We start from the raw sequence: 72,089 nt of genomic DNA, 5'->3' as shown, positions 1-72,089 counted from the left end.
GCATCTCTATCTGTCTCAGCAAATAACCTGCAGAGTTTATAATTAGCCAACATCTTTAAAAAAACACTACTTCTGCTGTTTCAATTTAAGTGTCTCAGCTTGACTAGGCACGAAGTTTAAGTAAATAAGGGAGACTTCTGAATCTTGTCATCTTAAACTAAAAATGTGTAATGTACCAAAAAACCTTTTGAATCTTGTGGTGTTAAACAGAACATATAGAAGGCTGGAATTGGATTAAAAAATATAGAAAGAGGCTTTTTTTAAACATATTAAAAAGAAAGTAAGACACTTCAATTGAAACAGAGATATTCTTTTCTCTCGAAATTACCTTTTGATGACGTGAATATCAGGTTCCCCTTGTTCATTGATGAGCATCCCTCTTGCATGCCTTTGCACATGTTGGAGAAAAGCAGCTAGCAGATTCTCATATTTCGAGTATTCTAAACTTCTTTCTTGAATCCATGGATCCAAAAGCTATGGAAAAACAAGAAGTTGAAATTTTCAAGTCAATAAGAATAAAGTCACACAATAAATAGACAGAGTTGATTACTCGGTCACTCAACTAATAGAAATTGTGCAAAGAGTCTCTTTTCTTTATTTTGTAATAGAAAGGTCACTCTGTTTTTGCCATTCCACACACAAATTGTGCAAGAAAGTCATTTTTCTTTAGTTGATCGATCTTCTTAGTACTCAACTCTAAACAAAGATCTTATGTACTAACAAGTGCCCTATAATATTTTCAAGGTAAAATTTTGTTCTTCATCGTGTTCAATGTTTGTTTTAAATTTTGAATTCTTGAAATAATTACCTGATAAGTGAAGTATGACAGCAAAAATGTGACTGATACTACAAGTGCGGTGAAAATAACGATACGCCTTCCAAAGTATGTGTTGGAAGCATTAACAAGCAGCACTAGAGCAAATGGGATCAAGGAGAGAAGCATGAATCCAGCAGTGTAGTTAGTCCTTTTGTCAATCGTAACGCCATTATCTGTAAAATATTGAAGAAATTAAGATCCTAACTTAGGCTTCAATAATTAACAAGAAAACTTAAAGCTCTTTTAGCTTCTCTCTCTCTCTCAAGGATATTCTATTTAGCCAAACTTCTAAAATCTGTTTATTTTGAAAAGTATTTTTTTTATCGGAAGTGCTTTCGGAAAAGTATGTTTGGAGAATAGCAGTTTGTGTTTGGTTAATCAATTTGAAAAACACTTTTGTCAATATTAGAGCAGTAATTTGTATTTGGCCAAGCTTCCAAAAGTGCTTCTGAGGAAAAACTATTTTTTTTAGTTTCTGAAAAACAACTTCTGCTACGAGTCAGAAACACTTATTATTTCCCCCAAAAAATTTGGCCGAACACTTTTAACATTTTAAAATAAGTATTTCTGACTTCCCAGAAGCTTTGCCAAACAGATTATGAAGGCTTGTAGAAAACTTACTCCTTAAAACCTGAAAACAGTTCAAACGTGATGATTCTGCAGGTTGAAAAGATGATTTTTCATGCTTCTCTTTTGCGCCAAATATGACGCATATTCCCCACATAAAAGTGAGATTAAAGACAGTGGCTCCAACATTAGTGGTTACTCCATTAGAGACCTGATTCTGAGCTTTCTCTTTACTAGAAGCAACTCCAGATGCTACAAGAAAGTAGTACAATAATAGTAGTATTAGAATCTTAAAACTACAACTAGTTGATCAGGTATAACAGAATAGTGACTGTAAATAGAGTATTCGGGCTAAAACGATTCAAAGAAGCTTTAATAAAGTGTGATATTGTCTGTTTTGGATTAAGCCGACACAATTTCCCACAAAAACCTCATAAGAATATTCAACACCTAATAAGTGTACATAGGCTAAGGCACTAAGCCGGACCTCAGACCATCACTCTATCATTTTCATACTCCTCATGTTGACTATTGACTCTAACACCAGTTCTTAAGCTAAAACAACCCAAAGATATTTTTTACATAGTATGATATTGTCCACTTTATGCCAAGCCCCACAGTTTTCCCGAAATGACTTTACATTATTAAGAGTATCTAATACCTTATAAGTATTTTTCTTTTCTTTTATACTTTTCATGTGAGATTTTATTCGCACACCCAAAAAAGAAAAAAGAAAATGAATGGACGATGCAAATTGCATTTACTAACCGATCACCAAGATAATCCTTGGAAAAGCCTTCAAGATCTGAAACAGAGAAGCGCCGAAGATGCCGGTGCCAAGTATATTAAAGATCGTTGTGCTTCCATTCGAGACCAGTTTTTCTCCTACAATCAGCAAGCATTGATAGATTGCTACTAGGAAAATGAAACTTCCAATGCTATCAGCACATGGAAAGAAGCCATATAGATGGTCACATTTGCCATATGTAGCTTGATTTTCGACTCGATCAACTCCATCCGAGATAAATCGATCTGAAGAATTTAGTCTCAAAATCCTGCTTTGCACCTTACTAACAACAAAAATAAATGTGACTAAGTATAAGGAAAGCTTTGGCATTATTGCAGATATGAAGTGTATGTTACTATGACTACTAAGACTGAATGATTGAATCCATAGATAAATGTTATTTTTATAGTGGAAATTCTGCACTTTACTCTATAGATCAATATTAAAAATTGACTTGACATGTTGACTATAAAATTTAGCTATGCACAGAACTGGAGAACTGGCCCCTACAAATCCCCTTTTTCTCCAAATATTTTTCCAAGACAAAAGAAAAGACTACACTTGTTTACAAGAGAAATCTGCTTCCTTTTACAATATTGGCATATGAAAAGGTAGTTGTACCATTCGAGATTATTATAATTCTCATTACCAAAAGAAGTTAAAATTAGCTAGGAACTTCGTCGCTAATCCGTTGCTAAATTGCTTGTAAATAACAATTTTTTTTGATAATCGGTCGCTAATCTTGATCAGCGACAGTTTTTACTTTTTAGTTATAGAATTTGTCCGCCGCTAATTCCTATTTTTAGTAGTGTCTGCTGTTACTGTTTGGTTAAATCTTTGGAAGTGTTCAGTGCTTTTGAGTTAACGGATCCTATTCTTCAACTGTTGAACTCCATCAACATTCAATAAAACTTGAAAGGATTTTTGGTTTAAAAAATCAACTAATCTAGATTCACTCTCAGTCGGCCAACTTAGGGTATAATATGCTCCCTGCCAAGAAGTTCTTCATCTCCTAAATCCTGATTACTCAAATTAAGGGAAACTAAAGAATCAGAACAACTAATTTGAATTCCATTGATTTTTTCATATCAAGTAATACTTGTCTGTACCGGATATATGCAACCTACATCTACATCCCACTACATGCAAAACCCTTTGTACGAATTAATTTCTCATATGATCATCCAACTTATGATTTTCTTTTTACACACGTCGCTAAAGTGATTTTGTAACTTCAGAATCACTGAACTTATGGCTGGTTGCTGTAAACATAAATCTTGTTGGAAAACCACTAGATACTTACCCGGCCACTTAACAATCTCTAAATTTTATCGAGACACGAACCCCCCCCCCCCCCCCCTCACCCTCCTTTTTTTTTTTTTTTTTTTATAACCGTGGTGTACGGATCAGCTTGCGTGTACCTCGACTAATTTGTGCACCTCCCACCAGTATCAGGTAACTTTGTCCACCAAGGCTAGAAAAGATGAAAAGAAATCACCTAGTATTTTATATCTGTTGGGATTTGAATCTGAAAGCTCATGGTGCTCAACTCACTTCATTTACTACTGGGCTACACCCTTGATCGTACGAACCACCTTTTTTTTTTTTTACCTGTTAAAAGAAAAGATAAACAAAAAAAAATCCCAGATGAATAGAATTACTCGATACCTTTGCTGATGGGAGGTATAGGTACTCATGGAATTAGAAGACATAGGTGCAAGCTGGCCCGAATACCATAGTCATCCAAAAAATATCCCACATTATGCCCTTCTTCTCAAAACCCACAATGGAAATATCTAATTCTGAAAGCCCCAAATGCTTCTAAGGCAATTAGGATTCAACAGAAGCTCTGCATTGATGAACTATTTCAGGAAGGAAAAAAAAATGAAAATTAGATTTACAATGCATGCAATACATAAAGCATAGCTGCAAAGACTCAAAACAGACAATACCTAAAGCATAGCTGCAAATTAAATTTACAAATTGCAAGAACTGAAAAATGGGCAAGTGTGCTAGAAACCGAATAGTGTTTCTGCTATAGAATCATCGTGGCATAATCATGTTGAGATAATGAACGTAACGTTACTTTGGGCTAAGTTTATAAGTTAGTTAAACTTACTTATAACCATATATTTTTTGGCTACTTAGTATTTGGTAAACAAAACAAAATATTTATAAAAGTTTGTTTGGTTAGCTGATTAAAAGTAACTGATAAATATTTGAAAATTATGTATTTTTTTTTATACTTTTAGGTGCTGAAATTGACTTTATAAATAAGCAGCTATACGTTTAGATAAAAATATTAAACCTAACAATAAACAATTAGTAAGTTGGGTAAAAAGGTGTTGATAGGCAATTGTTAAAATAACTTAAACGTCTTTAAAGCCGTTTACAAGGAAATCGAATAGAGAGATAATTAAATGTTGTGTTTTTGACAATGAATATTTAGAAGGTTATCAAAGATACTAGGAATAAAATTATAAAAGATTTGATTAAACCAAAAGTGCTTATAAATTATAAAATCATAGCATATATATATTGGGACATAGAAAAATAGTAATTTGCGGTGAATCATGATCATAAATAGAGTTAGGATTTGAAGTTTATGAGTTCTAAATCTGCCGCCAAATTCATAGCTCGTTTTAGTGATTAGCTTTGCAATATTTTTTTTTTACATATTTAATCATTTTGTAATACAAATTTAGATTCTAAACAAAAATTATTAAATTCGTCCAAACTCATACCTTGTTTTTATTTTAGTTTCGCCCCTAATTATGATGATGCTAAAATGGCTATTGATGCCATCGTCATAGGATGATCGTCATCATGATTTTAATACCTCTAAAATGATTGAGGAAGACTATAGACAAGTCTAGATAAAGTTACCATTCATTGACAGATCACTTTTTTATGAAGTTGTGACAAGTTAGTGCACTACTTAAAGAATTTCAATTACATAAATCTATTTAAAGTTTTAAAAGCAGATAATGACTTGATATTGATTTTAAAATAAGAATTGACCCTTTCTTTTTTGTTTGAAAAAGAATGAAATTGATCAGCTGAATCTTAAATTTTTTTTTTTTTCAAAAGTTAATCTTTTTGAAAAAAAAAATTGCAATGTTAAAAGGAAACCGATGTATAAAGAGAACTCATTGCTTTGAATTTATTGAAGTTATAACTTGATGAAAAAATTATTTGAAGAAGTTATTAAATACCTCAAAAGAGAGTGTCCGTCATTAATCAAGAAGAACTCATTTTATATTATTCTTTTTGTGGGCTAGTACAGAGCGAGAAATATGACAAGGTTCCCACGCAAAAGAATTGAGCGGCAAGGAAAAATGGATCAGACCCTCCCGTAAGGATCTAGTAGCTCAGTTGGTTGGATATTTGAACTCTCACCTTGTTGGTGAGGGTTCGAATCTCCGCATTGTAATCACCTTCCCTTTCCCTCAATGTAATAAAAAACAATTAAAAAAAAAAAAGATCGACCCCCTCCCGGTAGGCGATATAGATGACAAACCTTATTTTATCCCAAGTCCTTCTATTTTTTCTGTTCCACTTTATAACTGGATGAGCTTGATAATACACTTGATCATAATACTCCACATTTTGTTTTTAACAAGAATGATTTATTACTATGGCTTGTCGATGTCATTTTTTATTTGCTAAATACGAGGTCTTTGTGTTTTTGTGCTGCTAGTCTTTAATTACTATTATTTGATGATAAAATCATATAAAACCTATGGACCCAAACTTATTTTGTTAAATTAAAAGAAAAGGGGTATTAAGATATACATCCGAAAAAGGTGGAGATTTCTTTTTGATTTATCCCACTCCACAACCTTTAAAAAGTAGCCCATAAATAGCTGAAATATGTTCTTGATTGATTTGGCACGACACTGAATTTACGGAGACGAGGAGTACTAAGAGTGTGTTTGGTATGGAGGAAAACAGGGAGGAGACAGAAAATGTTTTCCGATTTTTCCATGTTTGGTTGGTCAAAATGTTTTGGAAAACATTTTTTCTAGGAAAACAAGTTCCTTGAAAATAAGGAAAATGACTTTCTTAATGGAAGTAGAAAAAACAAGTTTCACAAGTAATATTGCAAGTTTATTGTCTCCTCCCCGCCCAGCCAACACCCCTAACCCCTACCCCTGGACCTTCCCACACTCCGCTATCCCAGAAACCCCACTTCCCACCCTACACCACCCAAACTACTCACCACCTAATCACCCCCACCACTTAACCACTCCCTCCCCCACCACCCCCACTACCTCCCTTCCCACCCCTATAACCACCTACCCCACCCCTACCCCTACCTCTCACCTCCCTACCACCACCACCTTGTCTCTCAACTTTGCAAAACTAGGCACTTTGTGAAAATAGTAATTTTCAAAAATAGCAACTTTACAAAAGTAGTTGCTTTCTAAAAACATTACTTGCGAAAAGTAGCTACTTTTAAAAAATAGTCGTTTTTCAAAAGTAGTAACTTAAGAAAATAGTCACTTTTAGAAAATAGTCATTTGTGAAAGTAGTTACTTATAAAAACTAACTACTTTGCAAAAGTATCTATTTTCTTTTAAATAGCCTCTTTGTGAAGTATTAAAATAACCATTTTTGCAATGTGTCCTTTGTAAGATAGTGACCACTTTTGTACTGTAGCCATTTTAAAAAGTGACACAAAAATGGCTACTTTTCTAAAGTGATCATTTTTTGAAAAATGTCAAAAAGTTGTTATTTTTGCAAACTTGCATTTAAACTTGCATTTTCAGTCGTTTTGCAAGAAATATATTTTTGCAAAAATAGCCATTTTATGTCATTTTTCAAAAAATGATCACTTTAGAAAAGTAGTCATTTTTGTGTCACTTTTAAAAATGGCTACAGTACAAAAGTGGTCACTATCTTACAAAGGGCATGGATAAATGGAGAGAAAAGTACTGATTGCAAACGGAATTTTAATTTTTTGTGTTAATAAAATTATGATTTATTATGTTACGGCCTTGAAAGAATGCAGAAAAAAGAGAAGTCATAGGTGGAATCTTGATCTTTATGATGGATGCTTCATTGGATTAATTTCACCAATAGTTACTATCCTTAATTTTTGTAATATTAAAGTAACAAAACTATTTTTTGTAATAGTAAAGTCAATAAATTAACTATTTATTATACTAAAGTTATAAATTAATTTTGTATTAAATCACTAAACTGTGTGTTACTTGTCTAGAAAATATAAATCACCAAAAAATTAAATTTTCAGAGTCGAAAAATAACATGTCATCGGCATCTTCATGAAAATAAGAAAGGGGGAAAGAACAAGTAGTTGAGTAAACCGTAATGGACACTTGTCATGTAGAGAAAACCTTACACAATTGACACTAATTATATCTCATAATTAAGATTTTCCACTCCTATCCTTTATTTAGTAGGAAAGTTAAAAAGATTTAACATCTGTTAGTGCTTACTTAGATTATATATAAATATTCTTGAGATAATAATTTCTGGTTACTTACCAAGCATGAGAAAATAAGTATAAAATTCACTTATGTAGGAAAACATTTTTAAAAAAAAAAACCGATTTTACATCGAGTTTCCTTCCGATCAAATGCACCTTTCAATCCTCTACATTTTCTAAGGAAAAAAAAAAAAGAATTTAAGGGAACCATTAAAATCACCATTAGGTGCATTGCGCTTTTTGGAATCTTTATAATAGGCTTAATTCTACAAAAAAACATTTTATGCTAAACTGAAAAAACTCCTACCTTCCGTCTTTCCTAGACAAAAGGAGAGGTGAATTGTTATTTCATTTTAGGTAAAATTATTAATCCATTAATATTAATTCATTCTATTATAATCTCTCTCTCTCTAGCTCTCTCCCACTTTCTCTCTTTCTCCCTCTCTCTCTTCACATCCATAATCCAAAAGGAAAAAAAAACAATTAACATTAAAAAGCTTGTTATTTGAAGGGAGGGTGAAAGAAAAATAAATAACTCAAAAAAAGGAAGTGTATTTTCTAAATTCATATGTAGAAAAAGATTATTATTAGCAAAAAAGAATATTAATTAAGGGAAAATGGGGGCATATAGGGCTGATGAAGATTATGATTATTTGTTTAAAGTTGTGCTTATAGGTGATTCTGGTGTTGGCAAATCAAATTTACTTTCTCGATTTACAAAAAATGAATTTAGCCAAGAATCTAAGTCTACAATTGGTGTTGAATTTGCAACACGTACCATACATGTTGATGACAAGATTATCAAAGCTCAGATTTGGGATACTGCTGGCCAAGAAAGGTGACCTTCTTTAACTTTTACCATGCTCTTTTTATCTGATTAAATCGTGACGGATCCAGGATTTACACATTTCCCGTTTTGAGTCATTGTTATATTTGCGATTACGTTTGAGAAAATCCAACCTCTTACTTTCTATTCGTAACAATAGCGTAATCAGAATTTAGACGACGTGGATTTTGCATTGTTAAAATGCGTTTTTTGAAATGCATATCTAAGTCCATCTGCATTTGTTTTTTCACATATGTACGGAATTTGATCATGAAACATTAGATTCTTCCGAACCCACAAATCTATTATTGGAGCTGCCATTGTTTTAAATTAAACTTAATAATCATTTTTAATATATATTTTGTTTGATACCTGTTATATTCAGGATAACTAAGGATTATATTTCCATAGCACCTCCTCCACAAGGGAAACTCCCTGGTGGTGGGGTAGAAATTTATACTTATGTAATAGGAGAAATACAATTTTTTGTATATATTGTTTAATCCTCTCGATAAAAGGATCGCCTCTATTGTAGCGAGAAGCATAGTGATGAATGTGGCTCAAAAGCTGCTTTAAGTCACATTTTCCAATCATAGGGGTGATATTCTTACATTTACATCTCCTTGAGTCCCCTTGCTAGAATTCTGAGACGTCCTTTTATTCTCAGTTCATGAGAATTGTTTCCATCACTAACCAGTTCATCTCGGTTAGAGCACTTTTGTGTTTGAACTCGTATCCGAACATGTTTGACATCTTCTGTATTTAAACCTCGAATCTGGACATTTTCGACAAGACCAAATCAATCGTCAAAATATCGGTGTATATGAGTTAGCCATCATTGAGCAGACATCCTTTTGCCACAATCTTCCCCTATTAGACATAGCCTTTTCTCTTCGCATAGGGATAAAGAGGGAAGAGAAGAAGCAAAGTTTTTTGTTGAATATGAAAAGATTCAAGGAACTAAAAGAGAATTATGTTTCTCCAACTTCCTCTAGTTCATTGATTATACTGCATTTTTACAATATTTCCCCCCTATATTGCCTTGAATTATCTAATATATTTAGAAAACATGATTGTTATAGTAAAATATTTTTATAAAAGATGGTTGCTATAGAGAGGTCTAACTATATTTCCCTTTTACAATATATCTTCTCCTTTATATTGTCTTGAATGTTGTTTCTAATCATCTTTCTTGTCTCATAAAAGGTACCGTGCCATCACAAGTGCATATTACCGTGGAGCAGTGGGTGCCTTACTGGTTTATGACATAACTCGCCATGTAACATTTGAAAATGTAGCAAGATGGCTCAAGGAACTCAGAGACCACACAGATCAAAACATCGTCGTTATGCTTGTTGGAAACAAGGCGGATCTTCGCCACCTCCGAGCCGTTCCCACGGGCGAGTCGAGTGGTTTTGCAGAAAGAGAGAACACATTCTTCATGGAAACATCTGCACTTGAGGCTCTCAATGTAGAAAATGCCTTCACAGAAGTGCTCACTCAGATTTATCGAGTCGTCAGTCGAAAAGCTCTTGATATAGGAGATGATCCGACTTCTGTGCCAAGAGGACAAACAATTAACATTGGCAAAGATGATGTATCTGCTGTTAAGAAGGGTGGATGTTGTTCCGGTTAAGCAAAAGGATCGATCCAGAGGCGAATCCAGAATCTAGAGTCAGCAGGTTCAGAATGAGTGCAAACTTTTGTTTTTTGGTATACATCTACATAATTGGACCTGTCCTAGATCCGCCTCTGAATTGATCGATCGATCAACTAACTAGCTGATGATTCAACCAACTTGATTTAATCAGGGATGCAAGTATATATATATATATAAACATAGCACTATCCCATTTTCAACAGATGGAAGTTAGGCAAAAGAACTACTAGTACATTATTTTGTGGGGAAAAAGGGGCCGGGATGGAAGTACATTTAGCTTATAAGTTTACTTTGTTTATTTTTCATGTGTATTTGTAAATCAAGGGAATTTCAGCTAAGGAAACTTTCTTGTTGCTACATAATACTTGCAATAGATTGAATGTTACAAGAAGTTGCATTTTGCTTCACTAACCAAAAATAGAAGTAAAGTTTTTTTTTCTTTTCTAGATGAATGAAAAGAAGCAGTCTTAAGAAACCATTAGCTTTGACCCAAAACCTTGTATTTGTGCTAAGAAGTGAATTAACTATGTAAAGATAATTTTAACAAAATCAAGTAAGTTGCCTTTTCTATTATTCAGAACTTAGAAACTCAAAATTCTGAATCAGCCTCTGTGGCCACCAATACTCAAAAAGGACAGAAAGGAGACCAAAAGTAGGGCCAGGATAGAAAAATACGCAACATAAAAGCTTGGACGCACGTTAGCTTTCCTCCCATGCTCTCAGCGCATGTTAGTTGAACGGCACCGGAAGTGGATAGCTATGGCGAAAGGGCGTGGAAAAGGCCCCGGCATACCTCACAAACAACAAATTATAGCTTTTAGAAGTACTATTGGTAACAACAGTCCCCCCAAACGTAATGCGAAAATGAAAGCCCCAATTCAAAATCCAAACCCTAATGTGCCACCTTTATCTGGAACAAAGGGTATTGTGGAAGATGCAGTGGTAACAACACCGGTCACTGAGTAAAGTAATCGGTCCCAACCTGCACTCTCAGAGGTGGTGGCAAGTGTGATGACCCCAAGTGAGTTGAGCAAATCTACCCATCCAGAACCAATCCGGCTTTTGAGGAACAAGGAATAGCTGCGAAGGCGTTGGTGATATTGAACCTAAGAAGACATAGGTAAACTTGTTCACTAAGAATAGGGTTGTGTCTAACGGTATGAAACGAAACTACATCCCCCTCCCCCCCCATTGTAATTGATGGTCACCCTATTGTTTAATTAAAGAAAAAAGCTTATGAGAAAAGTGTGGATAAATGGAAGAGTACAATTATAGCATATTTCATAGGTGACACTCCGGGTTATAATATGATGAAGAGGTACATGAATCAAAATTGGTCGAATGTAGCTGAATCTAATCTGTTTTATCATGATGAGGGTTATTATGTGATCAAATTCCACTCTATTGATGATATGCATGAAATATTTTATGCTGGCCCTTATACAATTAACAATAGACCAATTATTTTGAAGCCCTTGTTGATTGATTTCGACTTTAACAAAGAATACCCAACGGAGATACCATTATGAGTCACTTTTCCAAAACTTCCTATGTTTTATTGGGATGTAGATTCCTTGAGCAGAATAGCAAGTGTTGTAGGTGTGCCAATATATGCTGATGAATGTACAACAAAGTAGACAAGGACATCCTATGCTAGAGTGTTGATTGAAGTTGGCATTACTCAACCTCTGCCTGATAATATTACTGTCAAAGATCCTTTTGGGAAACAATTCAATCAGGTGGTGAATTATGACTGGAGACCCAAATACTATTAGAAATGTCAACAAGTTGGGCATAGGTGTATTGTTCCTCTACCCCTGATGACTCGTGAAATTACGCGATATTCGATGCTAATTCCTTAAGTTTTTGCGACTCTTTAAGCACTTTTGTTGTTACTTTTTGTGTTTTTATGTTGTTTTGTAGGAAAAGATGCCCGGAGAGCATAAAAGAGCAAAATGGATCAAAATGGACCAAAATGGAACAAAATAGAGCAAAACAAGCCAAGTAGCTGAAATGAGTGATCGGAAGAAACCAAGTGAAAAGAAAGTCAAAAAGAGGCCAAACTGGACCATTTTGCAAAACTGTCAAAACTGGACAGTTTTGCAAAAACGGGACAGATTTGCAAAACTGTCAAAAGTGGACAGTTTTGCAAAAACGGGCAGAATTGCAAAAACAGAAATATGGGGGCAGATTTTGACATTTTTTGGACTTGAAAAAATTGGGGGGAGCTACAAAAGAGAGGCTAGGGCAAAACATTATCATCTTTTGCCATTTTGCAAGTTTTGGAGGCTAGGGTTTTTCTACACCATTGGAGGAGAAGATTGGAAGCACTTCAATGAGATATTTCTTAATCCTTTCTTCAATTCCTTGTTTTGTATTGTATATCTAAGTGTGTAGTATTTATTTTCTTCACTTGAATCTTGTTTATGGAAATATTCTATGATTAAAGTGTTGAATGAAACTCTTGTTTTGCTTATGTATTGAATGATTTTTATTCCTAATGAAGTGGGTTATTGTTGATTTAATTAATCTCGTTCTTGAATGTTTCCAAAGGGATTAGCTAACCCTAGGACTCACCCATTTACTTAGATTGAGCTCGGAAGAGGAAATCTAGGTTGGGAAAGATTAATTAACAAGAATTTGGGTCATTAAACTCATCTAATAACTTGAGCTCGGAAGAGGATAGTTACTTGAGGTTAAATTGATTGTACCTAACATCACACTCTAAGGCTTGGAAAAGCTTAGAGTGAAATTCATTGATTTGGTTGGAAGACTTTCAATGAGATTTTAGATATCATTATCTATCAACACAAACCGCTCTTAGTTGTAAAATCGTAAAATACGTTGGATCGTTACTTGAGTGTAATCTCCTATTATCCATGCTTGTGGCCATTGATCATTTTACTTGCTTTCTAGGTTAGTTTACATTTCCGCATTAGTTATAATCTTAATCAAAAACCCAAAATATCATTTATCGTTTGGCTTTAGTTTAGTTGGTGAAAGTTCCTTACTTTCTTAATCGCCTAGCATATTGTTCCCTGTGGGATCGACCCCGACTCATGGTTGGGTAAATATATTGCATACGACCGTGTACACTTTCTCTTTGAGGAGTGTATTTTTGACGTTACCAAAAATGGCGCCGTTGCCGGGGAACAATTTGGCATATTTGAGTTAGTTTGGGATTTAAGCTAACTTGCTTTGGTTCAAACTTTCATTGCTTTATTTTATCTAAAAAAAAAAAAACTGATCAGTTTTTGCAAAACTGCAAAACTGTCCAGTTTTTGCTTTTGCTAAAATAAATAATAAAAAATAAAAATAAAATGGCATCATATAATAAAAATTGGTCGGATGGTAGTTTTTCATACTTTGATGACCCTTGTCTTTATTGTGGAGGACCACACTCATGGCAATATTGTTTGAATTGTCCCGGGGGCGGATTGTGCGCACAATCCCAAACCTATGAGTGGAGTATTTGTGATAGGTGTAGTGGTCAAAATGATCATTGGGATAATTGTGTTTATTTGTCCTTCCCTTCCTCGAACCCCCACTATGACTATTCTAGTTTTGATTTTGATGATAGTAGGGATATGGAAGTGGAAGAAGCCTCAAATGCTCAAAATGAGAGAATAATGCTCATGTTGGAGACCATCATTGAAAAAGTGAAAAAAACAGGACTTAGCGGTTAAGGACTTGAGGCAACCACTTGATGACTTGAGGCAAGCAATTAATTGCAATGACAAAGCTATTCATACCTTGGAGGATCAAATGAAATCATTGGTTCATACTCATAATGCTCAACAACTTGAGGGTGTTGAAAGTAGGCAAGAAAGTGGCCAAAACATGAATGTCTCCAAGGGTGAATTTTTACAAGCTTTGAATGACCCTCAATTTGAAGAAAGCCTTGACAAAGTGGAAATTGTGAGCCAAGATTGGCTTATGACTCAAGCTCAACAACTTGGAGCCTATGGAGATCATCGTGAAGGCATTTCAAGGATGATGGAAGAATTTTTAAAAATCCATGTTGAGCAAAGTCAAGAGTTGAAGGAACTTGAAATTTCTATCCGTGACTTGAAAGCCGAATTGAATGCAAAAGTTGAGGTATGCAATACTCAACATCAAATAGTCATGGATAGTAGTTTTAAGTTAGTTTCCAATGAAAAAGTGGTCAACATTGATTTTCAAGAGCTAATGATGAATTGCCAACCGACCAATCCAAATATAATGCAAGATGCCGAAATTGAAGAAATGATACTAGAGTTGCATAAAAAAGTTCATGCAATGGTTTTTGAAGACTCTAGTTCATTCTTGGGTGAGGATGTCAAAAATGAAGCGAATTTGAAATTGAAGCGCATTGGACCACATTCCAACCATTTTTCAACATTGTGCTTGGTTGATGATATGGAAGTTGAACTAACCGAGCCTATGGAGAATTGTGGAAATGAAGAAGAAAGCGTTTTCATATTGAAGTTTGCTATGCCAAGAAGACAAAATGGCATGCCTCACTTACGGGCCAAGAAGTGCAAAATGCGACACCCGAGAGTTGGCCTCCTTGTTTTTCTACCACCGCCCCATGAGCGTCATCATGATCTTGATTCAAAGTTGGGGCGCAAATTCATATCTTCCAAATGGAAGGAAAAGTGGTAAAGGTAATCGTCGTGCCGCGACGTTAAATCAAGCGCTTGGTGGGAGGTAACCCATCGTTTTAAAATTTTTAAATCGTTTTTGAAATTTTATTTTTTAGAATAGTTTAGTTTATGGTTTTTGACTAATCTGCAAAGTTTCAGAATTTTTGGAGTTGTTTTAAGCATATCGGATACCTGGACAGCCCCCAAAACTAGTAAAAGCTGTAAAAAAAATATTTTCTGGTGTCATAACATGCGATTCACATGTCATACATGCGAATCGCATGTCGCGTCGCATGTGGTGACAGAGAGAAATTTTTTTTTTTTTTTTTTTTTAACGGGTGACATCACATGCGACTCGCATGTCATACATGCGAATCGCATGTCGCGTCGCATGTGGTGACAGCGAGTGTTAAAAAAAAAAATCTTCTTTCTCCTTTTCTATTTTTATGTTTTGTTTTGATTATGTGCAGCGAGGACACTGCAATGTTTATAGTTGGGGGTGGCACGTGGTAGCGCATTATATTTTGCAACTTGCTCAAAAGTTTTGAAAATTTTGTTCTTTTGACATATTGTGGATTAGTCACTCTTGTTATTTTATTTTCTTTGAGGAAAAATGTGAAAACTCTTGGCTTGTTTGGTACTAATAGAGTTAGTCTCTTGCATGTGAAATTGAAATGTGAATACCTCTCCAAATTGTTGTGACAGTTAAAAAGCAAGGTGCATAGGAAAGAATGATCTTTGTGACAACTTTTTGGCTCATTTTGTGACTCTTTGCCTACTAGTGTGTTGACTTTGGATTATGAGATATTGCACTAGTTGTTCTTGCTTGGGAAGTGAAATTAATCCATCTTGACTAATTCATATGTCATGTGTGTGAGTGTTTGTTGAATAAATCTTGTGTTTACTTTTATCATCAAGAACTTGCCCGGTTATTCTTTCAATATTAATTTTGATCATATTGGTTGGAGAGATGGCCTTGGGCTATCTTTGTGATGTTTGAAAAAACCTCTTTAGCCTTTCTAGCCTACCATTGCATAAATAATATCACTAGTAACCCCATTTGAGCTTATGACCTTTTCTTTGATTGCCACATTACAAGCCTTTACCATGTTTGATGAAAAGTCTCTCTTTTGAACGTTTCCCTCCTTGAACATGAAATTGTGAATTTGAGGCCAAAAGCCTAAGTTGGGGGTGTTAGTGTTGCTTGAGAGTGGTGAAGGTTGATGTTGTAAAAAGTCAAAAGAAAGGAAGAAAATTTAAAAAATACAAAAAGGTTGCAAACTTTTTGTGCAAAAAAATGTATCTTTGTAAAAAAAATAAAAAAAAATAAATGGCAGGTGACATCACCTGCGACTTGCAGGTCAGACCTGCGAGTCGCATGTGGGGTCGCAGGTCGTGCCAGTGAGTTAAAAAAAAAACTTCTATTTTTATGTTTTGTTTTGATTATGTGCAGCGAGGACACTGTAACATTTATAGTTGGGGGTGGCATGTGCTAGCACATTATATTTTGGAACTTTATAAAGGAAGTTGGAATAATTGGGGAAACTAGTATGCAAAGGAAGGAGTGTTGTTTTGAAATGAAGAGGAAAGTGGACGAAAGGTTTTGTGTAAGTGTTCAAGGAGGGCGTAGTCACTTGTATCCTAAATACTTATCCTACCCTTCCCTAAGCCTGTATTACAAGCTTGAAAAGTCCCTATGTGATCTCCAACCGAATGTTCTTGAGTTAGTGATGATTGAAAATAAGGGCAAGCTTATGGTGTGATATTTGTTAGCACTAGAATTTCTTTGTTGAGTGTGAGTGACTTTGTGTATTTGTCCCTTGTGTCGTTGTTGTGAATATAGTGATTTTGGGACTTTCTTTCTTGTGAGGGCATATGAATTATGATAGAGTGGTGATGTTCAAAAATTCCAAGTTGAGTCAATTGAGCATATCTAGTAAACTAGTGGTTTTGAGTCACTTATTGAGACTTGAGTGTTGTTGCTTGATATTTTTATATCTCTATTGCATTCTTGAAATTGTATTTTGAATGAGGGAGTTATTTGGTTGAAGCTTCACATGCTTGTAGCCTAATTGTTGGTACCAACCGAAGTCATGTTTTTGTGCTTAAAGTGGTTCCTCATTGAGATTTTTGTTTTGATTTGCTTGAGGACAAGCAAAGACTTTAAGTTGGGGGTGTTGATGACTCGTGAAATTACGCGATATTCGATGCTAATTCCTTAAGTTTTTGCGACTCTTTAAGCACTTTTGTTGTTACTTTTTGTGTTTTTATGTTGTTTTGTAGGAAAAGATGCCCGGAGAGCATAAAAGAGCAAAATGGATCAAAATGGACCAAAATGGAACAAAATAGAGCAAAACAAGCCAAGTAGCTGAAATGAGTGATCGGAAGAAACCAAGTGAAAAGAAAGTCAAAAAGAGGCCAAACTGGACCATTTTGCAAAACTGTCAAAACTGGACAGTTTTGCAAAAACGGGACAGATTTGCAAAACTGTCAAAAGTGGACAGTTTTGCAAAAACGGGCAGAATTGCAAAAACAGAAATATGGGGGCAGATTTTGACATTTTTTGGACTTGAAAAAATTGGGGGGAGCTACAAAAGAGAGGCTAGGGCAAAACATTATCATCTTTTGCCATTTTGCAAGTTTTGGAGGCTAGGGTTTTTCTACACCATTGGAGGAGAAGATTGGAAGCACTTCAATGAGATATTTCTTAATCCTTTCTTCAATTCCTTGTTTTGTATTGTATATCTAAGTGTGTAGTATTTATTTTCTTCACTTGAATCTTGTTTATGGAAATATTCTATGATTAAAGTGTTGAATGAAACTCTTGTTTTGCTTATGTATTGAATGATTTTTATTCCTAATGAAGTGGGTTATTGTTGATTTAATTAATCTCGTTCTTGAATGTTTCCAAAGGGATTAGCTAACCCTAGGACTCACCCATTTACTTAGATTGAGCTCGGAAGAGGAAATCTAGGTTGGGAAAGATTAATTAACAAGAATTTGGGTCATTAAACTCATCTAATAACTTGAGCTCGGAAGAGGATAGTTACTTGAGGTTAAATTGATTGTACCTAACATCACACTCTAAGGCTTGGAAAAGCTTAGAGTGAAATTCATTGATTTGGTTGGAAGACTTTCAATGAGATTTTAGATATCATTATCTATCAACACAAACCCGCTCTTAGTTGTAAAATCGTAAAATACGTTGGATCGTTACTTGAGTGTAATCTCCTATTATCCATGCTTGTGGCCATTGATCATTTTACTTGCTTTCTAGGTTAGTTTACATTTCCGCATTAGTTATAATCTTAATCAAAAACCCAAAATATCATTTATCGTTTGGCTTTAGTTTAGTTGGTGAAAGTTCCTTACTTTCTTAATCGCCTAGCATATTGTTCCCTGTGGGATCGACCCCGACTCATAGTTGGGTAAATATATTGCATACGACCGTGTACACTTTCTCTTTGAGGAGTGTATTTTGGACGTTACCAACCCCAAGTTAAAGCTCCACCAAAATAGGCTAGAGTTGTGCAACATGAAAAGATAGTGCAGGCTTGGAAGGCCACTGGAGTTGTTCAACTAGTTGTGACACCAGTGGAAACAGCACCTGAAGTGAGGGTGAGTGACCCTCACACTACTGTTGTGCCTAATGTATTAATGATGGATGCTCAGGGTTCATGTAGTAGTGATCCTAATATGAAGAGCCCTGTTATACCAGTTCAGTCTAGCCCTGAATTGAATGTGGCTGAGTTTCCAGTGTTATCAGCTGAGATATTGAGAAGGAAACCTAGAAAAGGACATAAGAGTCAAGGTGGGAATAGAAGAAAAGTGTCTTTGCCTCTGGATTAGGGGGGGGGGGTTAAACCTCATTAAAGTATGCATTGGTTATTTTGGAATATAAGAGGTGTAAATAAGATGTATAAACAAAAGGAACTTAGAAACTATATAGTTAGTAACAAAATAAAGCTAGCTGGACTTATTGAAACAAGGGTGAAATAACATAATAGTAAAAAGATCCGGAGTAAGATTGTGGCACATTGGGGGCTGACTAACTACCAAGGGGCTAATAATGGAAGACTTTGGGTGACATGAGATACTAATGCATATATTGTGAAGGATTTACATGTGTTACCCCAAGCCATACACTGTGAAGTGACTAGTTTGGTAGGTAATTTTACTTGCTTACTAACAGTCATTTATGGGATGAATACTATGGGATGCACTTCATACAATAGCTCAAGGTATCAACACTCCTTAGTTGTTGTGTGGTGGTGACTTTAATGTTGTTTTGCATCCACAAGATAGGTTATGGGGCAATCCCATTACTTGATTGCCCCATAACCTATAATGAAATGAAAGATTTTGCAGAATATATACATGATCTACACTTGTCTGAATTCAGCTGGAAAGGAGAATACTACACCTGGACCAATAAACAGCATGGGTGAATAGGGTGTGTAGTAGAATATATAGAGCCTTTGGTAATCATGAATGGATGCTTAAACGGGGTCATATCAGAACTGAGTATGCTTTACCTAATATCTCAGACCACTCTCCTATGATCCTAAGTATGGAAGATAATCAAACGAGTCCTCAAGTTCCTTTCAGGTTTTTCAATGTGTGGAGCCAGCATCCTAAGTTCTTGGAGCTCATTGCAAAGGTGTGGAAGTGTAAGTCAACTGGGGATCCTTTACAGATTATATGGAAGAAGTTTTACCTTCTTAAGCATGTGTTTAAGAACCTCAATGTTCAAGAATTTAAAAATATATATCAAAGGATAGTGGAGGCTAGACAGTTGCTGCAAGATGTACAATTCCAATGAAATGTTTAGTATAGTGATGCATTGCAGGCTCAAGAGAAAACTGTTACACCTCGGAAAATTCCATGTCGTTGCATAGTAAATAGACCAACGCAGTGCAAGAAGTATACGAAGTTCCTATAGGTAAGGAAGGCTAACTTAACGATCCTAATTAAGATTCCAAAGACATTGGAAGTAAGAGGAGAAAGTTCCTTAAGATAGGCGAAACATATGTTGTGTTTTGGAAAAGGGGTTTGCAAAGCACCCAGTTAGCGTCAACCTAATGATGTCTTAAAGAAGAGTTATAGCACCCTTTAGATTGTTAATAAAGTGTTAAACAAGTGTTAAGAAGGTTTCTATAAGGATTGGAGATTAAACAAATCGACGAGAACAAGTTTCGAAAAACTGTGGGTTGTACGGTCCACTATACGGACCGTATAAAAGATACTGGCCGTATGTTGGACCGTATAAGCTGCTCAGAGTTGGGGCCTTCACTGGAAAAAACATACGGTCACATATACGGCCCATATAAATTATACGGACCCTATGTGTGTCTGTATAACCGAGTCGGGACAGATTTTTAAGTTAATATAAGGGAACCCAACCTCATTTATTTCATTTCATTTTTCACTCCACACCTCAAGAATTCTATAGAACCCTCTCCACACTTCTCCTACAAAAATTCAAGAGAAACTAATGATCAACTTCATCAAACCAAGAGAATCAAGTGCAAGAAACTCACTAGAGTTCATCCAAGGCAAGAAACCTCATTGGAAGTGGAACTAGGGTTTTTTCTCAAGTGAAGTGTTTCCACCCAAAGCTCATTCTCATACTATCAAAGGTAAGTTTTATAATCATTCCATGTTGTTTAAAGTATTGAGAGGTTGAAAGACTTGGATTATGGAAGGGAATGGAAAATGGGTTACAAATACAAGAATAGTGACATTTTGAGTAGTTGCTTTGAATGAGTCATGATTATTGATATTTTGTGACTATAATTATGTTATAAATAATCTTAAGAACATGGGAGAAACATTATATAAGAATTAATGTAATATTGCACTATGACCATGGTTATGGATGATTTGAAGTGAAATTGGGAGACTTGGACAATGTAAGGTGAATGAAGATTGTTGCTTACGATATTATGAATGTTATTATTGACGTTTGGGAGTTGACATATGATATGGAGAATGATGTATAAACAAAGGAGATGCTGCTCAATTTTTTCTAGTTATAGTTCAAGCATGCTTATGTTATCGATTATCTAATATTAGTACGAACTCTCTTGAAGGTAGAAACGTGAATATTGGAGAGGAATGATCAAGTGATAGAGTAGCTAAACGAAAAGGTATGTGAGGCTAGTCTCTTCCTTTCTAAGGCATAAATCTTATGACATGATTTTCCCTTATTCTCCATGACCTTCTTACATTCCGAAAATTATGAGTCTATGTTCATGAAGAGCCCTATATGAGATAAATATGAGAGATACGTTATGAGTATGAAAATGATGATGATGAGTCTAAGTCTAAAGATCCTAATTATGATCCTTTGATGTTGTTCATTGTGCTACACACACCTTATATGCTAATTCTTTCAAGGTAAGGCAGAATGCTTATGAAACTTCATAATGGAATCAGGGGTTCACGACCTTACGTCACCCCGATAGATTTACAGTTTGTCTTGAGTTTTATGCATAATTCATGATAAATATATGATGATGATATTACACCGCGCCTAAATGTCCGAGCAGACACCGCAAAGATAGGCAGCGTATACACCATGTCTAGATGGCATGGGCAGACACCACTAGCGAGCGGCATGAGATGGTTACCTCGGATGCGAGAGGCCTGGACGCGGGATAATGATTATCACATCGTACCTATATGGTTGGGAAACTTATATATATATTCATACATGATATGATTATGATTATGAAGTTAGCATGCATTATTTCAGTTTTAAGTGACAGTCAGTTACAGGTTGTTCCTTACTTGATGTCTCTTTGTTTCATGGATACGTCATTATTTTTTATGCCTTACATACTCAGTACAATGTTCGTACTGACGTCCTTTTTTTTTGGACGCTGTGTTCATGCCCACAGGTAGACAGGGAGGTGATCAAGATTCATAGGAGCTATCAGCAGATTTACAGTAGCACTCCATTACTCCGGAGGTGCTATTTTGAGATATGTTTTTGTGTACATATTTGGGCACGAAGGGGTCCTGTCCCGTCCCTATGTCTAGTACTCTAGTAGAGGCTCAGATATACATATGTGTGGGTAGTATGGTCTCATGAATCCACCGTTGCATAATTGTATATCATTTTTGTAGCCATGAGAGATCATATATATATATATATATATATATATATATATATATATATATATATATATATATATATATATATATATATATACATGCATATATATATATACATGCATATGTTTCCCTTGAGATCACGAATGTTAAGGTTGGGTATGATGACTAGCAGGATGAGTGGTGCTCATAGTCAGCTCCGGGTACCCGTCATGGCCCCTAGCCGGGTCGTGACAAAAACATTGTTACTTACACTTGAAAAATGATCTTTATTGGAAGAAAATGCATTGGAACAGAAGTCAACAGCTCAATGGGTGAAGCTAGGGGATTCAAACTCAAAGTATTTCTCATCAGTGATCAAAGATAGAATTCATAGAAAACATATTCTTGAGCTTAACTCACTAAATGGGCAGTTATTAAGGGATGAAAAGGAGACTAGACAGGAGATCATTGAATTCTATAAGAGTCTAATGGGGTCTTCTAAAAGTGACTTACCCGCAGTGGATAGAGTGGTAATGAAGAATGGTCCTATCTTATCCCAACATCAAAAACTAGACTTGTGTGCTGCTGTTACTGAGGCTGAAATCTAACCTTGATTATGTGCTATTGGAGAGGACAAAGCTCTAGGGGTGGATGGATATAATGTCTGTTTCTATAGGAAATCATGGCCCATAATCAAGGACGATATCATTAAGGCTATGTAGCACTTCTTTATTACCGGTAAGTTGCTTAAGTCCATCAATTGCACTGCAATAACTTTATTCCCTAAAACACCAAATCCTGCTACTATAAAAGAGTATAGGCCCATAGCTTGTTGTAAAGTTATGTATAAATTGATTGCAAATGTTTTGGCAGCTAGAATGCAAGCAGCTCTGCCTTCCATTATCAGCCAAACTCAATCTAGCTTTATCCTTGGTAGGAAAATAGCTGACAATATTTTCCTGGCTCAAGAACTAGTCAAAGGCTATACAAGAAAACATATATATCCTAGATGTATGTTAAAGATTGATTTGCAAAAAGCCTATGACTCTGTGGAGTGGGTGTATTTGGAGCAGGTGCTGAGGTATTTGGGGTTTCCTGGGATTTTTATAGCCTAGGTACTGGAGTGTGTGACAACGGGACTTTATTCAATCCTAGTAAATGCTGAACCTTCACTGCCTTTTGATGCTAAGAAGGGATTAAGACAAAGAGATCCAATCTCCCCTTATCTCTTCGCCATAGTAATGGAATACCTTAGTAGGCTCCTCAGTGGACTTAAGGGTGATAAATAGTTTAAGTTTCATCCAAATTGTGGCAGATTAGATATTACACATATGTGCTTTGCTGATGATTTGTTGTTATTTACCAGAGGAGACATATCTTCCTTTCCTTGTGTTTTCTGTTGCTTCTGGGTTACAAGCTAACATGGGGAAGAGTTGTGTGTATTTTGGTGGTTTAGCACAAATTGATAGAGTGGATATTTTGCAGCAACTGGCTATGCAGAGGCTGCACTTCCATTTAGATCCCTGGGTATTCCACTGTCTACTAGAAAACTGACTCTAGTATAGTGGATGGCACTCATAGAGAAAATTGTGGTCAGAATCACCTCTTGGACATCAAAGAAATTATCTCACGCAGGAAGGGTGAAACTAGTCAAGTCTATGCTATTTGGCATACAAGCTTATTGGGCTCAAATTTTTGTAATTCCTACTAAAGTGTTGCAGGCTATTGACTCTTATTGTAGATCGTACATATGGTCTGGTACTAATTCCATCACTAAAAAATCCTTGGTAGCTTGGGATAGGGTATGTTTGCCAAAGTTAGCAGGAGGGATCAACTTGATCAACATCTATCAGTGGAACAAAGCAACAATTCTTAAGATATGTTGGGATGCTGCAAGTAAACAAGATAAGTTATGGATAAGATGGGTGCATGCTTACTATATTAAAGAACAAGATTTTTATGAGATGCCTATCCCTAAACAGGCCTCATGGATGATGAGGAAAATTTTTGAAGCTAGAGTAACATTACAACAACTGCAGTTTGATCATAATAGACCAAAAAGCTTCTTTCAACAAGCTTACATAATGCAAGCAGACAAAAAGCTCAATTTGTCCTTTTTCTCTTAATTTCTTTTTCCTTTTTTTTCGGTTGTTTACCTTTTTTTTTTATCCATCTTCTATATTTGTGTTTTCTCTCCTTTTTTTTTTTTGTCTTTTAGTTTTTTAAAGATAAATATAAAATACAAAATATAAAAATATTAGCTAATCATTTTTAGACTAATAAATATATGAAGTTAAAAAATTAGACTACAACAAGAATTAATTAAGAAAAATACTAAAGTCATTAGTTTATTTATTAAAATTTAAATTAATAAATAAAAAAATTTATGACTTTTTTTTAATTTTACTAATAAAAACAAAACTTATATCTAAACTATGGCTCTGGTTTTTTGTATACAAAATTAACACGTCAAAAATGATATAAAAATTCAAAATAATTAAGAAAAATAATAAAGTCACTAGCTTATTTGTTAAAACTTAAAAATTAACTTGCTAAAATTGGTATAAAATTAAAATATAAAAATTAAGCTTAATATTTGCTATATTTTTTTATAGTTTTTTTTAAGGATTGAACATGACCTTTGTGATACTCTGTTAGTATATGATGTATACCATGTGAATATCATGAAAGATTGAGGTTTTTTTTTAAGGAATGAATCAGTCCTTTATGATACGCTGTCAGTTTATGACATATATCATGTGGGTATAATAGAGGACTGCAAAATATTTTATTTGTTTGATAAGGAATGAATTAATCTCTATGATATCTGGTTATTATATGATATATATCATGTGGGTATCATAGAGGATTGAGTTGTGTTTTTGTTGAAGGAATGGACCAATTTCTATGATACCCTATTTGTATGTGATATATATCATGTGCGAATCATAGAGGATTGAGTTGTGTTTTTCTTGAACGAATGAACCAATCACTATGATACTGTCACGACCCAAATCACGGGTCACGATGACACCTACGTACACAGTCCCCCTGGTAGGTGAACCATCCACAAAACACTTACTTCTTTTAAGGAACATAAATGGAAATTATAACATTGAACATAAATCAACAATTACTCTAACATCAACAAGTGCGGAAGAAAGCTCCAATAAATAAAAATTCTCAAAACCTAGTCTTAACGTGTATAAGAGCTTCTAGATGAAATACACAGTTTGAAAGGAAAGTACAGAATCAAACTAGATACAATTTATGTTTGTGGATAAGAAATAACAGAAGACTTAAGAAGAGACTCCGGCCGCAAGACCCTCTGACAGCTCACCCAAACGTCTCTGATAGATGCCTCGAATACAGTAGCAAAGCCACGAATGATAATCTGAACTAACCCTGCTCCCCAAAAAGGAATAACAAGAGTAGTATGAGTACAAACACACGTACTCGTAGGAATCATAGGCCGACAACGATTAGTTTATGCATATAAATAGACAGAAATTAAAAAGTAAAGCATATAAGCAGTCAATACAGTCACTAAGCATATTCAAGTAGGACTCACATTAATAATAACCACAATAGATCTCATTAATACCAAGTCATAGCCTATGTGGAAGTCTCTAATCCTCGAGTTCGTCAAGATTCTAGGCTAATACCTTACAAGCAAGCAATCAACTCAAATAAATCATCAACCAAGAAATCAATGAGGAAATGTGTCATGCAATAATAAGAAATGCAATGCTGTTCAATGCAACTGCAGTGAGCTGCCACACAAGCCCTTCTCTATGCAAGGAGCTGCAACACAGGCTCTTCTCCACCGTTTCATGTCACAATTGGAGCTGCCACCTAGGTTTTTCTCCGTCATTTCATATCACAATCGAAGCTGCCACACAAGCTTTTCTCCGTCATTTCACATCACAATCGGAGCTGCCACACAGACTCTTCTACATCATTTCATATCACAATCTTATCAAATCACATATGAAATATGGAATGTAGGTCATGCATATAATCAACCTTAATCAATATCACAAATCTTAGGCTCAACAGATACTTGACAAGAATACGAATCAAACATCATTCCATCCATATTATTCTTCCTCTTTCATGAGATAATGAGATATCAAGAGATATAGATAACCGCATCAAATACATGAATATCACAAACATGGCTACAAGCTCACATAACAGTTGATGATACAAACCTAGTTGGATTTCACCTCCACACCGTGCTCGAAGGCTAATCATGCTTTCTCCATCAATAACTATTATATACATATGTTTCGCTAACCGGAGTCTAGACATAAGTAAGTCGTAACCTAATTTGGTGCCGAACAGGTGCCATGAACTATCCAACTTGAGTTTTCCCCTTCCGAATCGCCTCAGAACGATCAAATTCTATCAATTTAGCATTCTACGTTAAACTACGAATTCATAGATACCCATATTGTTATATTATACGCTCAAAAAGGCAATTCCGAGCCTTGAAGGTCAAAACTATAATTTTGTTGCAAAACTGGGTCCAATCTAGTCAAAACAGTAATCTATGAGTTTAAATGAGTCTAATGATACCCATATTACTATACTTTGATCCAAAACCCAAAAATGAACTCAAAAAGTGACCCTAGGCCCACAAGAATAAAAATGAAATTTTAGTTTAACAAAAGTTTACCCATATCCTAATTAGTCTAAATCCATCTTGGCATCCAATTCTTCTTTTTCCCAATATTCACTTTAGGGCTAAAACCTCAATTTTCAATCAAAAAACATGATTTAGAATATTAATTAATGATAAGAACCACTGGAAAATTAAGGATCTAGGATTAGATTCTTAACCCAAGCTTAGATGGGCAAAACCCCTTTGAAACTCTTCAAACCGAACCCTAGAACTTGTGAGAATCAATTCACCAATTTGTTGGATTTCCAACCAAACTGTATTCGGACAACATTGCACACAATTCCTCCTCTTCTTCATTCTTCTCAATCATATTTGATTGATTTATCTTCTTTTAGTTCTTGGGGGCACGGCAATCTGCAGATCTATGTCTTGTCTTGCCACAATTGTAGCAGTCTCCTTTGAACTTTTTCTTCTTAGAATTGTTTGCCGAGCCGGATGACATTTTCATTTTCTTAGACTTTGGTTGAGTAGTCTCAACAATATTTACTCCTGAAATTGTTGAATTACTGTGAACCTTCCTCTTTGCAGATTTGTTGTCTTCCTCGATCTTTAGACGAATCACAAGATCTTCTAACGTCATTTCCTTGCGTTTTTGTTTTAGGTAGTTTTTAAAATCTCTCCACGAAGGATGCAATTTCTCAATCATACTAGCCACTTGAAATGCCTCGTTAATAGTCATACCTACAATATTAAACTTGTAAGTAACAACATAATTAATACTTGCAATAAAAGCATTAACACGAATTATACATTCAGCAAAGAAATAATGGATAAGGACTTAGGTTCCGACAGATTTATTGTCCATAATTTTATAGTCCTTTGCAACTACAAACTTTTTCAAACATGCGTCTTCAGTTTTATACTTCTTGTTAACAACATCCCATAACTCTTTTGAAGTCTTTGCAGTACTATAGACATTGTACAAATCATCCTCTAAACCACTAAGGATGTAGTTCTTGCACAAAAAGTTTGAATGCTTCCAAGCCTCGATAACCATAAAGTGCTTGTTGTCTGATACTCCTTCTTTAGGAATTGAAGCATCTTCCCTTATGAACCGTTGCAAACTCAGGGTGATAAAGTAGAAAAACATCCTCTGCTTCCACCCTTTAAATTTAATTCCACCAAATTTTTCAGGTTTCTCCGCCTGTTGTGGTGGCGGAGCAGAATGACTAGAACTAGCAACATTACTCGTAGAGCCAATGACAGGAATTGTTGTGCTAGTAATAGTAGCAGTCACATTTGCAGTTTGATCTTCCATTTCTTTTTGATAAACACAAACATGATTAATAAATTGGTGAAGTGTTATATATTTTCAAACCGAATGCACAAACTTATATATACTCGATGAAGTATATCTTCAAATCGAGTAATCAACCGAGTAGAAAGTTACGAAAACATTACTCTCAAAACTGGAGTAGAAAATCCGAAGATTTTAGTCTCCAAAAAAGTAACTTTTTATCTCAGAAAAGAGTACATTTATCTCTAAAAAAAATACGTTTATATATTAAAAAACGATGAGAACCAACAAAGATTTTATTTGTTCAAACCAACACAATTAACTAACTTCGACAAAGTTTTGATATTGTTTAAACCGAATTTACTAACTCGACAAGGTTTTTTATATTATTTAAATCGAGTAGTAACTTAGGAGTAGGAGTAGTAACTTAGGAGTAGAAATGAACACAAAAAATAAATATTAATTTCCTTAAGATTGTTATCCAAACTGTGCTCAAAATAATCAAAATCGTTAGTACAACAATGTTCAAACAACGGAACAATATCTCAATAAAGCCGAGAAACGAAAATGACAAAAACAGTATCGAGACCACAAAATTCACTATGTGTCCTTAAGGAATTTAATCTCCTCAAGTACCCGAGGTTATGGATTGCTTCCTCCCAGGATATAACAGACAAACCTGTCAAATAAGGAGCAGCCTCAAACGCCTATGTTTCACGCAAATTCAAAGATGGCAACAAATCACACCACGACTCGATATTTAGTTTGTAAGAAAGTATGCAGAAGTTTGAAAATTCAGTGTTGAAAATGAGGCTATTCCTCTGAATTTATAGCCGAAATTTGGAGTCCAAATGGTGCGAAAACACCAGTTCAAAAATGGTGTCTGTCCAAAAAAGACATTATGCAAAATTAATTTCTGCAAAATTTAAAATTCTGTCCAGTTAATAATATCAGAAAATTGAAAAATAAAACCAACAATATGCTACAAAGTTGTCATCCAAAAAAAAAAAAACTTTGCTCAAATTTTTAATTTTCCCTCCTTTGTCATTCACACCACCCAACAGCTTAGGGTCTAACATTTTTGGCCCTTTTATGTATTGGACAATTTGCACAATTGCCCTTCGTTGGGGGTGGTATTTAATTTTTTCCCCCTCAAATTGTTGGTCTTTAATGTTTTCCATTCGCCTAAAATACCGCGAGGTTTTGAGTTCGAACCCCGGATTAATCATAAAAATAAAAAAATCTGCAAGGCAAGGCTTTACAAAAAGTTCTGCTTTCAGAAAAAGTGTGTCGCATCAGGCAGAACTTTTTGCAAAGCCTTGCAGTGCGAAATTATTATTTTCTTTGACTGAGCAGGGAATCGAACCCAAAATCTAGAAATATTTTTAAGGCCAGGAATTTGAGGGACAAAAATTAAAGACCACCCCAAAAGAAGGGTAATCCGTGCAAAAAAAAAATGTTTCCATATATATATATATATATATATATATATATATATACACACTCACACACACTATAGCGGTAATTATAATTTCATAAGACACAATTGAATTGAATTGAAAGAAAAAAGAAAGAAAAAGAAAAAAGAAAGAAAGACAGACAAAAGAAAGGAATGTCCTCTTTGTATGCTACTTCCGACTTCACTAAGCAATTAGTGATGTCGGAATTGTTACTGGATTTTTATTGTAATGAAGTGAATTTGTTAGAAAATAATGTTAAAGAACTTCAAGAATCGCCCGCCTCAAAATTCTGCAAATTCATACATGATCCAAAGAGTACGCATCTCTCATTGTAACACCTCGATATGCTCATAACAATTTCGAAAGTATCAAATCTTATAGCCACCGCTGTAAACCTCATGCAACTACTCCCACATTCTTAATATCCAAAAGTGCTCACTCAAGATATCCAGTCAATATTACTTGCAGCATAATACACTACCACGAATACGGTCTAATCTCGAAAATATAACTCTAGCTCTCACATAATAGGGTCAAATCACACTAACTCATCCACTAAAGAGTGTTACGAAATTACCCAACTGTGTACCACACAAGCCACTTCCATAAGCCTTAACCAGAGGCGGATCTAGGATTTGAAGGTGGCGGGTGCCACAATTTTCTTCAATGTAAATCTTGTTAGGAACGTGTATTTGCGTCGGGTCCATCTCTTTTTAGTTTATTCGAGTCAACTTAATAGTTTTTTTTTTAATTTGCAAGTATGAAAACTACATCTCAAAAATCAAGAAACGAATATAATTAGCATCTTAAACAAGGAATCACACTCATGAACACCCATTAACAACAGAAGTAAAATCAACATTTTCACCAAGGGACTTGCATCTCTTATGTATATTAAAAACTGAATTTGCGCAAGTAAAATAACATCTTTAATAAGAGAATTACACCAATCAAAGTAAGTAAAATAATAGAAAAACTCTTCAATAGGTAAATACACCCCATCAGTAAATGTATAATTAGATAAACTACAAGTTCTAAAAAATAAATCATAAATTTCATGTTTTCTCTAAGCAGTGCTTCCCAAATTTCCATCACAATTTAAGTAGTAAAGTGATTTAAATTGAATTTAACAATTATAGAATAGCATCAATTTTTATAATACACTCCCTCCGTCCATTTTTATTTTTCCGTTATACTAAAAATATGTGTCCACTTTTACTTGTAAGTTATATAGTTTGAAAAAACCAAAATATAATTTACCATTTTACCCTTATTATTAAGTACTCCAATTCATTTCTCATTTTATTTATTGTTTATTAAGAGTGTCCCAAGTCAAATATAGACAAGTAAACATGGACAGAGGGAGTAATAAACAAAAGAAATTATAAAAAAAATAAAAAATTATCTCAATCCAAAATTCCCTTTGAGACCCAACTTTTTCGATTTAAATACTCACAGATTTGAGATTAAGAGAAATGCTTAATTTAAGGGATTTTGAAGTTTTTATTTATGTGTTCTCGCTAGAGATCACAGATAAAATAATAGAAAAAAGAGGAAAGACAATATAAATAATAAAAAGATAAATAGAAAATTGGGAGGGCCGAAAAGGAATTATTGGCACAAAGGAAGTAAAAAGCGCAAAGAAAAACAGGAGTCGAAATATGTTCAAGGTAGATTCAAACTTGTGTCTACCAGCCGTGGCACCTTTGTCTAATTTAAGACTGGGGGTGGCAGGATCAAATATTTAATCTAATTTAAGCAAATTACAACATAAGTATATGAAAAATTTAATAATCGTGGGTGTGTCATGCCACCCCCACCCTAAAGGGTGGATCCGCCCCTAGCCTTAACACATCATTTACTTGAAAATTTCTTCTCACTAGTTGCTGATCACGAAACCTCACGAAACTTTCTCATATCACTTAATCCATTATATCACTTAGTCCTTTTCTGTAGACTCCCTTCTTTAAGTGTATTCACGATCAAACCTCATCTGAAATATGAAAGGCAACATCTCCACAACCTATACTGACCCAAGTAATCCCAAAGATGCACCTTATTTTTACCGATTCTCGATCAACTATACTTTTTCTTGACTCTTCAATTCCCCAAACCCAATCAAATCACAATCATTGTCACCGTCTAACCATTTTCGAACTCGCTCCATAGAATACCACATAATCATAAGTCTTGAAAACTAGCCGATTCAATCCTGGAGATAGTAGCATGTCACACATTCTACACACTAGAGTTCCCTTAACTCACTCAGCTCTAAAACTGAATACTCTCTAAAACCCGCTTATCACATACACCGTCCTACTAATTTCCCCACATACCTCCACCAAGGTGCCTTTGCTCAATTTCCCTTAACTCAAATTCCGAAATGTTCTCTCCAACTTGAATTAATTTGAACCTCATCGTTGATTTAGCACCTCGAACATCCCAATTTTCGAACCAGAACACCCCTAACCATTCGCCCGATTGTCCCTTTCATTCGATCAACTCAACCAAATAGTAACATTATTTGTAGCAGGAACTAGCCGAAATTAATTTTGGCAAAATTTAAAATTCTTCCCGGTTAATAATATTAGAAAATTGAAAAATAACGCACCAATATGGTACAAAGTTGTCATCCAAAAAAAAAAAACACTTTGCTCCAATATTTAATTTTTCCTCCCTTTCTCATTCACACCACCCCCAACCACTTAACGATCCAACATTTTTGACTCTTTTCCGAATCTATATACCTATATAAAGGGAGGACACAATCCCAGTGACGTGGCTCTCTCTAAGGGCAGTATTCGCATTTATCTTTTTCCTCAGGATTTTGCCTTTTCCTGAAATTTTAAAAGTTTTTTATAAAAAAAAATACTAACGTGGCCCATCGGAAAAAATTTCCAAACGCCACTTTATTTTCCCGTTTCCAAACAATGTGAAACACCACCTTCTTTTAGGTCTTTTAATTACACCTCCGGCATAAAGGTTTGAGAGGACTCCCAAGAAACAAAACAACCGTTCAAGTGTCACTCTGTTGGAAATCTTACGAAAAATACTTGATCACAAACATTGTAGAGAATTCTCCATAGCTTGAGCCATGTCAATTAAGACACTATTTCACCTGGTATAGGTGTATCCCACAGGATTCAACAAGCTCTTCTAGGACAAAACTAGGAGTAATAAAGATTTTTAAGTAATATTGTAAACCCCAGCACACATAATATTATATGAGGAAAATTTTGTCTCAAATTGTTAATCTAAAATGAGGAGGACTTGTGTTAAATATATAGATCAGAAAACCACCCATAACATAGATGAATACTCCAACGGCTATATGAAATCAATGGACAGTAAAGAGGCTAAATAATGAAGACAATAAAAGGCTAATGATTAATGAGAATATTATCACATAATAAAGCTAATTCCAGGGTCTGTTATTGTTGAAAAACAAACGTTAGATTGGCTACTCAAGGCTCTTTATGGTTTTAATATTTGTCTCACAAATGCCAATAACATGTTAGATTTTGGATAACAATAATTGGAATATTAAAGACTCATTAACTTGGTGTAAAGAGAATGAATTTCTACAATATTCTTTTTGAGATATTAACATATTTTTCAACAACCCCCTTCATATCTCAAAAAGAATAATAAGGAATAGAATGAAATAAGAAGTTTTGATGGGTTTTCACATAACTCAAAAGGAATGAAGGTGAAAGAACCTTTTGTTGGGTTTTCAAATATGAGTAAAATGCATCGAATCTGGTGTCGCATAGACTATGAACCAGACCTAGATAAAATAAGATTATACTTACAGAACAATTGGTAAAGTTTAAAACTTCTATGAACAAAGAATTCTTTTGTAAGTCCATGATCTTATTCTATCACATTATACTCGCACAATCTTTGTCATTATCGCGGATTGCGCTAAGAGGCCATGCGCGTGTCCTGGTTGTAACACCTCGTAAAATCCGTACTAAACCATATTCATGACTCAGGAGGTTAGAAACCCAAGAAGGAGAGTATTGGAGTCAAAAATATGTTTTAGTTCAGAAAACACCGCGTTACGCTACAAGGGACGGACCGTAACGAGTGTTACGGACCGTCATTCATACTGTAACGGGTATGGCTTGTAAAATCACTGTCTCGTAACTTGGACCAAAGGACGGTTCATCGTTACGGACCGTAACACGTGTTACGACCCGTAATAGGTCACCGTAACCCAACCTCAAAAATCAGACCCTCACTGGAATTTTGGCACACGTTACAGTCCAGTTTTACGGATCGTAACTGCAACAATTTAAAAGACGGGAATTCAGTTTTTATTTCATAAGTCCCATTCCTCTCAAGTCCTAACACGAAAGTTCCCTCCTCTCAACTTCTCCAAGCATCATGGTAAGCTCCTTAAGACCGTCCTAAGAGAATTCCATCAATTACCCATGAATTTTAAGTAGGAATTTCATGTTCTTAACATAGTGTTTTCAAGAAAACCCCCCTAAAGGAATCCAAGACCAAGGATTAGAATTCTTCTTCCAAGTTTACATTTTTACTTCAAGCTTGGAGCATTACCAGATATGTAGGGTTACTATCTACATGTAGGAACATCATTGTTCTTCCCCACGCCTCTTCTTCCATGAAAGTATGAAGCTTTACAAAAACTACGGTTTTTAACCATGTTCATGATAACCCTAGGTCCATGTCCCATGAATATATTAGGTATTGAATCATTATTAATTCTTCATTGAGTTCTTGATATTTCATTATGATTATTGAGAATCTGTCTGTAATCCATGAAAACCCATACTTGCATTTCATGGGTTTTTACATGCAAGTTTATGAGTTATTATATTATTTTCAAGAACTACTCTACATGTTTTACAAGTTTTCATGCAAGAATACTATGAATGATATCCATGTACATGCAAGTTATGATTCATGAAAAATCCATGGGCAACAAGTGCTACTTATTTTCCATGTTCATGTTTTTGAGAGTTGCATTAATTACCGAGAAGGCTTCAAACAGCCTGAAACTATGTAGCCACCGTAGGATGAGGATCGCTCTACCCATGTTTAAGACGATCCCTCATAATGACAGGATCCTTTCATAATATTATTAAATCTCATATCCCTGGCAAGGTATGAGTGTTCTGCTGATAGGACGCAAGTACTAGACCATGTTGTCAGTTATATTTACTGCTCTCCCTACTCATGATACTTTACACATGTTATATATGTATATGTACTCATGTTCATGATCATGCTTCAGTTTAGTCTCTATTATATTATTATCATGTCTCATGTTATTTCATTCAGTTGCTTTACATACCAGTACATTCAATGTGCTGACATCCCCTTTTATTGCCGGGGGCCTACATTTCACGATGCAGGTACTGATTTACAGGACAATGCATCTGCCTAGTAGGACTTTGCACTTATCAGCTCGTTGGTGAGCCCCATCTCTTCCGGGGCTTAGATATTTATTATTTATTATTTTCATGATAAGATATGAATTTAAACGTATGCTGGGGGCCTTGTTCCAGCGAGTACGTTTCATGTTCAGACTTACGTAAAGGTTTCATAGACTAGACTAGTCAGACATATCATGTCAGATGTTTAGAGTCGGGTAGCCATTTTGGCTCATTTATGATATCTCCTCATTCATGTTTTAAATCAGTATTTTAATAATGTTATGATTCTCGTGTTTTATAAAAGCTCATCACATTCACGTTATATTATCCGCTCATATATACCTCATGATGATTCGCAAGTTCGCTCGGTCACATGCAGTAGAGCACCGAGTGTCGTGTTACGCCCAGGCCATGGTTCGGGGCGTGACACTGGTATTCATGTGTGCTCTAGAAATCTGTCACAATTTCATAGACGCGGCATCACTCCACACTCATATAGGTCCACCCATCAAGTGTACTCCGCAGAGTAGTACACCACCTATAAAGGATATGGAAATGGATTAAGAGTTTAACTCAACCTCACTTTGTCTTGCAGTGTTTGAACTATTTTCACACATCATAGGAGGAACATAAGATAATAGTGCATACTTGATCAACTAATGACTTGCTATTACCCATATGAACCTAATTCATGGTATCTCCAATCACATAGATTGGGTTACCATCATTGTTAATCTTCTCAGGTTGACAAAAGTCTCACTCCCCTCAATGTTTCTTTTAGTCTGTGAATTGATCAAGTTCACCTCTAACTTCACATAATTTACATAAATATTTTTATCTCACCGAAGCTGCTTTTTCACATTATGTCTCAAATAAAATGTGTCTATTTTTGCCAATGAAAAATTTATTTTTTCACTACAGCTGTTGCTAATTGGCAACTACCATGTATAGACACAAAAGATGTTGTTTTTATTCCAATTGGAATACTTACTAAGATGTCGCTTAACCACTTAGCCTCATCATCAACCAACTCCAAAATAGTAAATTATGTTTGTAGTTGATTTTCATGTTATGGCACCCCCACAAATCACTACTAAAAAAACAGGGTTTTTTGACCAAATAATTTCCACCTCACTTTTTGGTCGAAAAGAAATCGACCACGTGAGGTCGAAATTTTCAGTTTTTTTTTTTTTTTGGATTTCGACCTCACGTGGTCGATATTTAAACGGAAAATAAAATTTCGACCGCATGAGGTTGAAACTTATTTTTGTACAAATAATAAATGAAAAAAACATTTTAAAAAAATTAATTATATAAATAAAATAATTAATTAAAAAAAGAGAGCATATTTCGACTAAATGCGGTCGAAAATTAAGTCACATTTGGTCAAATCTGACTTAATTATTTCGACCGCACGCGGTCAAAATAATAAATTTGAAAAATTTAATGTGCTCCCCCAACATCAATCGGGCAATTCTCATCCCAAAATATACCAAAACCTAATTTTATCCCAAAACTCCCACCCCCACCACACCCCTACCCCGCCGCCGACGCCCCATCCCCACCACACCCCTCCCCGCCGTCGACGCTCCATCCCCACCACTGCCTGTCCTCCGTCGCCGCCCTTGCTGTCCGCCAGGTACCTTCTTTAATTGTTTATTTTTTGCATCTTTTATGATATGTGTGGTAATTCTAATTTCTTGGTCCTTCAACTTTTTTAGAGGGGGGAACCACAGAAGCAAGTTGACTAGTGATGTAGCTGGGGAGCTTAGTGATACATCTGTAAGTTGTGAGGAAACTAGATCCAATTCTCAGGCTATTGCATTTTCTCCATTGGAGCAGCAAGTGCTGAAGAAGGTTGTTATCTTCTCCTTCTACCCATTATTGGTTTACCTTCTGTTGATCCACTAAAATTTGCCTCAGAAATGCTATTACTGAAAACATGGTGAGTTATGGTATTACTTATAAGTTATCCTCTTGCAGTGTTATGTATCAAGTCCTTTTTTAATGCTCAAATTCTTGTTCAGGGAAGAGATCTCAGTCAAGTGACTAATAGACTTTGGAAGAGGTTTTACCAGATTGAGTTTGGTGAGAAGAGCATCAATCAGGTGGTTGAGAGAATGAAGCAAAGGAAAGTTACATTTAAATGGAAACAGTTGTATGAGGTGATTTAATTTTGTTCTCCCATTCTTTAATCTTTCTCTTATTGTGGTTACCAAATCATTCGATATCTACAAAAGGGTAAAATTGATTTACTTGCAGGCAAAGACAAAGGAAGTGGCGGAAACGCAGCAAAGGTCATTCGAAAGAATCAAGGAATTGTATCAAAAGGAAGATGCGAGTATGTGCTTTAGTTCTGTTTCGTTGTTCTTTAATTTGTTTTCCCAGTAAGTTGTCCCATCTTCTCGTTGTCAGTTTAAAGTAGTGATATACATCCTCAACGCTCATGATTTGATTTGCTCAAGATTTAAAATTTATTCACCATTTTGGAAGCACATATTGCAACATTTTTAATGATGTTAGCATACTTGAGGTCTTGAAAATGAGTTTTGATCTTTATCAAGCAATCTGTTATTCACCATTTTATGTTTCTAACCTGATGTAATTTGACTAGAATCAATAGAAGAATGCTTTATCGACCCGTCTACAACTAGTGCTAGTTGAGGCCTTCATAAGCTATCATAGATTCAGATGCTGATCTAGACTAATTAGGCTGTAGCCTTTAACAACAGTGGTAAAATTTCCCAATTACTTCTAAACAGACTATGTTTGGACTTGAAAGAGTGTATTACAGAATTCAGTATCAGCTCGGGAGTTCCAACCAAATACTGCTGAGTAATTTGAGTTTGGTCATTTATGGTGCTAGGTTGTGTCGTCATGATCACACTTGACTTTATCTAGTTCTTGAAACCGGCTTAGTTTATTCTCTCTTTTAATGGAGATGTGGTGTAAGTCTACCATTATATTTGTCTTGTAGTCGGACGATCGAGATTGAATCTTTGTTATCTGTGCAGAACGAAAGAGCCGACAAGTTCGAGTCTGCACAAAGGTTCCACCTTCTAGCAATAAAAGAAGCTTTTACGGTATGCCATGTTTTCTTTAGATACCTTTTCCATTATCAAACTAAATATGTTATATTAATTTAGAATGCATGGTATTTTGTCATAAGGGACACCTTACATGGTGATAAGGCTACTTCTCTATTTGTTCCTGAGTGAAGAGGTAATTTGCAGGTAGTGGACCTGGTAGCAGTTTTGGCAACACAAAGAGTTCCTTGATGAAGAAGGCAAAAATAGAGTTTGTTAACAGGTAAGTTTTGCCTTCATTGGAACAATTACATGGCTCCGACATTATTGTATTCATGCAAATGTAGGCTCTCTTCCCTACTGCATATTAGATGTCTTTCCCAGTGTTTGCATTTCTGTTTTTAAACCTGTCCTCAACTGCCTCGAACTTCATGGGCTTACAACGAAAGCGGATTCTTGGTCTTCAGCTTAAAAGCAGTTTGATTGGAAAATTGTGCTAAGAAGTTTTAACAATTCTAGTTCTAGTAAAAGAAAGCAGCTGCTGTTTATGTACTTTTTCTGTTGTTTGCTCAATTTTCTTTGCTTCTTTGAAATGGAATCTTAGTTAACTAGATCATTCTCTCTTCTGCTGTTTCTTGCAGTCGAGAAGTAAAGAATTTGGCTGCTATGAAGAATAAGGGTGTGCAAAGAACTCATAGGTAAAGACATGCTTGCAGTTGTTTATACTTAACCAAAATCCATTTTTTTTCCACAGTTTTATCATGTTTTTTTAGTATTTTTCCATGGTTTTTTACACTGCTTTGACGTTTGTGCCTATTCTCCAGTTACAATGTAAGGTGAAGAGGTGGTTCAGATTATTGAACTGGATTTAGTCTATCTCATTTTTGTTGGATGGAAAAGAAAAACTGAAAAGGAATGACAAAATTAATGGAAGTTACTGCTTACAAATTTATTGAAGTCTAGTCATCCACGTTTAAATATGAGCTTGAAAAATTGTGGTCCTGATCAATGTCTTCTCTTTCTACTTTTATCAGTGTAGTTTTTCCTTTTCTCTCATTCTCTCCCTCTTTTTCAATTTTAGTTACTCTTTTCTCAGAAGGTGTAACTATGAAAGCTTGTGGTTAACTGTTAGAATGTTTTCTCATATCAGAATGTTTTTTAGTAAAACATGTTTTTTCTTGTTTGTAATACAAATATAGGTCTCTCATTGTGTCTTGGGTTTTTTGTTTATTGATGTTGTAAGTAATGATGTTTCTCTACCAACAGATTTTGGCTATTTGAACCTCGATGTGGCATGCATCACAAGAAGACGTAGTTCATGCTCTTGTTGATTAGGATATATAGTGGGGAGGAATCGGATCATGTCTCTAACACCCAACGTTGACTTTTGGATTGTAATATTGCTATGTTTTCTTGGATATGTATATATATTTTTTTATGATAGTTTTAATTCGAATTAGATGTACTTTTGAAGGTGAATTTGATTGTAGGAAGTAGTTTATCGATGTTTTAACTTTACGATGTTTAAGTGTTTGAATATAGAAATCAGTTTATGGTTGTTTAACTTTACGATGTTGAAGTGTTTGAATGTAGTTTTAAGGATATTTAGTACTTTAAATTGAAACTTGAGGTTGAATTTGATTTTAGAATGTGAAGTTTATGATTGTAGAAGTACTTTGATGAATTGGACGTGTTGATGAATTGCATTTGATTTGGTTGATGAATGTGATTGGCAGGTGGGCTGCTGTAAAAGCAGCTGAATGCTGGATTTTTTTTTCCAGGTCGAAAATCTACCCAGATATTGATAATGTTCGACCTCATAAGGTCGAAATTGTACTCAAAAATTAAATTTTCGACCGCACGAGGTCGAAAATCTGGGCAACATTTTGAATTTCGACCTCATGAGGTCGAAATCTGGCAACAATATTGCTAAATTTCGACCGCACGAGGTCAAAAATCTGGGTAATATTTTGAATTTCGACCTCATGAGGTCGAAATCTGGCAATAATATTGCTAAATTTCGACCTCATGCGGTCGAAATTTTTTATTAATAGTTAAATAAAAATAACTTTTTCGACCTCACGTGGTCGAAAAAATTATTTTCGTAATTTAGGTAGAAAATTTATTTCGACCGCGTGAGGTCGAAAATTTTCGACCACGTGAGGTTGAAAAAAATTTCACCCTACCTGTTAGCGACCATGCCTTGTGGTCGAAATTTTGGTGAAAAATTGACCTTTTTCGACCGCGTGTGGTCGAAAATTTTGGTCGAATTTTGCTATTTTTTTAGTAGTGAAAGGATTAACTCATAATCTATATGAATTTTGAAATTCACTTAGCATCATTGTGCCTCTCTAGTATAATAAAAAATTCACTATATTTAGTACCATAATGGTGGTACCTCTCACATATTATCTTTTTCATTCAGAATCAAGTAGCATACATTAACAAAAAAAAACCACTCTTTCAGATATTTCATTGGAATAACCTTTTCATAATTTATAAGGGATTTTCCCACTTTCTTTCAACTTGAAAGCACACAAATATATACAGATAGGAATGTTTACATAGGCTCTGTGAGTTATCAAAGATAAATTGTTACTATTATTACATGGTAAAAGTCTTTTAAGTCTATTCAAGACTGTTAATATAATGGTCTGTTGCGATTAAAGCCAAGTCAATTTGTCAGACTCATTCTTCACAAAATGAAGTCAAATCTTATAATTTAGAAACGTTAGAAAACATATAAAAATAATGACTATCATTAAGGCTATAGTTAATATTTAGTATTTGCGTCAAAATAAATATAAGAGAAATTAACATGCTCAAATCAATCACGCCATTAATTATATGAATCAATCAAGTAAATAAAAATACTAACATTTTCATCTTGAAAATTATTAGCCACATAAAAATCATGATTACAATATTCATCGCTCACAAAACCGTTGGTTTTGATTAACACAATTTTATCAAATGCAAATGAATCTTTCACCCGCACTTTTCCTAATAATCCCTCAGAAATCAAATTAGTTCAAATATTAGGAACACGTACCACCTCAGTTAATGCCAATATTTTTCAAATGTGATTTTAAAAAAAATCCACTTGCAAGAACTTAGCAGTTCTTGAATCACCAAGATAAATAAATCATTATTCTTCTTCAACTAATTGGGGGTAGGACACAAAATTAATTTAATTAGCATAAATATGCTTACTAGCACCAAAGTCTGACACCCAATCTCTTCACATTAGTCACAAGATTCTCATGAGAAATGACCTTAATAATTATATCATCCGCTTAGTCAAATTACTTTTTCTTAACGGGATTATCAATTCTGCGAATCTTCCTCTACATTTAGGAGTATGACGGCTTAATTTGTCCCACACGAAACAATTGTTATATCGATTAAAAACTTGGTAACTATTTTTGCAGAATTAATCTGAAAATCATATCGGTTGACATATGAATCAATTTTGTCAAGTTACACCTCATGAAAAAATTCTTACCTTAGTGTCAAGTTCACTTTAGACAACTAAAAGTTTGACTTTCACGTAAATATTTATATGTACGGAAAACCAAATATGTCATCATTCAGAAATTTCTTTACCCAAATTATCAATCAAAATGATTTTGATAGCCTAAAGTATTTTGTCGAAAACTCATCAAGGGACAAGAATATCACTGGTACATCAAATTTATACAGAAATCTCAGATGAAGGAGATCTAGAATTTCTCACACCATCATTAATTCACTAGGAGAAACATTAATACAGAATTAATTTTTCAAGACATTGTTTACTACGTATTTCGATAACAATTGAATTTGTAAGTAAGGTATAAGATATGTGAATGGTTTTTAATCTATTATTCGGTTGATATGAAATTGATAGAGACTTATCGGAAAAGTGCCAAATATACCCTTGTACTATTGGAAAAGGGCTAAATATACTCTTCGTTATACTTTGGCTCCAAATATACCCCTGTCATTATACTATTGGCTCAAATATACCCTTCATCCGTTAAAATTGTCCACCTTGGACATCTTATTTTATGTGGTGGTGACAGTTAATGATGTGGATACCACGTGGCACTGCCATCTCATCACCCCTAACCCATTTTACTCCTCCCCTCTTCCACCACCAAAATTTCCACCCCCTCCACCACCATAAGCTAAAAATCAGTTGAACGGCATTAGTCCTTAATCAACAATGGCCTTAAGGTAATTGTAATGTAAAACCATTGTACTAGAATGTAGACTCAAAAAAAAAAATCCCTATGGACTTGAGTTCATATTCTTTTGACCGGCGCCATTGACACACACACCCAACAAAAATATTTGATTTTCCAAAAGTATTGTTATTTAATTCAATCTGCAATTATAATTTTGTATTTCAAAAGGTATAAAATGTAGATCTAAATCTAAGCAAAGTGTACAATAAATTAAAAAAAAAAAAAAAACAGAAAAAATAAATCCAGCAGGATGATTCCATAGAGCCTGGAGTATATGGCGGTGAGTATATGGCGGTAAGTGTATGGTGGCGGAGTATATGGTGGCCATGGTGGCGGAGGGGTGGAAATTTTAGTGGTGGAAGAGGGGAGAAGTAAAATGGGTTAGGGGTGATAAGGTGGCAATGTCACGTGGCATCCACCTCATCAAGTGTCACTGCCACGTAGGATAATATATATATATATATATATATATATATATATTTCCAAGGTGGAAAATTTTAACGGATGAAGGGTATATTTGCGCCAACAGTATAACGGCAGGGGTATATTTGGACCCAAAGTATAACGAAGGGTATATTTGACCCTTTTCCAATAGTACAGGGGTATATTTGGCCCTTTTTCGTAGACTTATTTGTAATAATATATATAGATATGTGAGTTTTCGCCTATAATAAATATATTGATATTGGTGATTGAGCTAAGTATATATATGGCGTTATATTGTATTGAGTGGATGAACAAGCCAAAGTATACTTTAAATCCGGACTAAAATGAGAGGGAGAGAGAGAGAGCTTCAATATATTTTTCTATTACAATGTTCTAGATCTAAAAAGTCAACCCCTAAAAGTAGGGAAATGTCCTCTATTTATAGGTTTGTCTCATGGGCCTTGAATACAATACAAAACCTTTTAAAATAACGAAACCCTAAAAGGATAAGGCAGTACCGTACGGTCTGACACCCGTATTGGTTGTCAGTACAAAATGACAGAACGGTCTTGACGCGTGGCAGCACCGCAACTGGTAAACCGAACTAACGACCATGATAAGTTCGGAAATGGAGAAACCGGACTAACGACCACGTAAACTTGATTTGGAGAAGTCAGACCAACAGCCACGTTGAGTTTGGTTCGGTGACGCCAGATCAACGGATACACTTCTCTCATCTCGGGTCGGCCGCCTTCGGTGCAAATCCCCCCGGTCTGAAGAAAAGACCGAACATACTCGTGCTCATTTGGCCCTACTCTCGACCCCCGATCTTGTATATACCCGATTTTTACCGTATACAGACATCACAATAGCTTTATATCCTAACATATTTATCAATTCATGAGACTGAAAATTGAAACGTTTTAAAAATCAAACATACGCTTCAAAAGGGTCTTTAAAAAAAAAATTCACACCCATTACTCATCCACTCACAAAGAAAAACTTACTTACACGTGTTTCAAGAATTCTAATACAACAAGTGAAGGAGGCAATGATGCAAATATAAATTGACAATTCAAAATAATTAATTTATCAACTAGAGGCTATGTTTAGGTGGACTGCAATGTTTTCTTTAACTTAAAAGATGCATGAGAAGAAATACATACCAATACTTGGATTATTCTGCTCTTCTCTTTCAATTTTCTGTAAGAATAGTGCAAGAAATATCCTTAAGATTGTTGGAAATCTTATGGAAAATACTTGATCACGAACGTTGTAGAGAATTCTCCATAGCTTGAGGCATGTCAATTAAGACACTGTCCTTAAGGATATTTCACCCGGTATAAGTGTATTCCCCAGGATTCAACAAGCTCTTTTAGTACAAAACTAGAAGCCAGAAACTAACAAAGATTTTTAAGTAATATTGTAAAACCCAGCACACATAATATTATATGAGGAAGCTTTTGTCTCAAATTGTTCATCTAAAATGAGGAGGACTTGTGTTAAATATATAGATCAGAAAACCACTCATAGCATAGTTGAATACTCCAACGGCTATATGAAATCAATGGACAGTAAAGAGGCTAAATAATGAAGACAATAAAGGGCTAGTGATTAATGAGAATATTATCACATAATAAAGCTAGTTCAAGGGTCTGTTATTGTTGAAAAAAAAACGTTAGAAGTGGCTAATCAAGGCTCTTTATGGTTTTGAATATTTGTCTCACAAATGCCAATAACATGTTAGAATTTGGATAAACAATAATTGACATATTAAAGACTCATTAACTTGGTGTAAAGAGAATGAATTTCTACAATATTCTTTTTGAGATATTAACATATTTTTCAACACACTTATGGTTGAAACTTGAATCAATCAACACTCCACCGCCAACATAAGGGGGTTTTGGAGTTGGCATCTGCACAGAGCAACGTTTAGGACCCAGCAATGGTTTGCCCAAACACCTACTCTTTCTTCTCTTCGCTGATACACTTCTAGAACCCAGGCTGGTATTTTTGGAATTTTTTTCCCATTCATTCTTTTCAATTTCAATCGCTTATATTATTTTTTCACCATTAAGTCACTAACGTTCTCTTCAAAAAAAAAAAAAATCAATCAAATCATAGAGGAGTGTCAACTTTCGTGGAAGAAAGGTTAATCAACAGAATAGAACAATCTTGCCCATCGGTCGTGAAGTTTCAAACTAAAACCTTAAGGTTTTCAATTCCACTGACACCCAAGGCAAAAAAGAAATCAATAGAGGAGAAGAAGTTTACGTCCGTAAAACATCTATAAAGGCACACAATTTCATGTTCCGTTGGTGTTTGATTTCATGCATCATTATTAAATTACTGTCTTTTCGTATTTCAGAATGGTTAATTTGGTACTATTAAAGTGTCAAATCGGCCATATTTCTAATATCTTCCTCCTTAAAATACAGGAACTAACCACTTTCTTAGAAAATTACTCAACCATTATAGTATGACAGAATCAACTAATATATGGCATAGTTACATTTTTTTACCTCTTTTTGTGTTTTATATATATATATATATATAACATATCACCTATGTGTTATTTCAGAATCGTCCATGTATATTGAGGGTCATATACCTCTATTCATTTTACAATGACTTTTTAACTAATTTCCTCACAATTTTTTATTGCTCGCAATTGTGCCTTTACATTTATTGTTCTTCTTCCACATTATTCTCATTTGTAAGGTATGTTTGTTTCATATCGACATTCCTTCTTGATTTTTCAGTTGTTTATGTGCATGTTTCATATTGATCTTTTTGCTCATTTTCCTTGATACGTAAATTGAATAATTGTCAAGCTTCTTTCATTTTTTTATTCTTTAAAAATTTAATGTTGTGAATATTTTTGTGCACAAAAGAATAGTACTTAAATAATGTATAACTATGGATGGCGAAACAAAAATTCAGGAGTTATTGGGATTCGGCAATGTGTATAGCTTAACTTTTCAGGACTACTTTGTGAGTATTCTATTTGATTTTAATTCTTTGTTTTAGAGTTTATTTTGCGTAAAGCAAGAGAAATTTTAATCCTTTCTTGGATATTCTTTAAGCTTTTCGTTTCTCACTTTTTATCTTTGCTTATACAACTCACTCATGGTATGAGTCCTAACGAGAAAAAAGCTGCTAGAGTTTTGCACAGGAAAAAAGGCGGCAAGAGTTTTGCTTCAATAAGTCTATGAGGGATTTTAGGAAAACAAGCTAGGAGTAATACTCCATCCCAAATAAGGTAGACTTTCTAATGCTCCAAAATTTTAACTTTGCTTTCTTTTTAATCCTGAATAACATTTCTTATGTGATTGTGCGGTATTGATAGGATACCGTATCTCTCTCTTTCGTTCATGATTACATAATAACTTTAAAAGTTTTCCTTATATATTGTGACGAATACATTAATTTTCAATTCTATCCGATATATACTAATTAGACTAAAATCAGTTGTAAAAATATATGTTTGCATGAAATGTTAATTCATGCGTGATTCTGATGATTTGGTTTGGTGGTTATACATTATGATAACTTAAAATTTAATTGATTACTTAATGTGTGTTTCTTCATCTCGTCATTCTTTACAATTTAGATAATCATGGTTTATTAACGAAGTAGCGCACTAACAGAAACATAAGGAAAATACCTTAGGTAACATTCTCTGGAAATATCATTTTGAGATTACTAATGTTTTCCATAATTAATTTGCCTCAACCTAATTGGAGTTAATCTTTCTGCTTCCTAAGAATTGATTAAGTTACTCGAAGATTCAAGCTCGCCAATGGACCACTAAATTGTGAATTTCCATGAAAGTTTCAGATTAAGAAGTATGCCTACTATGAGAGTATAAATTATAGTGGTTTCTCTTTCAAATGTTAACATAAATTTGTTTCCCGAGTTTAATAACTACTGAGAAAATATAAATTTGGGAAAAAAGTGGTACACCCTTCTTTTGAATAGTATGAATGTATTTTGAATGAAGCAATGTTATAAAGATTTATGATCATTCGAACATGACATCTTTCTTTTCTCTTGAAATTTCGAGTTGGATGTATTGTTAGTTCCAAAGGAAATTATAGTATGAGGAGATTGAAGTATATGTTGTTATGAAACATCAATGTCGTGTAGCTCATGATACAATGGAAAGAACAATGCCAAAATTGTGTCCAATCAATATAGGATCAACGTTATTTTATGGTCTAATTTATGGTAATATATATGTTCCTTCACTTGCACCAGATTCTTGGGAGCGGCAATGTTGTGGATGGTGCTCCTCTTCCTGTGGATAGTTACTATGGTGAAAACATGGAAATTATGATTGTTATTGAATTTTGAACCAAACAAGGCAGCAAAACTGAAATGGCTCGAGAGAAGGAAATGATCATTGAGACAGAATACCTCAAAGCTTTCATTAGTAAAGGAAACACTATATATGTGTTGAATTTTTTTTTCGTAGCTACTAACAAGTGTTTTCATTTCTTAAAAAATTTGAACAGCATAACATGTATGCTATACTATATTTCATAGAATTTTTCTCTATGATAAAAGAGTGTATCTACAAAGCTTCAATTTTGAAGGGTTAAATGATGTTATTTGCTTGATAAATACTTATGGAGGATTGTTGTATTTAGATGAAGCTAGAGGTCCTGAATTTGAAGTTTTGCATTTCACTTCCAATTTTTTAAAGATCATAATTTAACTTATAGACTATTATGAAATTCTTTCAAAAGTTTTTTTTTTCAATTTTCCCAATATAAATATTGTAATTGCGGAATCATTCGTCGATTTTGTTTTGGTACTAAAACTTCATTTGTTTGTAATTAATGAAGGTCTTAATCTTAATCATTCAATTTTTTTTTTTTGGCCTAAAGCTTAATGTCGTAAGGAGATATATTAGAAACAACGAAAGTGTAAAAATATTCATTGTCAGTTTATTTTACCAATTGTAAAAGGTCATTTATCAATTATAATAGTTCATGCAAAATGTAGTTTATTAAAGAACAATTAATAGAAACATTTTAACTTTCTCATATGACCGCGCAGTTTTGCTAGTACTATATATAGTATCTAACGGTAATTATAAGTTCATTCCCACAATTGAATTGAATTGAATTGAAAGAAAGAAAAAAACAAAAAAAGAAGGACAAAAGAACTTCAAGAAACAGTTGAATGTCATCTGTATATGCTACTTCCGACTTCACTAAGCAATTAGTGGAGTCGGAATTGTTGCTTAATTCTTAATGTGATGAAGTAAACTTGTTAAAAAACCATGTTGACGAACTTCAAGAATCCACCTCTCAAAAATTCTGCCAAACGGGCCCTAATAGGCTATATTTTTTGAAGTGCATTATAACATAGTCAACTGCTGCTTGTTAAGCTTTTGTGAATTTTCTGTCTCAAGCATTTTTTTTTTTTAAATCCTTGTATCAGGAAAAAGACTCAAATATGTCATCGAACTATCAGATTGTGTTTCCACAATTCAACCACCTTACTTTGGGGTAAGGTGGTTTGATGAATGAATTTCATTACAGTATGGAGATCTTTGGGAAGATCCCAAGATCCCAGTATGGGTTTTGGGTAGAGCTACGTTGCATTTCTTTAATGAATTTCACTTAGGGGGGTTTTGGGGTGTCTGTTTAACTTAATTATCTTCTTACTTTACAGGTGGGTTTAGGGTAGAGCTACGTTTCATTTTCTTTAACGAATTTCACTTAAGGGGGTTTTGGGGTGTCTCTTTAACTTATATCTTCTTACTTTACAGGTTCAAAATGAACAAGGGGCTGCTTCTTGTTCTAGAGAATTGGCTATTATCTTTTTCTTAGGTTACATTTGTGATTCATAGGGGTTTTGGGGTTTAGAGTTTCCGCTCCCCCATCGACCTTCTCCCTATTGTTTCTCGAGATAATTCACCTTCTCCCCCATGTGTACCCTTTTAAAAAAATTTATACTTGTTGTTTTAATGTAGTATTTTTAGAAGATATAAAGTCTTGAACTTTACATAGTAATAATATTTATAATAATAATAAGCTAATTCAATTACTAAGATATTAGCCATGTGTTTGCAATACATTAACCTGGATGTTGTTGTAAAAAATTTATTCATTAATATGAATATCTGAGTAGTTTAATTCTAAGTTCTAAAATATTTTGTTAAAAAGTTTCCCTTCTTTCTTTTTTATATAAATTTTGTACATTTTTTTTTTATTCTTGAACAACTTGGAGCCTTTCACACTATTACAATTATGAAATTAATGATCATTTTATAATCTTCAAAATTCTCTAAGTAAAAATAAAACGGAAAAGGGCCAAAATTATCCCTGAACTTTGGGAAATAGTTCATTCATACCCTTCGTTATACTTTAGGGTCAATTATACCCTTATCGTTATACTATGGGGTCAATTATACCCTTATGTCTAACAGCTGCCACATGGCATCATCCCAGCCCTTCAAAATTATTTTCCCCTCAAATAATTTTTTACCCACTAAAATAACCCAACCCGACCCGATTTTTTTTTCCAGCCGAAGTGATACGGACCCAACCCATTACCCCTTGGCTGGGAAAAAAAAATGGGTCCGATTGAGTTATTTTAGTGGGTAAAAAATTATTTGAGGGGAAAATAATTTTGAAGGGCTGGGATGATGCCACGTGGCAGCTGTTGACATAAGGGTATAATTGACCCCATAGTATAATGGTAAGGGTACAATTAGCCCTAAAGTATAACGAAAGGTATTGATGAACTATTTCCCAAAGTTCAGGGATAATTTTGGCCCTTTTCCGAAAATAAAATTATAAACTCCAGTATTAAATTGGAGGCCTAAAAATTTTGGGGGCATAAGAAAAGGCTTTACTAGCCTCAACCTCGACTTGCCCCTGTAAATTACCTAAGTTTTATAGAAATGTTTTATTTTATAAACTTTGTAGTATTTGTTCTTGAAAATAAATTAATAAATATTAAAGTTGCAGTATAGTAGTTATAATTTTACCTTGCATCACTTATTTTACTTTAGGTCCATATTTTCTACGAATTTCTTAAGTCTTGTTAGTTATTGTTAAGATTAAGACGTACGAATTTGATGTGCATTTGATTGTTAAGATATCTTATTTTCTAAATATATGATAAGTAAAATAATTTATATTCTCAAAATATAAATATTTACAATTTATCTTTATTTTTAAAACTATCAATTATAGAATTCAAAAAAAAAATCAATAATAAATATATATTCACAAAAATATTATAAAATATTTGTATATATTGTTTTTTTGATAAATCACACTTTAAAAATTTACCCGCAATAATAATTGGTAGTATTGGTGGTCAGTGAGGTATGGTGTTGGCCAGTGATGATCACTGTTGGTGAGGGGCCTGAAATACGTAATCACACTGGATATTTACATTAAATTAATGTAATTTATTATGGTTAAGTGATTTAATGAAGTGAACATATACAACAATTAATTATAGTTAAGTGATAGTTATAAATATTTAAACATATTTCATATATTTATTGATTTAATATAAATAATCGGTATGAGTAAGTTTTTACCGTAATCGATGTAAAATAGGGACTGACAGTAATTACTAATGATTGGCATAGTTGGTGGTTTTGCAGAAGTCGATGGAAAAGTGATTGATAGTTGTAATTAATGATGAAGGTGATTAAGAGGGATGGTTGTACTTGTATCGTGAAGGTTGATGATAAAGGTGGAGGTGGTTATCAATTATGGCTGATTATGGAGATAATTAGTTCATTAAAATTGATGGTTTAAGGTGGCAATCATGTGGTAAACAGTGGCGGACCTAGTAAGAGCCCAGGGGGTTCCGAACCTCCTTCGGCGAAAAATTGCACTGTATATATAAGGTGAAAATTATTTTTTATGTATATATAGTAGACGTTGAACTCCCTTAGCTTCTTCATTTATGGCTTCTTTATATTTTTGAACCCCCTTGGCATAAATCCTGGCTCCGCCACTGGTGGTAAAATGTAGTTATAGAGGTGATTGGTAGTGGTTGTGGTTGTACGGTCATGGAAAATTATGGTACTCCCCCTTCTCAAATTATTTGTAGTTTTCTTTTATTTTACGCGTCCCTTAAGGAGTATTAATTTGGAAGGGTATTTGACTAACTTTATCGTTATTTATATCTAATTTATAATCTTTCTCCATTAAATGTTTATTTATGTGTCATCTCTCATTTATGACAAAACTTTCTAAGGGTAAAATGGGGAAAAAAATAACTAATTGTGTGTTGAACTTCTAAAACGATAAATAATTTGAGACAACTATTTTTAATAAATAGGATAAATAACTTGAGAACAGAGGGAATAGTGGTTGAGGGTGAGAGCGAGCACTTATAATAAATAAAATAGGACAATGGTAAAATATTTTAACAAAAGTCATTAATTAGATATTTTAATGATTTAAAGACTCTGTGCAAGGTCTATATGATTTATAGTCTGTTTGGTCAAGCTTCTAAAATCAGCTTATTTTAAAAAATACTTTTTTTTAAAAGTACTTTTCAAAAAAGCACTTTTAGCGAAAGACAGTTTATGCTTGACCAATTAATTAAAAAAACACTTTTGAACAACAATTAGTGTTTGACCAAGTTTTTAAAAAATGTTTCTAGTTGTATTTTTCTCAAAAGTACTTTTTCAAAAAAGTGCTTTTGGGCAAAAGCTTTTTTTTTAGCTTCTGAAAAATTACTTCTGCTCTGCTACTTCCTAAAAGCACTTATTTTCTCCTAAAAGCTTGATCAAACACCTCACTTTTTTTCAAATAAGTACTTATTGAAAAAAGCAAATAGGTGCCGGAATAAAAAGAAATGGTTAGATGGTCTCGAAAGAAAAATGGAGAAATGATCTTTAATCTGATGATATGATCTTTAATCTGATGATACATGAATGATTCAGATTTCTACCTCCATTAATTTAAAATAACTGAATCAAATTTAAAGAGTCAAAACGGGTCAAATCAATAAACGTGTCATGACCCAAATTCCCCAAATATTGATTTGGTTAAGATTAAGATAGATCTATTGAACAAATACTTCCTCCGTTCACTTTTATTTATTCAGTATTTTAAAAATAAATTTTTACTTTTACTTGTCACTTTTAGCATATCAAGAGAAAATAATTTTATTTTTCCTGTTTTACCCACAGTATTAATTACTCACTCCAAATCATTTTTCAAATCCAATAAAAATATGCACTAATTAATATGGGCACATTGATAAATTATACACTTCATTTATTATTTCTGAAACAGCGTGAAAAGTCCAAAGTAACAAGTAAAAGTGAACGAAGGGAGTAATAACTTAACCCACTCAACTTGAACCAACCTTCCCTCCTTATTTTTTTTTTGTTATTTTTTTTTTTAATCTTGATTTGTGGAAGAAAAAGTGTGAAAGTTAATGAATCTTTCTAAAACTATTAGCTTACTTTGAAATTTACATACTTGTCGATCTCTATATTTAATTCGTATGTTTGAGTTACATATTGACCTGTCGACTTACACTAATTTAACTCATTTAATCCAATAGGTAAGTCATAACCCATCAAAATTAAAATGTCATGTATACCTCCACTTTGGATTAAATCACTAGCAAACAAACGCCTGAGATACACGAGCCTATATGAATTTTTTTCTTTTTTTGATAATCATGATGTCCTAGCCAGCCTGCGTGCACCTCGACTAATTTCACGGGATACTTATCACCTCTCACCAGCAACAAGTATCGGATAACTCTGTCCACTAAGACTAGAACAGATGGAGACAAATCACCTAATGTTTTGTCTCTATTGGGAATTGAACCTGAGACCTCATGGTGCTCAACCAACTTCATTGATTACTACGCCACACCCTTGGGTGCCGTCTGCCGAGCCTATATGAATTTGGTATATTTGTATTGGCCAACCAAACAATTGCGCGGTAATTAAATTGATTGGTCGTGGTAATTAATACTCTCTCTAGTTCAAAGTAATTGATATTTAGCACCAAGGGATGTGAGGCAGCGGACGGGACTGCTCCTCCCTTAACCAGAGGTCTCGAGTTCGAGCCTTGTGTATGAAAAAATCCTTGATAGAGAACGCTTCTCCCAAATGAACCCTATGCAGCGTGAATCCGAAATAATCAGGCTCCAATCAAGGTGCCGCACATCGGATGGGACCAAAAAAAAAAAATGTTCTAGTTTGCACACTTGGATTAAAGAATTCACATACTCCTAAAATTAAGAGGGGTTTTGATTAAACTATCATTAATTATGATATTCTTTTCTTCCTAAGTTGATATTATTATCATTAAATTAGGATTATGTCAAAGGTGAATTTGGAATTATCTTCTTAGTTTTGTGAAACATCAATAACTTTGGATCAATTTTTAGAGACTAAAACATCAACTATTTTAAACTGAAGGGAGTAGATGATAAAATTCCGAAGTACACATTGAGACACATTAATGTACTACTATTACTTTCAAAAAGCTCTCGATTTTATGCAATTTTTATGTTCTTGCACTTTTATGATCTCCAGTTAAAGGTAACATCAACATTTAGGAGGTGTTTGGACATAAATTGATTTATATTTGAAAAAAAGTACTACTAATATTTAAAGTTAAGTTAAAAAGGGTTATGCGAAAAGTTCAAATAACCTCTGGACATGAAAACACAGTTGAATATTTATGAATAAGCTTAAAATACTCCTACTACCTCTTTTTCAAACTTCAAGTTTGAAGTTGAAATAATGAGCCAATTTGATAAACAAACACTAGTAGAAATAATGCGGATTTCACTTCTTTGGGGTGGTCTTTAATTTTTGTCCCTCAAATTGATGGTCCTTAATTTTTATCCTTCGTCTAATACCCCGAAGTTCTGGATTCAAACCCAAGCTCAATAAAAAAAAAAGAATTTCATAAGACTGAGGTTTAAATTCGCAAGACAAAATTTTGCCTTGCCTTAAGGCAGAGTTTTACCCAAGGTAGAGTTTGAAACTCCTGAAGCATGCAAACCTCTGCCTTGCAAAATTTTTTTTCATTTTTTACTGAACGGGATTCGAATCCGAAACCAAGGAATTCTAACGAAGGGCAAAAATTAAAGACCGCAGGCAAAAATTAAATACCACCCAAAAATAAGGGCAATTCGCAGTCTCCAAATATGTTTCAAGTTTTTTAAAGAATATTAAATTTAGAGTGAATGCAACAAATGAAGTAAAAGTCATGGAACTGAGTAAGTTCACTTGCATCTTTTTTCTTCCTTCTTAATTATAGGTCTGGCTTCACGGTGAAATTTTTCCATAACATCTTTACTTCAAGAAACGCACAATTATTTTCAGTCAAAACCAAAAAGATCACCCTCTTAGAGGAGGAAGCAGTTCTTGCCCGAACAAAAATTTTTATACATGTAAATGTTGGCCTTCCTTTAGTGGGGGGAAGGGTGGAGGGCCTTCGATTTTACATAGTTAGGGACTATGTCGCTCGGACTCTCCAAAAATGCACTACTTTTGAAGGATCTGACACCCTTCGGCGTTTGTGAAGAGTCTGAGCAACATAGATTTGGGATGGATCAGGTGTTTTACCTCCTTCCACCCAATGGTTTTCTGCTTTCCTTGCTTGTTCATGCAATTAATAGACAAAAGTATAGTTTGTGAGCAAGTCTTCTGTTATGTCTTTTTCTGTACAAAAGTTGGCTATACACATTGTGACTCATCAAACACGCTTCTGCATTAATGCAAGACAACCTTGTTCTTCAACCACACTATGCTCCGGTGATGCCAACCAAACTCTTATGAAAGATCATTAAGGAGGAAACCAATGTAGAAGAAAACAAAAGATATTGTAATTTTCCTTGTACCTGGAAAAAGTCTTGCCCAGCACTGTAACTAGATTTACAAATATTGAATGTGGAGGTGCAAAGATGTTCAACTTTCAGTAACTGGCCTTATCAAAGCGAAAGAACTTTGGGGATTTGCTGACATCAATAATTCCAGTACAACAACATCACTGGGGCGGCTTATCTTGAGACCTCGTTCTATCAAGCCTACATTCAAGAACCGTCCTAGCTAAGTAACTGACATATTCATAGGATTCGACAATCAAATAAAGAAACAGCTAGTATGAATGTTTGTATACCTGGAGAGAGTTTTTTCCCTCCATAGAGCTCTTTCACTATAGGGTTTGCTGCCCATTGATTTACAGCAACTCGACTTGTAGGCTGGAAGCCAACAATTTTACCATCCGTAGATATAACAACCTGATTGGCATACATATATAAGCACATCAACTATGACAAACACATCTAAATCAACAACTTCCAGGAAGATATGAACTATTCAATTGAAAACGTTCATGGCAAATCTATAACCATGTTTAACTAGCAACTATAAACTTGGAACACCCAACCATAGAAACTAAGCATGAGCAAAACTAGTATTGACATGAAAGAACATTTTAGAAGTGGCTGGAAAAGAAATACACATGATCTAGAAGTGGTCTGAAGTAACCTAAACACAAACAGCAAGAGTTGAAATCCAGCTTCGAAAGAAGAAAGCGTTAGGAGCTGAGGAAAAACTGTGTAGCAATGACAATAGGTTCTTCAGCGCTTAAATTTTATAATTCAGAGATCTCACAGAGAGACAAATCTCACTCCAATTAGCTCATTTCATTTTGAATCATTTATCAAGGGGGTCCTATAGTTGTGAACAGGATTATATTGCGTGGCTAGATCGAGTATTCAAGCTTTGATAGCTAGCTTGTTTAATTGTGCATGTCTATAAAACGCTGTGGTTACCTCTTATATTCCTCACTTATACCCAATGGAATATATATGGTTAAATGTTCGCAAAAGACCAAAGCCTTTCCGTGTCCTTGATTCTCATCATGACTAGCAAGTAATATGACAATTGCTTATCATAATTAATGCAGTGTTTCTAAGTTCACAATGACAAAAACGAGAAAATAAACCCAGAAACTGCCTCCTAAAAAGAGACCTGATAACTGGCAATATCTTGTGCAGCTGCTTTCATCTCATCTTCAATTCCCTCTGATGGCGTGGAGCTGGAATTAAGATCTGAATGTTTGGAACCCATCTCATACTTCAGATATATCGGAAGCTCCCCAATCCATGCAGAGCTGCCAGAACCCATCACTATGTCTCCAGGCCAACAGTAAAATTCCTTGATTCTCCTAACGACAGAGGCACAGTAATCTTCCAACTACAGAAACAAAGAGCACTTGGCACTGTAACGATTGAACAATAATTACCTACTATTAAAAAGAGACAGAATAGCTTGGATGAAGTGATAATCAACAAAAAAAGTGTCAAAAACAATTGATGTGGCCAATAACGCAAAGCATGTGTCATCCATTATACCGTTTAACCGTTTTAGTAAAACGGCGCACAAACAAATGTGAATATAGAAACTTAATTGAACTAGTTTCATCTTCTTTCTTAAGAAACACCAATTAATTAATTCTTGAATGATACAATAAATAATCCAAGCATTTTAAACACATATGAGGTGAAGTACTTTGAAGAAGTAACTGTTCAAAGCTGAACAATCCTCAGAAATTTGGAGATGGTGGAAACATTTCAAAGGAGAATTAACACAAGATACTTCTCTACCCTCATATGAAGCAGCCAAAAGCAAGCAGAGTACAGTCAACAAATGAACTTGGAAGAGACAACACTAGATGAACTAATAACATCCATACCTTGTTAGATTTCATGGACTGATGCTGACTAGAGATCATGTCAGATGAGTTGACTGGATAAATATCCGGATGATGGTGCTTTTTACTGGGGAGATAACGTTGAACAAGAATTCTTATAGCAACAAGAAAAATTCCACTTGCAAGGACCATGGAGATTGCCTTTGACATAGAAATGCTTCTCTAGAATCCACAATGAGAAAATATTATTGTCCATTTGATTAAACAAGACATCTGTTGTACTTAAAGCGATCACTTTTACATAGAAGAAAACTTATATTCATATCCCATACTCCCAACAGATAGAGAATGCATGAATGTGAAGGATGGCAAGATCAAAGAAGACACCAGCTAGCCACAGGGCCTCATGTGTCAGTCAAACACAAACTTCCCCTCAGGACCTCCCTCCCCCCCCCCCCCCCCCCCCCAAAAAAAAAAAAAAAACCCCATACACACACACTTCCTAAAGGGATTTCAAATACTTCAACTAGCTAACTAATGAGTGCGCTCCATTAAAACTGTATTCTTTTATAAATTAAATAGCTTAAAAAGAAGACTGGTTACAGAAGAAATTATCACTGGACGGACAATAACAAATAAAGCGGGCATGTAAAGACCTTGTATATGCCATACCTTGCTGGAGGGCGAGTTGAAAGATTTTGCAACAACACCTGATGACAATTGCTTGTAGGGAAGTGTATAGACATCTTCATAATACATATCTAGAATGTCACCTAGACCAACCTGAAAAAGTAAAACAAGATCAACAAATTAATAGAAATAATATAATGCCCATCAAGCATGGACTTTGCATGAAAATTCTTCCAGTAGATCACATCAAACCTTAATCTGAGTTTTATAAGCAGACCCCGGAAAGGAAATGCATCTGGAAACATCTTGGAAAATATAATCCCTTGATGACAGAGATGTTCATAGTCTATTGGCTTCAAACCCTCCAGTTTCTTGTACTACTAAATACACACCTACTAGGAAGGCTCATCAACTAAAATAACATGGATGACCTAATTTACGTCGCACTGTGAGAAGTCAAGGTTGCAAATTTTTGAACCTTATGCTTTGGGGATAAAAACATGTATGAAAGACCAAAACCGAGGAGCTAGAAGACTAAAGTGGCCATATCTTCAGCATCTACAAGTTTGTCAAAATAATCCACGAACACACATTAAATTACTGCTTAGTAGGCATTGTAACATTCTATAATGTCCCTAACAGCTTAAATTACATAGCAAGACCAGTCTATAGGCCAACAACATACAAGAAATTGCCTCAGCAAAACCGACCATTCAAGATTCGGCACCAGCAGAAATGTTTTAAACGTTTTCTTCATATGTGCATTCCTAGTGGTAAATCTTCCGAAGATTAAGGCAATCAACTTTTCAACCTTTTATTGCGTAGCCATAGACGGAAAGAAAATTCACCGCCAATGCATTACCTTACCCCATAGGGTGAGGGTGACTAGGTTCTTTTTCCTTTGTGAATTAATCAAATTAACAAAGGAATGCACATTGCACAAGACAGTGAAACAAATGGATCTCTTGATAATTGTCCACAAATACGAAAACAAAAACAACACCAGTGATAAGTAATGTCTATTTGAGCAACTCATGACTAACAGATGCCTAAAGGCAAATGAGCTATAAGTTATCTCTGTATGATACTTTTTGATGAAGTATCTGCTGTATAATATACGTTCCATTAACCGTAAATGTGATGCAAGAAACAGCGATGCATAGACCATGGATTTACCATTTGTGAGTGAGTCAGAAGAACCTCCCATGTACTTGTTGCTGATTTCTTCCACCCTTCAAATTTCACATTGCCAAGTTTCTCAGCATCAATCTCCAATTTGTAAGCAGGTACATACTCACTCAGCCAAGAAATAAATTCAGGGCCTCCAATTTGATCCAATTTGGAGTATGCAGTAGAACTTAACCAATTGCTTATCCATCTTCCCTCCCTTGGTCTGTAATTCGCCCTTTCTAAAGAAAATTTCTGGAGCAAAATATTGGCATTTGCCACTATCTCATATTCCAGTAAGTTGTATACAGTAACAGAGGAATCTTTTGAGACAACGCTTTTATGCTTGTGAAACCAGGGGAAGAACTTCTTTGTTGCTCCTCCAGGAGTCTCACTAAACAAATGTCTTTTAGTGCTTTCGAGAGCAGAAAGACAAATAACTTCTGCAATAACAGAAATGACTCGTTCATCTGATGAGGTGATGGCAAAAGACGGAGGTACCTGCTGATAGGAAAAGAATAACAGAACTCAACCTATCAGTATCGCCTAGCACCTGCAAGGCAGACATTATAAATCTGGTATTACAAAAGAGCATAATGAATGGGAAGAGAGGATAAAAATATAGAAAACATAGACAGGGAGGGAGTGGGAAAGGTAACACATTAAATAATAAAGAGTTCCCCACCTCTCTCGGTGTTTCAAGATCATCCATATCTCTTTCTGCTCCTGGTATAAAAACCACTAGTTCAAAGTTCCAAAGATGTTGCAGGGTCACTTGTCTAAATGTCATGGCAAGTATATTTGTAGAAGTCATGCCAGAAAGCATCTCTTTAGTTAGGGTACTTTTAAGCTTTTGGGCTTTCTCCATAACTTTTCTTGCTGGTAAGAACTGCCAGAATGTCAAGGTTTAGATACACTATAACCATATTTCATGATAACATTATTCTAATAAACAGAGCAGCAACAAAATAAAAGTAAGGAAGGAGTCTACCAATGTCTCAGAGAATAGGCGTTAAACTTCAAGGAAAATAAAAATCAGCTACAAAGTTATTAACTTCAAGGACAAGGCTTCAAGCTAGAAGCAACAGCTTAAAACTAAACAGACATAACGACCTGTGAGAAAAATGCCAATCAACTGCTATAATAAAAGTACAAATACTTTTAAGAAGAAACGAGATTGAATAATTACAATCCATCCAAAGACCACTACTATACATGAAATCCAATTATTCTTTTCCTATTTTTTTATTTCATTGGATATGATCTACTATTATTTTTTACTCAAGCATCAACTTTTTCTTTAAAATAAAGGATTCAAACAATAAACCCTACTTCCAATACTACGAGAAAATTTTATAAATTGAAGGAAAAGGATCATTGGTTGTGCTGTAAATGTTTCACCTTTGATAACAGCAGCTAGATTATTCTACGAGCTATATAAGAAACAGCAAATACAGGCAGAGGGCTTTGGTCTACTGGGAAAAGAGCAGCACGAGATGTGGATTATGCGCACGTCATGATTTCGAACCATGTCACAAACAAAAGTCTGGTATTTTTAGCGGAGGAGGGTGTGAGCCCAATATACACCGCGTTTCGAACCATGCACCAGCTGGCCTTTAGAAATTTCCCGGTTATTAGAAAAAACATACAAATAAGTGACTTAAAAAACTGAGATGGTACTGTCCTATAATGAGAGATCTATGATATATATCTGAGCTACATACTCTCTTTTCAAAATTCCATGAATCGTCATTCTCAAATTAGGTGACTAAAGATTGACAAAACCAATATGTCAATAGTCTCTTATGTTCCACATTCTACGTCTGGTGGAAAAACGTAAGTTTGACAGGGAGCTAAAAGATGAAGGTGAGTGGAACAGTGGGCATATATTGTGCATTTCCACAAAATGGCTGTTTCCATCATTACCATAACCAAACTTGAAGTCGTAGTTACTGATTAACTTGAAGCTGCATTAGTTACGGATTTGGCTATGTTATGTAGGCGCTCGTCCCTTCTCTGGGATATCAATTTGAATTTTAGAGTATCCAGATTCAACTGAATATACTGTTTTTCACTCTAAAGAAAAGAAGTTATTTTGGTTGTTATTCCAGGTTGGATAAATCACTCTCTTTATAAATGTCATAAAAGATTCTCGCAATATATGAGAACGATTCATCACCATCTTCACGTGTTAAAACAAGAATGTCCCAATCAAGTCATCGAGTGATATAAAACAGAATTTCCACACCTCGACTGGTGCGTCCCGGAAATAGCAATCTTACCATTGTCTCAAGACTAGACCTTGCTAAATGATATAGGATAAACAGAATAAACTTACTCTGCTGGTCGATTAAGCAAATGAAGTTACATTTACATACGCACAGGTAAAGTCTATTTCTTTTATAACTTTTGTGTCAGGCCAGTTTGCGCGCAGCTAGACTAATTCCACGAGATACGAAATAACTCTATCCACTAAGGCTTGGACAGATTGAAGAAACCATCTATTTGTTTTGATGAAGATTGAAGAAACCATCTATTCCCTCTGTTCCAATTCATGTGGCACCGTTCGACTAGATACAAAGTTTAAAAAGAAAGACTTTTGATAATTGTGGTCTACAACAAACCTTAGAAATTTCTCTGACTGTAAATCACGTCAATAGTTAAAAGCGGAAGTTTTAAGTTGAATTATTTCTAATTATAGAAAGGTGACATTCTTATTGAGACAGACTAAATAGTGAAGTATGACATACAAATTGGAACGGAGGAAGTAAGCCCTGTGTCCCAATTTATGCGGTACAATTTCCTTTTCAGTCTGTCCCAAAAAGGAAAGTTCTCTTTTACCCTTAATAAAATGATTTGTAGTAACAAAAATATCTATGATTTGTTTCAGACCACAAGTTTCAAAAATATTCCTTTCTTTTTTTAAACTCCATGTCCAGTCAAACTATTATCACATAAATTAGAACAGAGGAAGTAGTATTTTTCGTTTCAGCTTAAATTCTCTAAATATTCAAAATATCAGCACAATTATATTAGTATCTCAACATTAGCTTACCAGTCTAGTAACTATGCTCATCAGAAGGCCCAGGAAATGTTTCAACAACCATAGCAGGCATACAGGCGGATAAACAGAATAAAACTTAAATTGCAAGTAGATTAAACAAATGAAGTTAATTATGCATATACACAAGGTATTTAAAAAAAAAAAAATTAAAAAAAAAAACAACCCGGTGCCCTAAGCTCCTGCTATGCGCAGGTCCCGAAAAGGGCCAGACCCACAAGGGTTTTTTGTACATAGCCTTACATTGCATTTCTGCAAGAGGTTGTTTCCACTTCATCCCACAAGTGAAGTCTAATTATTCAAATAGAGCACCAAAAAGGTCTGGACTACTAGTCAATGAAATTGATTGAGAATCATGAGATCTCAGGTTCAATTTCCTGTGAATGCAAAAATGCTACTCCCTCCGTCCCATAATAAGTGTCACCTTATCCAAAAACACGCATATTAAGAAACCAGTAATGCAATGTGAAGTTTACCAAATTATCCCTATATAATAAAAATAAATTACTTTTACCTTTTGATTAGAACATGCACAAGAAGTAAACCTTTTGACATTGAGAATCTAACAATACCAAGTTACTATGTGGCTTTTTTCAACCATCATTCAGATGTTACTCCCTCCGGATCAAAAAAAGGAATCCACTTAGCAAATTAAGAAAAGATTAACCTTGTTTTTTCATACTTGCCCCTATTAAGTGTTATATGATCAAATCCCTATGCCTATTTAATTAGGGGTAGTTTAGTCAAATTACCTATTTTTGTCTAGGAGTTAGTATTTTCTTAAGGGGTATGCAAACGGCTAAGTGGACTCTTTTTTAATCTGGAGGGAGTATTTTATTGTCTAAGGGTAGAATTGGAAAGAACCAGTCAATTTATAGTATTTTCTTAAGGGCTATCCAAATGGCCAAGTGGACTCTTTTTCGATCTGGAGGGAGTACTTTATTATCTAAGGGTAGAATTGGAAAGAACCAGTCAATTTATAGTATTTTCTTACGGGGTATGCAAATGGCCAAGTGGACTCTTTTTCGATCTGGAGGGAGTATTTTATTGTCTAAGGGTAGAATTGGAAAGAACCAGTCAATTTATAGTATTTTCTTAAGGGGTATGCAAATGGCTAAGTGGACTCTTTTTCGATCTGGAGGGAGTCCTTTATTATCTAAGGGTAGAATTGGAAAGAACCAGTCAATTTATAGTATTTTCTTAAGGGGTATGCAAATGGCTAAGTGGACACTTTTTCGATGATCTGGAGGGAGTACTTTATTGTCTAAGGGTAGAATTGGAAAGAACCAGTCAATTTATAGTTTTTTCTTAAAGGTAATGCAAATGGCTAAGTGGACACTTTTTCGATGATCTGGAGGGAGTACTTTATTGTCTAAGGGTAGAATTGGAAAGAACCAGTCAATTTATAGTTTTTTCTTAAAGGTAATGCAAATGGCTAAGTGGACACTTTTTCGATGATCTGGAGGGAGTACTTTATTGTCTAAGGGTAGAATTGGAAAGAACCAGTCAATTTATATTTTATGGGACAAAAAAAATTGGCTAGGACGGGGGAGTAAGTGATTACTTGTCGTCTATCTAGAACATTAGTGCATAGAGTTACCTGTCACGTGTAATCGAGGTGAGCACAAGCTGGCCACGACATAACAGTGATAAAAAAACAAATCTAATTATAAACTCACCAGTCTAGTAGAAATAGTACTGTGCTCATTAGAATTCCCAGGAAACAACGTTTCAACAACCATAGCCGATATGCCTGAGGAAATATGTTGTCCAGCGGCTGCACCACCGTCGGCTGCAGCAGCCGTAAGTGCTTGCTGGAAATCAACCGCGCCAGTCAACGAAAGTCGAGCCAAATCATTCTCATAAGTTCTTACACAAGGGATAGATTTCTCGGCGCCGGTAAAATTAGCTACTTCTTCTAGAATGTTCTCCTCTGACGTTAGTGAAATTGGCTTCTGCTGCGCCGAGCCGGAAATGGAACGGCGGCGAGGGGATTTGTAAGTTGTGAAGGGTAATTTCGGGAAGAAAAATGGACATTTTATGGTTAGGGAATTTGTGCTGGTAGAGAGAGAATTTGGTGGAGAGGGAGTAAGTGTGAATGCCATTGTTGAGGGGTTTCCAGAGGCTAGGGCTTATTTATAGTTTGGATAAAATGACAAAAATGTCCCTCATGTTTGCAAAAATAGTCTCTAAAGTATTTTTTGAGCAATTTTATTTCTTTAATTTTGTTCTCAGTCAAATATTTAATAAACTCTATCTATTAGATTTAACATTGATAAAAAACACTAGAAAAGTACAATTAAATCCTAGAAACCGCAACACAAAAAAACTATACTCTAAACATCATAATAGACTAGAAATTAAGCCGAAAAACTGCACCAAATTCTAAAAAGAGACCAAAAACTTTTAAAAATTGTATCTCCGTATATGAGATTCCGCTAAATATTTTTTTAATTAAATTTTTGACTGAGACTTTAGGTACCAAAATTGTTCAAAATATACTTTAGGGACCATTGTCAACATACTATAAATAAACACAAAGGGTCATTACTATCATTTTCTCCACATAGGTTTGTCATTATTAGTCATTTTCTCCACATAGTTTTTTGTCCCATATTACGTGTCATATAAATGGACATTTTATGGTTTAGGGAATTGGTTATGGTTGAGAGAGAATTTGGCGGAGAGATAGTGAGTGTGAATAAACAGAAGTTCTATCTTTAATGAACTTTATGTTTGGGAAAATGACAAAAATGATCCTTATGTTTGGAATATGTTTTGAACAATTTTGGTCCTTTATATTTGGCAAGTTAACGCTGTGGGCTATCAAATATTTAACGAATTTTGTCAATTAGATTTAACGCGAACTTTGAGAACAAAAAAATTTAATAAAAAACCATTAGAAAATTTCAACAAATTCTAGAAACTACAACACCAAAAAAATATAATACTAAACACCAAAATAGACACAAAATAACAGATATTGCACCAAACTCTAAAGAAACCAAAATAGCAGAAACTCAAAAAATTGTACCTCCAAATTGTACTCAGCCAGTGTTTTAAAAGGCGTTTTTGGGGCTAGGCGTACCAAAAACGCCCCGAGGCGTACATGCGGGGAGTAAGTATCGTGGGGTGTACGCCCCCACCTTTCAGGCGTTCGCCTAGGCATAAGCCCCAACATTCAGGCGTTCTTTTAGGGCGTAAGCCCCAAGAACTTTTTAAAATTTGAGCCAAAATTGCTTGATCAATAATTTTTAAAAAATTTAAATATCCAAAAGTTAACTCGTAGTAAATTCTCTAATTAAAAATCTCAAAAGATCCAAAAAAAAATCAATTGTTTATCCTATTTTCATAATATTTTCTCTTTGTTGTTTACGGAGTAACAGATACACATTAGACCTTTGTATGCAAAGTTCAAATTATAAAGCAAAGAGTTTTGTACTTCAACTCTTACAATGCTTCCACGCTTGCATATTTCTTTTTCATGCTTTATTTTCCTCAAAATATTTTTAGCATTCTTCATTTTATCTTTTTCAAAATAGTTTTTAGTTTTATAATTTCTTTTGGTATTTCTTTAGTTTAGATAATGTAATTATATCAAAATGAGTATTAATTTGTTATCTAGTTTTAAATTTTAAAACAATAACTTTATATTATTGTCGTTTTATCTTTGATTATTAGGATAGAGTATCATTTTTACAACTCTAGTTATTTGTTTCATCATAGTCATGTTATTGGTGTTATGCATATTTACGTCATACACTTTTTCAAGATTTTTTTTAATGGTTCATGCACATGTTACCATGTTAATAATAGAAATATACATTTTCCTACTAATTTTATTATTTTTGGCCTTTTTTAAATTATTTTAATGTATATTTTATTAATTTACAAAATACTAAAAAGTAAATATCCATAGGGCTTATACCTTGCTGAGGCATATGTAAATCGCCCCGCCTTACGCCCACACCTTTTAAAACACTGGTTTCCGCTAATATTTTTTCAATAGTTCACGTCAATTTAACAGATAAATTTATTAAATATTTGACAGAGACTTTAGGGACCAAAATTGTTTAGAGTATATTTTAGGGACTATTGTCGAATACTTCAAACATGAAGGATCAGTTTTTATCATTTTCTCCACATCGTTTTTTTCCCACTAACGTAAATCGAGTCAAATCATTTATCATAAGTTCTTACACTAGGTATTCATTTCTCAGTGCCATTGAAACCAGTTACAACTGCTTCTAGAATGTTCATAATTGACTTCTGTGCCAAGCAAGAAATTGCACGACTAGGAAAGAATTTGTAAGTTATGAAGGGTAATTTGGGGAAGGAAAAAAGGATTTTTTTTTTTTAATGGGGAATTGGTTTTGAGTGAGATGGATTCGGCGGAGTTAATTTGTTCGTTTGATTTTGACTTCGACATAATATTATATTCCGTCTGTCTCAATTTGTTTGATTGATTTTGACTTGACACGAAGTTTAAGAAAGTAAAAAAAAATTGAATCTTATGATTTTAAATTAAAGATATGTAAAGTGTACCAAAATACCTTTTAATCTTAGGGCTCGTTTGGTTGGGGAACAAGTTGTCCCGGGATATCTTTAAAGTGTACCAAAATACCTTTTAATCTTTATTGTGTTAAGCATGTCATGTGCAAAGTTGAAATTAAAGAGTTATCAAAAAAGGAAAAAAACTTAGTTACCAAAAAAGGAAAAAAAACCTTTTTTTTTTTTTTTTTTTTTGCAACGGACAAAAAAATGAAAGTGAGACAACCAAATTGAAATAGAGGGAGCAGTACTATTCAAAATGCTCTCATCTTAATTAGGATAAGTCAGTTTTATGCAAAAGTTTGATACATTTTAATAAGTCATAAAAAGTTAATTTGCTCAATTGGCCACAAATTCTACAATGTATATAAAAATTGCATGTATTGCTCAATAGTTTATAAATTATATGGATGGGTCAGGCTTAAAACTATTCGTTCTACCTATCGTGTAAATTTATCACAAGTTGTAATATATTGACCAAATTGACATATTATTCAATAGTTCATGACTCTTTTCTCCATTTTATAAAAAGTCATTCTTATTATTCACAAAATAACATTCAAAGCAAAATGAGAAAATCATGATGCCCAAATATCCTTGATGTGGCCTAGAGTAGTAGTTGATAGTATCTCAACAATTGAACTTCCAACTATGATACTTGATATCAGACTGTGTCTCTTCTAATACAAGGGCGAAATAAAACTCGACAAAACATCAAGTCCATAAAGGAAAGGAGGTGTAAAACCTAAGAACTACCGGTAGTTGAAATATACATGTGTGTTTAAAAGATACACTTCAGCCGAGTTCAAGTGTCTATATGGTCACTCTCTAAGTTTGAGTGTCTATATTACAAAGAATGCGAAGTTTAAAGGGCTATCTTGGTATTTAGCTAAAAAATAAAAAATAAATAACTATAATACAAGGTCTATAAATTTAGGCTTCTTCTTAGATTTACAGAACCCTAAATTTGAAGAGTGATGGAGGCTTCGAGCTAGAGTACTGGCTCGCCAGTTGTTGTCTATCTACACGGAATTGGAAATAGGTTTTGTTAAAAGATGTGCGTCCACCAAACAGTATATAAGGGACCTGGTTGTTTACCAGTTCCCTGATGCAATGCAGTAAGTAAATAACAAAGGATATTACCGTGAAAAACTCCTTGCTCAAGGGATTAAAAACCACGACCTACCACGTAGGATTTCAACTCCACTACACCGAGCAACTTCAGATTACAACTCTTGCAATCTAGAATAATCCCTCCATCCTTACAGTACTACAAGGAACTCTTGAATACCTCTAGCTAAGCCAACTAAAACACCTAGACTAATTCTAGCCTAGTGTACTACTCAAGTGTTTGTGAAGATGCACTTCCTACAAGCCGCCTTTGAGAGTTCAGCATTGTTTGACTACCTCCAACCAAACACACTAATACACCTTGACTAAATCTAGCCAAGGGTACCACTCAATAGAATGAAGGTAAACTACCTATGCATGACTACTGAGAATTCAGAGTACCTACAACAGCTTCCTTTTGAGAAGAGTAGGTTTACATGTTTAAGAACAGAAACTTAACTCTTCTAGGACTTAACACAACTTCAGTTGTGGGAGAACAGAACCTTGGATTTGTTGAAGCTTTGTTCTTAAAAGCACCTTGATAGGTGGAGACGCACACTTATATATCTGAACAATTTCTGGATTTTGCAAGAATCAAAACTTCACTTTAGCATGATGTTTGAATATGTAGAGGGAGAGTGAAAGTGATAGCCCATAAAGCAACTCTTCTGCTTTATGCTGCTCTGTTGTACTACTACAGTGACAACAACTTTACAGTTGTAGAGTTGACTGTACGACATTTCAGGAGACCTGGTCATTTTATCATCGTAACAGGTTCCTCGAGTAGGTTTGTCAAATCATCAAAACACCAAAACACAAGGTAGCATGGCTTATCAATTTTCCCTTTTTAATGATGACAAACACATAAGTTGTATTCCCTCCTGAGGACCAGATTCCCACTTGTTCCCTTAGAGAACCAGGTCATAGCAGCAACCAAAGAAGCAACAACTAATGATTAAACTATCAATCCCATCAATTGTACACGTGATCAATCCAATCCCTCTTTACCAATTATTCCCCCTTTTGGCCTTATAAAAAAGAAAGTAAAACGAAGTTCAGCATCGCTAACTTAAAGCCACAAGGTCAACACAACATGAGATGTAAGAAAACTAGTCAAGCAAATAATCAAGCAAGGCATAGTAAGCAGGTCAGAAAGCATATGAAAATACAGATTGTCATAGGTGCCAATTATCAAATCAAAACAGATATAAAACAGGGAGGAGAGATATTGACATAAGGAAACTAGGGAAACTGGAGATCTTAGAAGCGTTGAGTCAAAGCAGTCAGAAGTTTATCCATGCGTTCAATATGGACACGCTAGTCCTGGAGCATCTGGTTCTTGAGCTCATCTATTTTCTGCATCAATCTCTCATTTTCTGCTTTGAGTTTCTCAATCTCACTTCTTGCATCCTCTAAAGCACTTTGAGAGCCAGTAGCTTTCTCTTAATTCGTTAGTTGAGCCTGAAGAAGAGCATTCTCGGCCTTGATTTTTTGCAATTCAGCTGTGATCCTCTCCTGTGCCTCAAGCAGAGTTGAGCTTGTGGAAGTACTTTCCAATTCCATCTTTCCTAGGTACACAATCACATTCTTCCAAGGTGGCTATGGAGAACATATGCTTCTTGGATTCCTTTGTAGCTTTTTCAGTCTTAACCTTGAAGTGTGCAAACACTTTGGTTAGAAAGAATCCGGAGGGAAGCCCATGTTTTCCTTCTGGTGCATTCACCACTTTGATTATATGCTTGTTATACCCTATTTTAACCGGAGTCAAAATAGGGGTTAATTAAAGTTAAGGAGTCGCCACCTAATTATTTATGGTGAATTAGGACACCTAAAGTTCATTAAAGTAATTATCTAAAGTTAACTCCGTTTTAATGTCTACGAAACTTAAGATTCTAGGTAAGGGTTCAACTAATCTAAAAGGAAGGTATTAGGCATCCTTTAAGATCCATTAACAATGGTTAACCGACCGGACTTATGTTAATTAATTAAGGTTAAAGATGCAAATATAGCATTTAAAATTTGGAAAAATGGCTTATAAATATAGTTAATGTTTTAAAGGAAAATATAATAATGTTATTAAAAATAAGACTTGTAGAAAATATAATAATTTGCATGAAAGAAGGCTCTAAATGCTATTTAAAAGTAAGACTTATGAAAGACTATTAGTTCAATATAGACTATGCAAAGGTTGTTTTAACAAATACATGTTTCAAGTGTTGAAAAAGAGCTAAACTGAAGAAGTTATCCACAGAACTAGTTTGCCTTTTTATCTCTCAAAATAAGCTAACGTTAGTGCAAAATTTGTGACGTTTTGAATAAAAATTATGTTATGTGAATGGTTTTGAAGTCGGATTTAATTCTTTAGCAAACTCGATTGGTTTAATTATACGTTTAAAAGTTAGTCGCATGCTAATCCTAAACCCATTATATCATGTACCAAGAATATCAAACACGCACCAAAAGAAATCATTTGAAACACACATACAAACAAAATAATAAACAGAGTAAGGAGTTGAAAGTTAAAAAAAGAAAAGGAAATCGCCGTAGGCGAGGCTCGAGCGAATTTTATTGTTCTCTTGCTATGGGATGAGATTAAGGAATAAGGAACCTGTCGACTCCATGCGCGAGTAATGTATTAATGCCGAGTCTCAATTTGAAACTCCGTTTTGAGCGACAATTTTCCCCGATGTGTACATGTAAAAAAAAAAAAAAAAAGATTAGCGACAAGGAAATTCACCCGAGGATATCATGGTTTTAAATGCATACTTAACATGAATTTAATGTGACCACATAGGTACTGATTTATTTTTTAGCTAATTCTCATGACACAACAAAACCCAATACGGATTATAAATGCAAAGAAAAGAAAAACAAAGCTTAAAACATCAAGGGGGCAGCAGGCCCAGTAACGTGTCCAAGCAACAAAAGGAACAAATAAAGTAGGCCCAAAATAAAGTAGGGCAGTTTCAGTTTTCAAAATAAATGACTCATGTATAGGATTAGAGAGTAAGGCATTAGAGAGTATAGGATTTGTTGTCCTAAGGAAATCAATCAGACTCATTTATAGCAAAACAAGAAACACTGGACAAAAATGCAAGAAGTATGTTTAGGACATGACCATGAAAATACTCAGGCAAAGATTTAGTAAATCAGACAGAGTACGGAGGGGATTATCATCAGCTGTACGGCAAAATTGAAACAAGTATAAGCTTCATGAGAATATGACAATGTACAGTATAGGTAGATAAAAAATTAGCATAAGAAAGGAAGCAGTTCAAACCCATCGATGGTCATAATGTCTACTCAGAACGAGAGGTCTACAAGGCTGTTTTTAAGTTGAAGCAGTTGACATCTAACTCTGTTGTAAGAAAAGCGAAGCAACAAGTTATGCGCATAGGAACAACAATGGTTGATCACAGTAGGAGGTTAATCCAAATAAGGGTTTGGTACAAACAGAGAGAGAGAGAGAGAGATCACACTAAGGCACAACAGATTATCATCATTTTTTTTCAAAAGAGAAGCTTCAAACACAAAGCAAGGCGAAGCAGAATGCTCATTAGGGAATTTATAATCAGCAAAGGTGCACAACATGGTTACAAGTTCACCAAATCCAAGAAGTAGTGCAAGAACCAGGTCATATGCCCACAATGCAATCAAGTGCAAGTCAGAGTGATATACAGGGAATGGACAAGGTGGACACTCAAGGCTACATGGTCAAGATGGTATAGTTGCAAGCAAGATTGTGCAAGTGCAAGCAAGGGCCAGTATCTTAAGTTGACAATTGAGACTAATTAATAGAGAGCTTAGGGGGCACACTAAAGATCAAAGTGACACTGGTGGCTGATTAAATCATATAAAATAAACAAGAATAAAATGGCTGAATAGTAAAGATAAAGTAATCTGAAGAAACAAGAGCGGAGTAAAGTGAAAACTGGAGCTGTCAAAAATTAACACCGAAAGGATCTGATAGAGGAAATTTAACCACATTTAGATAGGCTGACTTACACAGATTCCTAAACCAGGAATTGATATGCTAACACAACATCATTGAATCAGATTTACTCAACACGAACTAGACATCTCCAAATGATTATGAGTCTTAGAATAAACAAAAGACGTTGGCATATCATCGAGGCAAAATAGCACATTTCCATACAAACCAGAATGTAACACCCTAAAACATGGTTTCTAGCACAACATTTAGACTATCATTTATGCTAAAAAAACAGACAGGAATCTGACCTATCATGCTTATGAATCAGACAATATCATATGACTAAGTGAGACAGGACTTTATCACAAACATACTAATAAATTAAAGACAAACACTATTAACATAGTCACCCCAACATGAGCATCCAGATATTGCTAGGACTAACATTAATCCATATTAAGGTATGAACATATGAAAGTGTTGACTGAAACTAAACCAAGATATGAATACACAAGTCCTATTGATTGTTAGACTGCACTTAACTAAACACAAATATACACCAATGCTATCAAGCTACCAACTAAGATTAGATTAACTAACAACAGAACATGCATGAACGAACTAAACTAACTGAAACAACGAAGAAACACCTCGACACAAGAAAAATACAAAAATGTGAGCGAAATAAGGGGGACAGGGGAATTACGGACCTTTTCCGAGTGCAGTGAACAGAGTGTGGGAGCCTCGGATCTACTCTGTATTGTGGGTGGCACTGAGCACTGCAAAATAGGCGAGTATATTAGTTTTGTTGATCGTCGGGGGAATTGTGGTGAAATTTACGACATGGACCGCCGCGATAAATGGACATAACTAGTTGCCGATTTCAAGACTCTTGCTTTTCCTGTTGAAAAAAAAAAGGCAGCAACCAACGCAAATCCTATTTTAGTCCTTGGACAAGGGTTCTATATTGTTCTTCAATCCATCTAGATGGGGCCGTAGATCTACGGGTGTTATAGTGGACCATCTTAAAGACCAGGATCACTTTACTATGTGGAAACATACTAGGCGTCCTCCTTCTCCACCAGGTCTCGAAAAGGGTAACAATTTTATTATATTAGACCATGTTACCAGGACTTTACCAGCACCGTTTACTGATGACACATTCTATTGGTTCACCTTTGACTTGTGCTTGTATGCATATGATCTTAAGGCTAGAATATGGTTTCAATCACAAAGTCTTAAAAGAGGAATTCCCCAAAATTGATCCCGTCCCCATAGCTCATTTCTACCCCATTTTGGTTGGCCTACCCGAAGATGGAAAATTAGTGGTTTTTCTTCTTCAAGCTCCCGGAGAATTAATAATGGCCTCCCTCAAGGTGGTGAGTGAACGAATAGCTTTTCATGTGGCGGTGAAGTCAGTTTGGTATTTATCCTTAGATGATCAACATTGTGTGCCCTACGATGGGAAGGCAATATGTTGAAGAATTTCGGGTCAAGTAGCACGAGTCAGATTTGCAATGGAGATCCAATGGCATCTTGTTCCATGGATTGTGTTAGTATTGTTTGGCCCTTTAATTAGTTAATGAATTCAATTAGTTTTATGAGCATAATAATGTTGTGCTTTAGTTGTACTCAAAGTGCTACATTGT

General features: G+C 34.7%; 4 protein-coding genes across 6 annotated transcripts in view; 2 read left to right on the top strand and 2 right to left on the bottom strand.

Annotated features, from left to right (window-relative positions):
- Nucleotides 1-2,553, bottom strand: part of LOC132619338 (sodium/calcium exchanger NCL2-like) — a 6,744-nt gene extending 4,191 nt beyond the window's left edge. Inside the window, exons 1-5 of the mRNA XM_060334274.1 lie at nt 2,153-2,553; nt 1,439-1,636; nt 809-990; nt 329-474; nt 1-27 (exon numbers count right to left, since the gene is read on the bottom strand). The exon at nt 1-27 is cut by the window's left edge and continues 232 nt beyond it. Coding sequence (XP_060190257.1) covers nt 1-27; nt 329-474; nt 809-990; nt 1,439-1,636; nt 2,153-2,501 — 902 coding nt within the window. The 5' untranslated portion in view covers nt 2,502-2,553. The remainder of the gene's footprint in view (nt 28-328; nt 475-808; nt 991-1,438; nt 1,637-2,152) is intronic.
- A 5,460-nt stretch (nt 2,554-8,013) lies between these two features.
- Nucleotides 8,014-10,538, top strand: LOC132619286 (ras-related protein RABA1f-like). The gene is made up of 2 exons (XM_060334235.1): nt 8,014-8,461; nt 9,656-10,538. The coding sequence occupies exons 1-2, from the start codon at nt 8,241-8,243 to the stop codon at nt 10,083-10,085; spliced, it is 651 nt and encodes a 216-aa protein (XP_060190218.1). The 5' UTR covers nt 8,014-8,240; the 3' UTR covers nt 10,086-10,538.
- Nucleotides 10,539-35,830: 25,292 nt separating this feature from the next.
- Nucleotides 35,831-39,211, top strand: LOC132617394 (uncharacterized). Of its 2 annotated transcripts, XM_060332385.1 has the most exons (8): nt 35,831-36,260; nt 36,343-36,478; nt 36,649-36,786; nt 36,884-36,962; nt 37,636-37,704; nt 37,855-37,930; nt 38,289-38,345; nt 38,914-39,211. In XM_060332385.1, exons 1-8 carry the CDS (start codon nt 35,980-35,982, stop codon nt 38,960-38,962), a joined length of 885 nt encoding a protein of 294 aa, XP_060188368.1. In that variant the 5' UTR covers nt 35,831-35,979; the 3' UTR covers nt 38,963-39,211. The 2 variants fall into 2 exon arrangements, with proteins under 2 accessions (XP_060188368.1, XP_060188369.1); XM_060332386.1 differs by lacking the exon at nt 35,831-36,260 and having other exon boundaries at nt 36,347-36,566.
- A 14,768-nt stretch (nt 39,212-53,979) lies between these two features.
- LOC132617326 (uncharacterized) lies at nt 53,980-62,965 on the bottom strand. 2 transcript variants are annotated; one of them, XM_060332306.1, is made up of 8 exons: nt 62,525-62,965; nt 58,470-58,673; nt 57,794-58,288; nt 56,660-56,770; nt 56,030-56,209; nt 55,306-55,530; nt 54,449-54,569; nt 53,980-54,356 (listed from the first exon to the last, which is right to left on the bottom strand). In XM_060332306.1, the coding sequence occupies exons 1-8, from the start codon at nt 62,948-62,950 to the stop codon at nt 54,238-54,240; spliced, it is 1,881 nt and encodes a 626-aa protein (XP_060188289.1). In that variant the 5' UTR covers nt 62,951-62,965; the 3' UTR covers nt 53,980-54,237. The 2 variants fall into 2 exon arrangements, with proteins under 2 accessions (XP_060188289.1, XP_060188290.1); XM_060332307.1 differs by having other exon boundaries at nt 57,794-58,285.
- Nucleotides 62,966-72,089: the final 9,124 nt, after the last annotated feature.

This window comes from Lycium barbarum, chromosome 11, assembly GCF_019175385.1.
Source record: "Lycium barbarum isolate Lr01 chromosome 11, ASM1917538v2, whole genome shotgun sequence".
Lineage (NCBI taxonomy): Eukaryota > Viridiplantae > Streptophyta > Magnoliopsida > Solanales > Solanaceae > Lycium > Lycium barbarum.
The sequence above is the reverse complement of the archived record's forward strand: the minus strand, read 5'-3'. Positions and strand labels throughout refer to the sequence as shown.

What these genes read in the sequence shown, in the direction of transcription:
- LOC132619286 (XM_060334235.1), top strand. Translation starts at nt 8,241, where the DNA reads ATGGGGGCATATAGGGCTGATGAAGATTATGATTATTTGTTTAAAGTT. An exon ending in GATACTGCTGGCCAAGAAAG is followed by an intron (nt 8,462 to 9,655) that starts GTGACCTTCTTT and finishes GTCTCATAAAAG; the next exon opens with GTACCGTGCCATCACAAGTG.
- LOC132617394 (XM_060332385.1), top strand. Translation starts at nt 35,980, where the DNA reads ATGCGGTCGAAAATTAAGTCACATTTGGTCAAATCTGACTTAATTATT. An exon ending in GTATCAAAAGGAAGATGCGA is followed by an intron (nt 36,963 to 37,635) that starts GTATGTGCTTTA and finishes TTATCTGTGCAG; the next exon opens with AACGAAAGAGCCGACAAGTT. An exon ending in CAATAAAAGAAGCTTTTACG is followed by an intron (nt 37,705 to 37,854) that starts GTATGCCATGTT and finishes GGTAATTTGCAG; the next exon opens with GTAGTGGACCTGGTAGCAGT.
- LOC132617326 (XM_060332306.1), bottom strand. Translation starts at nt 62,950, where the DNA reads ATGGCATTCACACTTACTCCCTCTCCACCAAATTCTCTCTCTACCAGC. An exon ending in TTCTGACTCACTCACAAATG is followed by an intron (nt 56,771 to 57,793) that starts GTAAATCCATGG and finishes TTACTTTTTCAG; the next exon opens with GTTGGTCTAGGTGACATTCT. An exon ending in AGGGAAAAAACTCTCTCCAG is followed by an intron (nt 54,357 to 54,448) that starts GTATACAAACAT and finishes TCTTGAATGTAG; the next exon opens with GCTTGATAGAACGAGGTCTC.